Source organism: Rhinopithecus roxellana, chromosome 18 (assembly GCF_007565055.1).
Source record: "Rhinopithecus roxellana isolate Shanxi Qingling chromosome 18, ASM756505v1, whole genome shotgun sequence".
Lineage (NCBI taxonomy): Eukaryota > Metazoa > Chordata > Mammalia > Primates > Cercopithecidae > Rhinopithecus > Rhinopithecus roxellana.
This window is the reverse complement of record NC_044566.1, coordinates 61,747,654-61,819,193: the sequence shown is the minus strand read 5'-3', so window position 1 is coordinate 61,819,193 and position 71,540 is coordinate 61,747,654. Positions and strand designations below refer to the sequence as shown.

At 45.8% G+C, this 71,540-nt stretch overlaps 1 protein-coding gene across 3 annotated transcripts; it reads left to right on the top strand.

Annotated features, from left to right (window-relative positions):
- Nucleotides 1-16,039: 16,039 nt before the first annotated feature.
- Nucleotides 16,040-62,196, top strand: ALOX5AP (arachidonate 5-lipoxygenase activating protein). 3 transcript variants are annotated; one of them, XM_010367080.1, is made up of 6 exons: nt 16,040-16,410; nt 37,690-37,814; nt 45,869-45,968; nt 49,919-49,989; nt 53,706-53,787; nt 61,715-62,196. In XM_010367080.1, exons 1-6 carry the CDS (start codon nt 16,316-16,318, stop codon nt 61,875-61,877), a joined length of 636 nt encoding a protein of 211 aa, XP_010365382.1. In that variant the 5' UTR covers nt 16,040-16,315; the 3' UTR covers nt 61,878-62,196. The 3 variants fall into 3 exon arrangements, with proteins under 3 accessions (XP_010365382.1, XP_030778102.1, XP_030778103.1); XM_030922242.1 differs by lacking the exon at nt 16,040-16,410 and adding an exon at nt 38,789-38,881 and having other exon boundaries at nt 37,672-37,814; XM_030922243.1 differs by lacking the exon at nt 16,040-16,410 and adding an exon at nt 38,798-38,881 and having other exon boundaries at nt 37,674-37,814.
- The last annotated feature ends 9,344 nt before the right edge of the window (nt 62,197-71,540 follow it).

Genomic DNA, 71,540 nt, shown 5'->3' with positions numbered 1-71,540 from the left:
AGTGGAAGGTTATTCTAAGGATGGGTGTGGCAGGAAACACAATTATAGCTCAGGGAGTGGAATGTCCAGGAGTGGGAGGAGAGGAATTGGGAGAAAGAGCAGAGAGTGAGAGTGAGAGGGAGCACAAAGAAAGTGAAAAAGAGTCAGGGATCAACTAAAGTGCATGCTCCCTTTTCAGCCCTGCCAGGGTGTGCAGGGCGGCTGCTGTGGACGCATCAAGGCTCAGCCTTAAACATGTCTCCTTCCTTGACTTTTGTCTGTCATTCGAAAGCTAGGTCATTTAAAAAGTTCTTTTGCTTTCTTTCCACTGATACTCTGATTTCTGACATTTGCCAAAAAGAAGTCAAGACCCCGGCATACCGCCCTACTAAGATTAAAATAAACATTATCCATTGAAACTGTTATTTTTTCCATAACCGTTATTTGTAAAGTTAAAGATTCCCATGATGGAGCTGGCTCTAACATCATTTTTGGCTCTTTCAAGATAAAATTTGCAATTTGATGCAAAAATAGCTGTGACGCATATGTGTCTGTATGTGTGTGCTAAGGAGATTTTTTATCATTACATCTTCTTTTGCCCTTTCTGTCCTTTTAATTTGCAGGCTGTTGGCAACCACAGCACGGGTCTGGTTTCCTAGGAGTTTCTTTTGTAGGATCAAACCGCTAGTTGGCTCTTGGCCCTGTGATAGGGCCCTGGGCTAACTTTTTGGGAAAATGTTGCTGTAACCCCTGCCCAGAGGTGCCTGTGACACGAGCTGCCATCTTCTCCTCTTCCCTTGGCTTCAGCCCCACCTAGAAACCTGAACAAACATTTTCCTTGACATTTCATAAAGTGTCAGTGACTCCTCATTTAGCAAAACATATCCCAAGGAAGTTTAAAAGTTAAAAAATGCTGTAACTTCTTCTTCTCAGGGACCTACAGAAAATATGTGGTACCTCGGCAGCCTGGCCTGCAGCTCTCCCCTCCCCATTGGAGAGTGCTGCTACAGAGGGTCCAGGTGTCTGGATGCCCTGCAAGCACGGCTCTCTGCAGACCTCTGGACACTACCATGGGAGCCGCACAATCCCTGCCTGTTCTGTCTGGCAGTTCTTGTTTCCCAGCACCCGCTCTCAGGCGAGAGGTTCCCTCCTCTGCTGGGCTTCTCCTCCCTGCTGTGAACCCCAAATAACTGAGGCAGATCAATTTAGGAACTTCATTATGCCAAAGTTGAGGACGTGCCCATGACACAGCCTCAGGAGATCCTGACGACATGTACCCAAGGCGATTGGTACACAGCTTGGTTTTGTACATTTATACAGACATCAGTCAATATATGTAAGATAAACATTGGTTCAGTCCCAAAAGGCTGGACAATCCCAAGTGGAGAGGGGGCTCCCAGGTCACAGGAAGATAAGAGACAAAAGGTTGCATTCTTTTGAGTTTCTGATTAGCTTTTCCAAAGGAGGCAATCAGATATGCATTTATCTCAGTGAGCAGAGGGGTGGCTTTGAATGGAATGGAAGGCAGTTCTCAGCTTAACTTGTCCCTTTAGCTTAGTGATTTTGGGGTCCCAAGATTTATTTTCCATTCACTCTGCAGACAGTCAGGGGCTTCTGTGCATCCAAGGAGCCCCTCCTCACAGAAGGATGAAGGCCATTACTGAGACCCAGTCCAGCTTCAACCTCCTGGTAACAATTAGGACATCACTTCGCTGAGCAACAGCTTCCTGCCTGTCCATGAGTTTTCAAGACATTCCAATTGTTCTTCCACATCATTGGCATGAAGACTCAAGGGGGTCAGATTTTCCAGGGGGCTTGATGGCAAGTTCTCTTCACTGTTCCCTGCTCTGGTCACCCAAGTGACCCTGGGCAGGGAAGAGGCCCCGAGTTGCAGAATCTCTGTTCTCACAAGCCATTGCCACCCTGAAGAGCGGCTTTGCCACTATTCCTAGGATGCTGTTGGCTATTTCAGGAAAGGAAGTGTTTGACTTTTCTCTTTGCAGTGATTTCTGCTAGGAGAGGAATTGAGAGACTCAAGTCCGTGAGATAAATATTTATCAACTATTACTGAAAGGGAGCATGTCAAAGAAAAAATGTGGAGAAACTTCAGCTTGAACACATAGTTTAAATCCAGCTTGGTGTACTCCGGTGGGCATGGAGGTATTATTGTTTTGCAGTGCATTCTTCTATGATCAATACACAAAAGCAAACGGGCCACGCTGGCAGTCATTTTCATTTACCAGGGTAAATATGGAAGTCCTCTTGTTCCCATGTCATGGTGAAGGAAAGCAAGGACCATCCTTTGCCAAGGGATAGTGGCTGTGGAGATGGAAGGACAGGGCAGTCAAAAACTTTTGGAGCACTTTTTTTTTTTTTTTTTTTTTTTGAGACGGAGTTTTGCTCTTGTTGTCCAGGCTGGAATGCAAGGCTGGAATGCAATGGCGTGATCTCGGCTCAGCACAACCTCTGCCTCCCAGGTTCAAGTGATTCTCCTGCCTCAGCCTCCTGAGTAGCTGGGATTACAGGCATGCGCCACCATGCCTGGCTAATTTTGTATTTTTAATAGAGATGGGATTTCTCCATGTTGGTCAGCTGGTCTCGAACTCCTGACCTCGGGTGATCCACCCGCCTTGGCCTCCCAAAGTGCTGGGATTATAGGCGTGAGCCACCATGCCCGGCCTTTTTTTGGAATAACTTTTATAGGTTTTCAAACTATTACACTTGCCTTTTCATAGGAGACAGGACATAGTCACTGAACAATTGCTGCAGATTTGAAGTAAGTCCAGGATGGGATGACAATGAAACAACCATGAAATGAAAGGAAGAATGTGTCATTGATATGTCCACACGTCTCCAAATCTCTCACCTCTGTCAGCTGCAAACAGAGCCTGAAATAAATGTTTCCTCTGTGCACAGCCTCCGCAACTTCCTCCCTCCACGTTTCTCACTCACTCCTCTCCAGCACTTCTCTCCTGGTTCTGCTTGCAAACTTGAAACCAGCTTTGCAAAAATTATAACTGTGGAAATGATGACAGTGGAAGTGATCAGAGCTAACTGCCTCCATCTTGCTTCTAACCTTTAAGCTGTCCTTGTTCAGTTTTGGGCTGAACTAACTCTGGGAAGGAATTCAGTTCATGGTATAACTCTGAAACAAAATTGATAATAGCCCTTTCCTGAAAAGACCCCCTTCTTTCCTGGGGACCAGTTTGCCTTTGCAGGACTAACAAATTAACTATAAGATTAGAAATTAAGGTTTAGGGGTCATGCAGCCTCTGGCTGCAAGAGTCTGAACCTCCCCAAATTGCTCCTGGGGATAACATCACTATTGCAAAACCCAAGATCAGAGCTTGAGATATTTCGTAGACCCTGCTCTGGATAGATCGGCTGACATCATCCAGACCAGTAATTTGGCCCAACCAGCTCTGCCATCCCAACCAGGAACAGAAGAAAAACTCACTTCAACCCGCTATGAGTCCATCTCCAACCTGACCAATCAGCACTCCCTATTTCCCGGGCCCCTACTTGCCAAATCTGCCTTTGGAGGCAGGTAACAACTTATCTTTAAAAACTCCAATCCCTGAGTGCTCAGGAGACTGATTTAAGGAATAATAAAACTCCGGTCTTCTGCACAGCCGGCTCTGCGTGAATTACTCCTTTTCCATTGCAATTCTCTTGTCTTGATAAATCGGTTCTGTCTAGGCAGCAGGCAAGAGGAACCCATCGGGCGGTTACAAACTCATCCTCTGTGGAAGAGTAGGGGTTCACGGAGAAATTGGTTTCAAATTACAAAATTGTATTGTAAGATCAACTTGTCCCAGTGTCTATCTGTGCAGTGAAGGGCCTCTGCATGGTGTAGTGATTGCAAGTTGGGTCTCTAGGGTCAGGTTGTCTAGGTTTCCATCCCAGCTCATTCACTTACTATCCGTGTTCTCGAGAAAGCTCCTTAATCAATTGAGGCCTTGACCTTCTGTTTGTATAATGATGAGAATAATAACCTTCACAATAACCTCATCATAAGGTTGTTGTGAAGATGGATCAGATAATATATATGTAGAGTGCTTATAACAGTGCCTGGCACATTAAAAATGCTCAAAAATATTAAGTGTTATTAATAATAAACTGACATATATTTCTTAAGCAGAGTGGTGGGTAAATGGGTGTCCTTTTTATTAGGCTTTAAAGTCTGCATAGATCATATAAATTCTTTTTATGCATATGATATATTGCACATGCATGAAAATACATGCATTAAAAATAAATGAGCATTTATGAGATTTAGTTTAGCAGTCACATGTCCCAGGATTACAAGCCAGCAATAATGGGTTGGAATGTTTTCCACCCATGGGTCCATTATTGGACCCATGTGCCAAACAATGGAACTGCCCACAGGTTCTGATTCTTGGTTAAAAAAATATGATTATTATAGGAATAATACTGATTCCCTAAGAATTAACATCTGAGCATGTTTCTTTTTTTCATGTCTTCTTGGAAGATCAGCAGGTTCTAGATTCAATGGAGTCACTAGGATTGAGCCACCAGTATACGCCAGTCCTCTCCAGAGCGGCCACCTGGTGGTGGGCACTAAGGCAGTCTCAGATGAGGACTGACTGACATTTGAGTGAGCTCAAACTGCCAAAGTCCCTCCCTCACCTTGCAAACTTCAAAGCACAGCTTTCAAAGCACCACTTTCTTTCTTGGCTCTCAACTCTCCACCTAGAAAGAGGGAGGTGTTGGCAAGGATGTTTGTTTAGTTCTGGGCATCAGTCAGTGGTACCCAGATCTTGCTGAACAGAAAAGACACAGATTTGTTTCTCTGATGCGGTTGGTAGTGCTTATGGCTTATGGCTCTCAGGGGCTTCTGCAGCAGTAGAAGGGCCCTTTTCCCCTGCCCTGCAGCACTGAGAGGAGCATCCTCGGAGTCATGGTTGGAATCTGTTGTTGTTATGCTAGTCCTCTTCCTCGTGCTAGCTGTTGCATTGCAGGGACATGTGTACCTGTTTGTCTTCTCCACTAGGCTCTAAGAAGCCTAGTGGAGGCTTAAAGGAAGGAACCTGATCTTGTTTATCTTGGAGTCCCCACAGTGACATTGCCCAGTCAATGTTGAGTGTATGAATGAATAAACGGGAACCGTCACAAAAAAGCCAAAAAGAAAGTGGAAAGATTGGATCATAAAATCTTCTAAGTAAATTTTTTTTTTCCTCTTATGCTCCGTTTCAAAATAGGTAAAATATTTTTAAAAATCCTATCAGGATATTCTAACACACTAAGTTGACAGAATAGAGACTTTTAAATGCAGTGTCATTGGCCAGCCATTTGTGAGAATTTATAAATGTTTCAGCAGGTTGAAAACACTATAAAAGCAAGGACTATGTTCATACTCAACAGCTGGCACTTAGTATGAATGCTAAATGAGGCATTCTCTTCTCTTTCAAGAGTCAGTCCAACCAGCGACCCTGACAAGAAGGAAGGCACATTTAACTCAATTTAATGAACTCTTATAGAGCATCTCCTTCTTCAAGTGCTTTGCCAAGGATGGGGTAAAAACATGAATAAGTCTTGGATTCTGTCCTTTAGGAATTTTCAATCTTTGGAGGCAGATACGTTTGCACCCAACTATTATCCTAGGCAGAGTGTGATAAGTACAATAATAGCAGTAAAAGCTCTAAGTGAGGCAGGAGAGGAGGAGCTCATTAAAGCTCATGAGGCCTAGGAGGCCTTCGGCAGAGTAAACTCCAGGGGGACAGCTAAGCGGCTGGCTGCTGGAATTGGGAGGAGGATCACTTTAAGTGGCTATAGCTCTGGCTGTGCAGGATGAGAGGGTAAGGGCCAAGATGGGAAATTGTGGCAGCCATCCTCCACACTGGCGCCCACCGACCCTTGCCTCCTGGTATTCACATTATTACATAGTGTCCCCCAACATTATATCAGGGTTGGCTTGTGTGACCAGTTGCATATGGTGGGAATGATGGTGTGTGACTTCTAAGACCAGTTTGTAGAAGATGCAGCCACTTCCCTTACTGTCTTTTTTTTTTTTTTTTTTTGCTGGGGGGAGCTGAGTTTTACCCTTGTTGCCCAGGCTGGAATGCAGTGGCACAATCTCTGCTCACTGTAACCTCTGCCTCCCAGGTTCTAGTGATTCTCCTGCCTCAACCTCCCAAGTAGCTGTGATTACAGGCATGCACCACCATGCCCAGCTAATTTTGTATTTTTAGTAGAGACGGGGTTTCACCATGTTGGCCAGTCTGGTTTTGAACTCCTGACCTCAGGTGATCCACCCGCCTCGGCCTCCCAAAGTGCTGGGATTACAGGCATGCGCCAACTGCACCTGGCCCTTACTGTCCTTTGGATCAGCTGCTCTAGGGGCTAGGCCAATCCTTCATGTGACTGCAGCCCCAGCCAACATCTGGACTGAAACCCATCAGACACCCTAGGCCAAAAAAACCCAGCTAAGACCTTCCTGCATTTCTGACCCACAGAAGCTGAAAAAAGAAATGTTTTGTTGTTGCTTTAAGACACTAACTTCTGGGGTCATTTGTTCTGCAGAAATGGATAACTGACACAGAAAAGCAGGCTGGTGGAACAGTGTGGGAAATGCCTTGATTTTCAGGGAGTTGCACTTTGTTTATGTGCAATGGGGCAGTGTTTTTAGAAAGACACAAAGATGATAATACTGGTAATGGGCATAATACGGGTTGTCAAGAGGAGTGACTGAGGTGGGGATAATTTAAGAGGCCACTGCAGTAGTGTGGCAACAGGTAACGAGGGAATTGAACTTGGTGGGAATGGGTGAGATCAACAAGGCAGTCAATACGGGCAGTGAATGTGAAGGAGCTGTGAAGGGTGATTCTTTGGTTTTGAGCTTAGGAACGTGAGAGAACCAAGATCTTATTTATCCAAAGAGGAAACACAGAAGTGAACCCCTGCGTGGGGGCAGGGCTGGGTAGGAGGAAAAGAGTGGAGACGTCTGTCTCCCCAGGGAGAGAGCCCCCTGCTTCCAGATCCCAGTGGATGGCAGGGCACTCGGCTCATTCACAGACTGGGCTGGTTGAGAAACCTTTCCCTGGAGGGCAGGGCTGCTCCGTTTCACAGCCCATCTCCCTCACTGCCAAGTGTTCCTCGAGTGACAGTCTCTGCTATCAATATTTTTAGCATGTGGCCTTTCAGAGACTAAAGAGCGGCATCCATCTCCTGAAACTCCTTCCCCAGCTGACAGCTGGTGACCCGTGGAGGAGGGAGCTTCAGGGAGCCTGATGGGCGAGAGTCTGTTCCAATGCCAATCCATTGGAGGAGATGAAGTCACACCCGAGTTTGATAGAAAGCCTACTTCCTCCTTTGCATCCAGCTGTGGAGACCTACCAACGTCAGTGCACACCAGAAGCTAACACCCAGTTCATGTATCTCAAGTGGAAGGAAACCCAGTTCATATAGCTCAAATGGAAGGAAGGAATTGCCTTACATGACAGTAACATAAAGCCTGAAGGTAATATCTGGCCAGGTAATGTTAGAAAAGCACCTGAACATAGGCATCGCTTTTATAGATCCTAGGAGAAGCCTAAGCAAAAACTCTCTGGGATTCATAACACACGTTGTTGCAGTCTGACAGAGGGATCGAGATCCACTCCAAATGGAGTCTGATTTGGGGCAAAGCAAAAGAGTATGCGAGGAAGCTTGAGAAAGGGGGACAGCTTCTCGAATGGAGTCTGCAGTCCCTGGCCACAGCTGGGGCTGGGAAAGAGACATGACTGTGCTTGCAGAGTGATGAGAGTTTGCTGCCAGAATTTTTAAGTTGTGTGTTTTCATTTTTATGATGATGTAAGCTGAGATAAGCATATTCTCTGCTATCCCAATAAGCCCCTCCTCTAGGAGGACTATCTTGCCACCTTATCCATAAATGTGTTTATAAATTATTTTGATGCCAGCTGGTATTTTTTAAAAAGTGGTTTTGGACTCACAAAAAAAGCCAAGACGGATTTATACATAACAAAGCATTTGTATCAAGTGAAAGCCAAGTGACATCTTATCATCCTGTGTGAGCGAAGGTGTTGCGGCAATTCAAACACGAATGCTGATGAAGCTGCCCAGGATGAACAAGGCCACTTTGGTGTGTTTGAGGGGAATTAGGGTTTAGCAAAAAAAAAAAAAAAAAAAGAAAAAGGCACCTGACACTCTGAACTAATGTGGTTACCTGAAATTTTGGGGTTTTGAAGCTTTGCATTTAATTTGCAGTTTATGACCTGGCGGAAAAGGCAGGTGAAATGCATATCCTGGGATGAGTCAGCTGGAGGAGAGGGCTGGGAAAGGGCTGAGCTGCACACACTCAGTTCTTCTCCCAGGCTTATCGACCCAGTGGGTCAAGTCTTCTTCCAACGGGATAGAGTGTGAGAGAGCAGGGAACAGAAGCCAGAGTCCCTGTTACATTTCTCAGTACATTTCTGTCGGAGAATGGAACTTTCTCTATTGTAGGAGACCCTGAGAGCCTAGGATAGAAATTACCCCTTCATCATGTATTTTCCTCCCAAAAATAGCATAGCCACTGTCGCTACTAAGCTGGAGGATCATGAGCACAATTTCTCTCACTTTCTAAACCCATGCCTTTGTAGGAGATCGCTCCACCAAAAAGGAGTTAAAAAGAAGCAGCACTATTTTGTGGAGTACAATCATTACCATTAGCACCATCAGCACCACCGACCTCCACCACCATTATCAAAAACATTCACCGGGTGTCTGCCTTACTAACTGCAAACTGCAGTAGATATTTGTAGCAGAATGTATGTTTCCTTTCCCCCTTGGGATGTGAAGAAAAGCTGGAGAATGTTTTGGTAGCAACAAACTAGGTTGCATTGCCGATAATGTGATGGCCCCATGAGAGTCTCTGTTAGCTGGTGCAGTTCAGGCGGACGACTGCAGGATTTTGTTCTTGGAGCCTCAGTTCTGGCTGGGCTTGGGGTGTAAAAGTTTGGGAGTCAGATGACGAGAGTATTTGATGGGTAGAATAATAGGTTCATCCAAAAGATCACCAGGATGGTTATTAAAGAGTACAAAGGAGGAATTTACTGGTAATACCAGTTTGCAAACAGAGAAGGGAGTCTCCAATGTGGACCGAAAGTGCTCTTTGAGCAGGGGAAGGGCAGGTTAGGTTTTATGCCTCACAGGGCTGGTACCATACATATTCATCAGGTTTTGGGGAAAATCTATACATATTTATGAGGTGAGCTGATGCCTGCATAACAGATAAACGTATATGTAACATACTTTTCTTTTTTTTTTTTTTTTTTTTTGAGACGGAGTCTCGCTCTGTCGCCCGGGCTGGAGTGCAGTGGCCGGATCTCAGCTCACTGCAAGCTCCGCCTCCCGGGTTTACGCCATTCTCCTGCCTCAGCCTTCCGAGTAGCTGGGACTACAGGCGCCCGCCACCTCACCCGGCTAGTTTTTTGTATTTTTTAGTAGAGACGGGGTTTCACCATGTTAGCCAGGATGGTCTCGATCTTCTGACCTCGTGATCCGCCCGTCTCGGCCTCCCAAAGCGCTGGGATTACAGGCTTGAGCCACCGCGCCCGGCCTGTAACATACTTTTCATATTTGTTTTGGGGCTGGGTTTCGGCACTAAAATTGGTGAAATTTGGCTCTTTACGTTAAAAGGTGAAATACAGGACACAAAGATGGTTCGTGCACACCCTCTGTAAACTGGCTGAAACCGGCTTAAAGTCTGCAACTGCTTATCCAAAAAGAATGTTTGTAAGCCCTGGTCTCTGTCCAATCAGAGTTGTAGTGGTCTAGGTTGTAAATCAAAGTTTATAGCTCCTTTTGTTAGAGAGTTCAGCTGTAGGAATTTAGACATTTGCCATGCCTGCCAGGCCCTGAACCTTTGACCCATAGGTAACTTTATTTCCTTAACCTTAGGGTCAGTCTTAGTTGATATGGGGCATCTATCTATTTCGGTATCTCAGATCCTACGGTCAAGAGAAAAGATCTTCCACCAGAGGGTCCTTTGTGGCTGCAAAAACTGCTCTGAGCTAAATCCACTCAAAATCACTGCAGGACGTCACTACTAGAAAATAGGGCAGGGATAGGGATCCCCTTCCCCTGCTGACTGAAAATGCCTGATAGCTTACCTCCCCCGGCCCTTGAGGCGCTCTTGGAATAGGCACATGCAATTCCATCACTACCCAACAGGGTGTGTCCTAAAGCTCAGTTTTTTCTGTAGTTTTTCTACACACTTGAACCAGAAAATCTAATAAAATCATGTGATTAGTACAATTCATTTTACCATGAGGGGTCACATTGTATTTCACACTACCGACCTTCTGACGATTCTTCATTTCACCTTTATTTTTTTTTTTTTTTTTTGAGACAGGGTCTCACTCTGTCACCCAGGCTGGAGTGCAGTGGGGCAATCATGGCTCACTGTAACCTCTGCCTTCTGTGCTCAACAATCCTCCCACCTCAGCCTCCCAAGTAGCTGGGATCATAGGTGCACATCACCAAGCCTGGCTAATTTTTTGTATTTTTGGTAGAGACGGGGTTTCACCATGTTGCCCAGCCTGGTCTTGAACTTCTGAGCTCAAGTGATCTGCCCGCCATAGCCTGGGTGCTGCACTTTGGGTGCTGGGATTACACACGTGAGCCACCTCGCCTGGTCCCTTTCACCTTTATTATCTTTGCCTTTAACTCTAGTGCTTCCCTCCTGAATCAGTTAAGGATTGCATTTGTCTGCATTAACAGAAACCTCACTGCAGAAGCTTAACCAAATAGGGTAGTTTTTTAAGAGATATTGTTTACATCATGCAAATTGCACAAATTTTAAGTGCATAGTTCAATGAGTTTTGACAAATGTAGAATAGTATAGCTATATAAAACCATTCCATCAAAAAAATATTATCACCGTAGCAAATTATGTCCTCTCCCTTTCTTGTCAATCCCAACTCATCTCCCCAGGCAACCTTCATTCTGATTTCTCTCACCGTAGTTTAGTTTTACCTATTTCTATAATAGAACATCATATAAATGGAGTAATATAGAACACAATCTTTTGTATGAAGCTTCCTTTGGCTCAATGTAATGTTTATGAGATTCATCCATGTTATTGAATGTATCAGTAGTGTTCCATTGAATAAATGTACTACAATTTGCTTATCCATTTATTTGTTGATGAACATTTGGACTGTTGGCAATTTTTGCCTATTATGCGTAACGCTGCTAAAAGATATTCTTGTACAAGTCTTTCATTTCATATGTTTTTCTTTTTCTGGCATAAATAACTACAAGTAGAATTGTTGAGTAATAAATAGGCACTCATCTAATATTATAAGCAACTGCACAACAGGTTTTCAATGTGGCTGTATGTACTATTTCACTCTCCCAATGGTAACGTAGGTGTTTTCCAGCTACTCCACATGCTCACTGGCATTTCCTGTTGCCAGTTTAAACATTTCATCCATTCCAGTGGATGTGAAATCTCTCTGGTTGTAATAATTGCATTTCTGTGAAGACTAATTACATCAAGCCCCTTTTCAAATGCTTATCAGCCACTTCTATACTGTTCTCTGTGACATGGCCATTCAATTCTTTTTGCTCATTCTTCAAAAACATTGGGTTGTTTGTCTTTTTCTTTGTTTGTCTTCTGCTTTTCATTTATAGGAGTGCATATCTTCGGCATACAAGCCTTTTGTCAGATAAATGTATTGTGAATAATTTTCTCCTAGTTTGTGGTTTGCCTTTTCATGTTCTTAATATCTTTTGATGAGTGGAAACTTTAACTTTCAAATTAAGTTCAGTAGATCAACTTTTTTTTTTTTTTTTTGACACTGGGTCTCACTTGTTGCCCAGGCTGGAGTGTAGTGGCGCCATCATGGGTCACTGCAACCTGTGCCTCCTGGGCTCAAGGGATCCTCCTGACTCAGCCTCCCAAGTAGCTGGCACCACTATGCTTGGCTAATTTTTTGTATTTTTGGTAGACATGGGATTTCGCCATGTTGCTCAGGCTGGTCTGGAGCTCTTGATTCACCCACCTCAGCCTACAAAGTGCTGGGATTACAGGCGTGAGCCACCACACCCAGCCGAGTAGATCAAGTTTTAATTTTATGGCCAGTAGAGATCTATTTCAAGGCTCTCTATTTTGTTCTGTCGCTCTATTTATCTACCTTTATGCCAATTTTCTTCTCTTTTGATTTAGATAGGGTTACAATAATAATTATTTTTTCCAGGGATAGATGGACCAGGGCTGGTGAAGGTGTTCAAGGGAGTCATTAAGACCCTGGCTCCTTTCATCCTTCTGTTCCATCTCCTTTGGCTCATGGATTTTGTTTTCCAGGTGGCAACATGGCGCCTCCACCTTTGGTATCCTATTTTAGCTCCTGGCAGAAAGAAAGGAACAGGCTAATGGCCCTGATTAGTCTACCCCCTTTTAACAGGAGAAAATTTAAGAAACAAAAACCATGAAACCCTTTCGCAGAGGCAACAACCAGAATTCCATTTATCTTTCATTGACCAGAACAGACCACATGGTCACTGGTGGTGGTAATGGACACTGGGGAGATGAATATATTTAAGGTGGCACATCCCAGAAGAACACTGTGCACCGATTGCATTAATGAACCCATTAATGTGCCAAGGGGAGGTTTACCGATTAGCATGGTCAAATTAGAACCCACTCTTGGGGCTGCAGGTGAGCCAATCCCACCTACACAGTGTGGATGCTACAAGATAGAGAAGTAAATTGATTCTATTCCATACCCTAACCTCTCTCCAAGATGTAGTCTTAAAATAGAAGAGGGAAGACAGAAGGAAACATCCAGAATATATTTTTATTGTCTTTTACTTCTTCAGCTCACTTTAGATCAGTGCTTCTCAATCTGGCAAGGGGCATGCAGGAGGATGTGAGTTTTATCGGGGAAAGCTACACAACCCCCCATCCACAATGCTACCCCCACTCCTGTGGACCCTCTTTAAGAGATACTCACTATTACAGATGGAGTTGATACGATTTTAAGAGAGGCCATATATTATTTGCTTTCTGTCTTGAAAAACTTGTGATTTTTCTGTATTGTGCTACTGCCAAAGAGAACAGAACCCTGACTGAGGTGTCAATGTTTATGCAACTGATTTCATGTACTTTCTGTAGTTCTACCATTTCTGAAAGTTATAAATTTCTTGTGTGTGTGCAGTTGGGGAGTGTGTCCTCCTCCTTCTGCTCTTATAACACACATTAGCACATCAAAATGCTCTAGTCTTTGTATGATTATGTGGCATGTGGTGATGCAGCCTCACTGTGGAAGGCCTTTTCTTGAGCCATTGCAAATGTAACATTACTTTCAATCAGATAGTGCCATTAAGGATTTCTTTATGGCCGTCACATCCCGTGACGTCTCTAAATGTGCAGCATTAGGGCCTAAGTGCAGCCCTGCAGGTAGGGTTGCCAGGTTTAACAAATAAAAATTACATGCTGGCCAGGTGGGGTGGCTTATGCCTGTAATCCCAGCACTTTGGAAGGCTGAGGCAGGTGGATCATTTGAGGTCAGGAGTTCGAAACCAGCCTGGCCAACATGGTGAAACCCCGTCTCTACTAAAAACACAAAAATTAGCCAGGCATGGTGGCAAGTGCCTGTAATCCCAGTTACTTGAGAGACTGAGGCAGGAGAATCGCTTGAGCCCTGGATGGGGAGGTCGCAGTGAGCCGAGATTGCACCATTGCACTCCAGCCTGGGTGGCAGAGCAAGATTCTGTCTAAAAAACAACACCATATTTGGGGCATGCTGATACTAAGAAATCATTCATTGTTTGTCTGAAATTAAAAGTTAAATTGGAGGCCCTGTATTTTACTGGGCAACCCATTTGCAATGTCAGCAACAATTTCTTATTCAGACCACTGATTAAATGTGCAAAATTTGAATCTCTGAACAGTACCTAAGTCCTTGATACCTTAAATTAATCAATGTCTTGACCCCAGAGATGTCTGTGAGCACAGCATAGAGCTCAGAGCCTTCTCTGTTATTTGGTTCACAACAGAGCAAAGGACTGCAGCAGGTTGACTGATATAAAAGTCTTACAATGTCTCACAGCAGGCCTTTGCTCAAGTTTCCAGTAAGGCTATCGTATCATTTCTTGCCTGCCGTACTTGTAAATCCATTTACACTGCCTGCTGTTGAATCATTTGTTTCGTCATGAGGAGCATGTCATCCTGGTTCTGAGAAGAAAGTGAGTTTAGTGACAGTAGCCAAGCAACAGCAGAGCAGCCTCAACCAAAACGGTTTTCCATTTTGGTGGGACGAAGTGAAACACAAGCATCTTCTATTCAGGGGAGATTTGGGGATCATAAAGAATCAGTCCGGGCTGGTACCACCATATTGGCTGCTGCATTAGTTTTCTAGAGTTGCCGTAACTAGTCTCACAAGCTGGGAGGCTTTACACGACAGACACGTATTGTTTCATAGTTCTGGATGCTGGAAATCTGGAATCAGGGTGTCAGCAGGGCTGTGCTCCTGCTGAAGTCTCCAGGGGAGAAGCTCCTCCATGATTTTCTCTTAGCTTCCGGTGTTGCCAGCAATATCTGGCATTCCTTGGCCTGCAGGCGGATCACTCCCATCTCTGCCTCCGTTGTCACACGACATTTTCCCAGTGTGTCTGACTCTGTGTTTCTTCTCAAAAGAACATCAGTCATATTGGATTACAGGCCCATGCTACTCCATGATGACTGCATCTTAACTTAACCAATTACATCTGCAGTGACCCTGTTTGCAAATAAGGTTGCATTCTGAGGTTCCAGGAGTTAGAACATAGACATATCTTTTGGGAACAAAATTCAAGTGATAACAGTTTCGAAGACAGACTAGTCCTGGAGTTTGCAAGGTAAGCCAGGACCAAGGTGCCAGGATTGTCATTTTGTAAGGTCCAGGAACAAAGTGATGTTAACAGAAAGAACATGTTTTTGTTGTTGTTGTTTGTTTGTTTTTGAGACAGTCTCACTTCATCACTCAGGCTGGAATGTAGTGGTACAGTCTCGGGTCACTGCCACCGCCACCTCCCAGGTTCAAGGGATTCTCCTGCCTCAGCCTCTTAAGTAGATGGGATTACAGGCATGTGCCACGTGCCTGGCTAATTGTGTGTGTGTGTGTGTGTGTGTGTGTGTGTGTGTGTGTGTGTGTATACACATTTTTTTTTTCTTTTCTTTTCTTTTAGTAGAGACTGGGTTTCATCATGTTGCCCAGGCTGGTCTCAAACTCCTGCCCTCAAGTGATCCACCTGTCTCAGCTTCCCTCAGTGCTGGGACTACAGACATAAACCACCACACCCAGCCAGAAGGAATATGTTTCCTTCAAGTCTCACTTGACTGGCTGGTTCCCTAGATAACAACAGAGGATGTCTGTTGCAGTTCTCATTGCTGGGGAGTCTGAACTGGAATAAAACACCCACTATCGCCATCAGGCTTGCACTAGAGCCTAGCTCTAGCTGGAGAGAAAGAAGCTAACCCGCACAGACATAGGACTGTAGGCAGGGAGCGTCCGGGGGTATTTGGGTCCTGACTCTGAGGTACCTAAGGCCAACTTCTCTCTGGCCATGCTGGCGTGCATGAGCTCACTAATCTTCCTTTTTGCCTTCCATTTTCTCCAATCCTGACTTAGCAAAGGCTGGGCAAAGAGGCTCTGTGTGAGTTGGAACAAAGCCTGAGATGCTGAATTTTCTAAGATAAAGAAGGGGCTGGGTGAACTGGTGGTGGAGGAGGGAAGGATCAATTTCCCAAGGAGGGGAAGGGGTCAGGACATCAGGCCCTGGGGACTTGGAAGAGGGGGTCGTGGGTAGGAGGTAGATCAAGTGGAGTGACACAAAGGTCAGGAAAGAGGAAGTGTCCACACTGTCCTTCGACGGACTTGAGTCTATAGGACTTCCTCCCTGCATAGTACAAGGAAATGAGTAAGTGAGATAATGTAACTTCTGGCCCTCTGACATTGCACTGCCCCGATGTCACAGTTGGAAACTGTACCTGCCCCCATCCTTGTCTGGGGTGTGTTTGGTCTGGGGAGGGCTGGTGAAGCAAGAGGTACTCAGAAAAGGGATAGAAATTGCTTCCTATTATCTGGGCATTTGGAGGTGAAGGGGTCAAAGCTCTGGGGAAGATGGGGTTGAAAGGGCTTGGGCTCCAGCGAGGGACAGCTCTGTATGGCCGATTCCTGCATCCTACCTTTGCCCCCTAGCACCTCCTCTCATCTCCCGTTTCTGAAGAGGAGGACCCTGCCACATCTGGACAATTCTGCAAGAACTCTGTAGAACTGACTTCACTGTGAACCAGGCATTGTACATCTCCAGAAGTCAACAGAAACAAAAATGCTCACATTTAATCGCAATGCTCCCTGGCATACACAGAAGACTGAAAATTTCTGAATTTGGGAAATCCTTTGGCATCTTGGGGCACATTGGGAACATAAGCCATCAGTGCTGGTGTGTGTGTGTGTGTGTGTGTGTGTGTGTGTGTGTGCATCTTTTACCATGCCTCCTACAAATTTGACCTGGGCCCAGGGCCATGTTCAGTGGTTTTTAAGAACCGAGGCTCCCAGAAGCAGTACTGGGCAGCTACAGTAGCCCCAGAATCTACATCAAACTCTACCTGTTTCTCAACCAAATTTCTTCTAGAATTTTATTCCATAAATCTGAATTATGGTGTCAGACTCCTAGCAAACACTAAAGGAACTCTCTGCCTTGCATTAAATAACTGTGGTCTCCCTGAAAGAGTCCCCCTGGAGGTAACTCCCTGACTCTTTAGAGAACAGATGTTGAATAGGCATTAGGGGATGTGATGGATGTGCTAACCTTCAAAAAAAAAAAAAAAAAGGCTTGAGCTGAGCTCTCAGAGATTCACAAAAAGCTGACAGCATCTCTCTGTTCCATTGGAAGCTGGGTGATCCTTTCTACTCTTTCCTAAGAAAGGCACTTGGGCAGGAAAAAGCTGTATCTCTGTCCTCACTGAGAGGATTTCTAAGTCCAAGGGTGAAGGACCAGGAGAGGGGAGACATGACAGGTCAATGTGGGGTTCATCCACTTGACTGAGAACCAAAGGGATCCCATCATTGCCCAGGGCAGACACTCCATTTTTGTGGGCATCATTCATTCTTTCCTGCTCTCCCTGCATTCCTCTGGCTCCTGCTCAGGAGAGGTGGCCGCTAGTAAGAGAGCTTGGGGAGGTGGGTGGTGGGGGGTGAGGGGTGGGGGGTTCATGAACCAGGACCTAGCGTATAGTCTCCAGCCTGCTGATGGCTGTCTTGGATGCTTCAAAGGAGAGAAGAGCCTAGACATGGGAAACATTGGTGGGTGTTCTGCTGGGGCATCTGTAGCCTCTGAGAAGCCTCCCAGTCTCTCCTAAGCTTGCACCGTCACACCCTGGGCACTTGTTGAATGTCTTTACTTAGCTTACAGCCTCTGGTTCCTGTTAGGAAACTCAGGGCTTGTCACAGTGTTCATATTCCTTTGCAGGCAACTCCGTTCCTGGCGTTTATCCTATTACGCACTGTACTGCCCACTTCGAGCTGTGGCAAGGTTCTGAGAATCTATCCCTTGGCTTGGGAGGGGTCACTTCCTGATGGGTCCTGGGGCACCACAACACAGAGGAGGCTTGTCCTCTCTCTGGGGTTCACTGCCTTGCCCCTTCTCCAGGTCAATATGTGACCTTGGATGGGTTGCGTGAGTCCTCGGGGCATTCCGAAACAATTGGGTTTCCCGGGCTTTGGAGCCTGGCAGCCTGGCTTTGAGAACCGGGCTTTAACTTGCCATGTGACTATAGTCAAGTTCCTGGGGCTAAGCTTCACCTCGTCTGTAAAAAGGGCAGTAATATAATACCTGTCTTACTGGGTTTTGTCCATGTTAGATGAGACATTGGGTGTAAAACACTTGGTCCCGTGCCTGACACATTTACTGCACTTAATGTATGATAGTTTCCTTATTATTCTAACAAACAGTGTGGTTTTGGGAGTATAGTTCTGCCACATTGCAGTGGCCTGAGTGAAGGTGGTGAGTGCCTTCTGGGGCCCTGGGAGTCATTATCCGCATGCCCATTCTTGCTTGCTCCTCACCCTGGCTGCCTCTATGTCCACACCATGCAGACGCAACAGGTAGTTTGAACCTCTGAGGCCCACAGTGGGATGGGGAGGCAGGGACATCACTTATGGGGTGAGAAGTGGCCCATTCCCCAGGAAATGTCCCCAGCTGCCTTTTCCATAGCTCCTCTTGAAACCCTGTGGAGGCCACATTCGTGTTGGGGAGGTGTTTCCCAGGAGGATGTGCTCAGATACCTAGGCATTTTGAAAAGCCCTCCATAGAGTTTCCTTTCATAACACACGAGCACCTCCTTGGGCTTCTGTAATTTTTTTTTTCAGGACTTTATGTTTAGGCAAGTGGCCCTTTGACCTCTAAGGTTGTCCTTTCCTAGCTACCGAATCCGTCATTCAAAGTGATAAAAAAAATACAGTCATAGTAAAATATCAGCACTTAATGGCCTGGTAAGAATGTCACTGCAATGCTGAGTTTGGGCCAACATTTGCCTACTCTTGCCATTGAACCTGGGCTCCCCTCCAGAACTGAGCTGCTGCAGGGGATCTGAGTAGCTAGGACTGTGTCAGAGTGGCGATGATAGCCACCGCATGCTAAGGAAGAGATCCCCAAGGACAAGGAGATTCCCACGCCGAGCTACTTGCTTCTTTGTCAGTCTTGTTTTTCTGTATTTCCCAACCTTCTTAAGCACAACCTCTCAACCTCTATTGTTGGCTTGTATGTTTCAATCACGAGCACAGCTTTACCTGGCCCCATGCTTTGATTGACTATACCTGCCAACACCGCAGCAACGAGAAAGGGACACCGGCCTAATACCACTAGATGGTGTGTAGCCTGGACATGAGGATAATTAAAAACTCCCTATGGGATTTCAATATGTAACACAGTCTGGAAACCGTTGATGTAAGACCTTCTCACTCAACGTGTGCTCCAAGGAGCGGTAGCATCATCTTATCAGAAATGCAGATCAGGCCGCACTTGGACCTGTAGAATCAGAATCTGCATTTTATCAGATCCCAATGTTGTTTGTATGAACATTAGCGTTTGAGAAGTGTTGCTTTAAGAGACTAAGGGGGTCAGTCTACCTCACTTTGCAGCTCTGTGTTCCTTAGTTATTGTCTAAAATATCAGCGCCCCCTGCAAAGAGCCATTCTCCCTCGTACAGTCAGTGATGGCCTGTGAACCTTTAGCCAACTGGAAGTGGGAGGGGACACAGTCCACAAAACACTATCCTGCCTTCTGACACCAACTACAAGTTCAAGGGGTTCCCCAAACCACCTTGAGTTGTGATAATTTGCTAGGAGATCTCACAGAACTCACTGAAAGTTGTTATACTCGTGGTTATGATCTTTTATAGGGAGGGAATACAGATTAAAATCAGCCAAAGGAAGAAACGCATAGCACAGAGTCCAGGACAGCGCCCGACACGGAGCCCCCACGGTCCTCTCCCGTGGAGTCACGGACAGCGCCACTCTCCCGGCATTGATGTGTGACAACACGCAGGGAGTGTTCCCCACCAGGGAAGCCTTGGTGTCCAGGGTCTTTACTGTGATTCTGTCACATGATCACAGCTGACTGCCCATGCGGCCGATCTGTTCCCAGACCCTCCACCGCTACACATCACTCACAGTCCCTGCTCTAAATCACACACCGTGACCCAATGTCCCCAGGCAAATGAAAACACCTCTAGCAGGCAGGACGTTCCAGAGCCTTAGAGATCACCTCTCAGAAGCCGAGGGCAGAAGCCAGACCTCTTTTCGGGCAGTGTTAAATTCTTTATTACTGTTTTTGAAAAAAACTCCCAAATTGAGTTTTTCCTCTTCACTTACAGCAACATAACAACAATCATCAATGCAGGAGGCTCCTGTGAGCAAAGGTGCGGGGGAAACCCCAGGCAGCAGACACTAGCTGGAGTCCTCCAACTCGATTCTGACGCCGTCTACTGAGAGATAGTGTCAGATCCTCAAGATGGAACCCTTCTCCTCCCAGGCGGAGGGCTGGCCTCTGGAACTTCTGACCACCCCACTTTAGGTTGAGAATCCCACCATCCCGCTCTTTGGGTTTGATTGATTCGCTAGAGTGGCTCACATAACTCAGGGAAACACAGCTACCAGTTTATTGCAAAGGACACTTTAAAGGATAAAAATAGGCAGACAAAGAGATGCATAGGGCGAGGTGTGGAAAGGTCCCTAGTGCAGGAGCTTCTGACCCTGTGGAGCTGGGGTGTGCCACCCTCTCAGTACATGAACGAGTTCTCCTTCACCTGCCTGTCAGCCTCCACATGGTCAGCTCCCCAGCCTAGTCCTCTTGGGTTTCTATGGAAGCTTCAAGACAGCCACATTCTTTCCCCAGGGTATAGGACAAGAGCTTCCCTGGGGAGGGTCCTAAAACCCACAATCAGAAAGGTGGGGTGGGGGCAAGATTAGAGTCCTGCCTTGGGGGGCAGGTGAAAGGGGTGGGGGAATAGGTCAGAAAGATTCTGTTTTTTTTTTTTTTTTTTTTTTTTTTGAGACGGAATTTCACTCTTGTTGCCTAGGCTGGAGTGCAATGGCGCGATCTCAGCTCACGGCAACCTCCATCTTCTGGGTTCAAGCGATTCTCCTGCCTCAGCCTCCAGAGTAGCTGGGATTACAGGCATGCACTACCACGCCCGGCTAATTTTGTGTTTCTAATAGAGATGGGGTTTCTCCATGTTGGTCAGGCTGGTCTCAAGTTCCCAACCTCAGGTGATCTGCTCGCCTTGGCCTCCCAAAGTGCTGGGATTACAGGCGTGAGCCACCGTGCCCGACCGAAAGATTCTGTTTTTGAGGACTGCCCCTGAGGTCTAACACACTCAACATTGTAACAAAAGACTGTAGTAAGGGCTATGGGAGTTACGAGCCAGGAACTGTGGATGAAAACCTGTTACAGATATGCGTATTCAACAACTCCACAACTACACACTGCCTTATTGCTCAGTTCTTCTCCCCATGTCTCCGACCCACCCTTGCCCCCTTCCTCCATTCTTTTCTCCATTGCAAACCCATCCACTGTGCCCTTTGGAAAGCTCACACCATGAACTGCAAACGCTCGTGTGGCTTCAGCCTCTTCTCTGAAAGTTCCTCTCACCTATCGCTTTCTCTGGAATCTGCCATCTCTGCCACCTTCTCAAAAAAGGCCTTTTATTATCTCCATTCCACAAAGCTCAGGGTCAACACATGGGGTTTACACTGGAAGCTGAGGTCACATCAGGAACTGGGATCGGGGTAGACCTAGCTGCCCAATGCAGCTCCCAGACCGCCTGTAAAACGTTGATCTTTGAGGTCATGACAGCCCTCTCCCGCTATGCTCATAGCTGACCACTGACCACCTGGACACTCTCCCTCCCCCAAGTTCACAGAGAATGTGGGCACATGTCTCACAGTCTTCCCTCGATCCAAACTGCTGCCTTCATCTTGAGTGACAGCAGCATCTTTCGGATGTCTTGGCCTGCCTAGCTTTATTTTTGTGTTCTGCCGTCAAGTCGCCACTTCTGTTGCCATCGTGCCTGTCAGCGCAGTGCAGGCTGTGGTGAAATCTCATGAGCTCAGGCATCACACTGACCAGGTCTGAGTCCTGTCTCAGTTGTCAGCTAGTTGTGCAATGGTGGGAAAGAGACCTACACTTTCCAAGCCTCAATTCACTCATCTATGGCATGGTGACAATAATGGAGGTTGATTTAAAGTCCTTTGTAAGAATTAAGGGTTATAATAGATATAAAGTGCTGTATCTGGTATACGTAGAAAACATTCCATAGAAGTTAGTAATTGTTGTTCATGTAATGACTCTCTAGGCTAGGATTTCAGCTTCACTGCATGCATATGGTGCACGTACACGGCGTGACCTCTGTCTGTCTCAGTATCCTCATCTGAGGACCAGGATAATTATACTTCTTCATAGGGATGTCATAAAGATTAAATAATATGTGTAAGGCTGCTTGCATTTAGCTGCATTCAACAACATTCAACAAATATTTCCGTATCATTCTCCTCATTTCTCCTTACTTTCTTGCTTATTATCTGCTCTAGGTATAGATTTCAGAAAACTAAGCTTGTTACAATCCTTCATAAAATAACCAGGCTGGTTAGGGCATTTCCAAAAGTCAATACTGTTTAGTGACTATTCTCTGTTTAATCTATTTTGATTGTCCAGGGTCATCTTTTGCTATGTCATAGGTGGTTGGCTTCTTCTAGAGAAGTGAGACTATGGACAAGTTCCAAGTGAGTGAGGCAACCAGTTGGGATGTTCTGCTGAAAAACTCATGTCAGTTCTAATTTGTGATTGTAATTCAATCACAGTCTGAGAACAGTAGGACTGTGGTTCAAATGTTCTGTTCCCTTTTTTTTTTTTTCCAGAGGATAATTTTATTTGTTTGTTTGTTTGTTTTGAGACAGAGTCTTGCTCTGTCGCTAGGCTGGAGTGCAGTGGCCTGATCTTGGCTCACTGCAACCTCTGCCTCCTGGGTTCAAGTGATTCTCCTGCCTCAACCTCCCAAGTAGCTGGGACTACAGGCGCACACCACCATGCTCAGCTAATTTTTGTGTTTTTAGTAGAGACAGTGTTTCACCATGTTGGCCAGGGTGGTCTTGATCTCTTGACCTCATGATCTGCCCACGTTGGCCCCCCAAAGTGCTGGCATTATAGGTGTGAGCCACCGTGCCTGGCCTCCAGAGGATAATTTTTAAATGTGCTTTTGCTTTTGGAAAATATGATTGGCATTTTTTTCTAATTTTCTAATATGACACACTGTCGGATGCTATGGATTACTTAAACCCTCTGGCCACCTAGAAAGATCTTTAAGTGGTTCTCAACAAGCTTCAATGTAAATTGTATTATCTCTCAGGATGTGTGAGAACATCTGTTTTTCTTCTAATGCAGTAAACATATGAGGGTCTCTTGGGATATCTTTTAAATAGACTTAATACAACATCCAGGAACGATAACAAAATATAATCACATTAATAAGGGAATGTGAGCATTTCATATTAATAACATTGGAACCTTATGTTTAATAGTGTTAAAAGTTGACAAACATGTAGGAGTCAGAAAATTCAATTAAAATTATCACAGTACTATGAATTTAGCCACATCCTGTGTTAGTTATGAAATCCATTTAACACCACAAACAATAATATTTTTAGCCAGTTTATTCAAAAGGAAAACAGGAACTAAACCACTTTCATGCAGTATATAACTCTGTTAATATGGTCAGGCTAATTTTGCTGGGGGAAGGAACTTAACTTTTGAATATTTGAATGCCCAGTCATTTAATCTGAATATCCTATTTCCTTGCATGTTGCAAAATTTCTGTCAATAAAAGGCAGAAAAAGAAATCTCTTCTCCCTGCTCATCCCTAAGAGAATGGGTTGCCTGTACTCTGAGAGCATTTTCTAGGGGGCACAACCACTTTTCTAATTTTCCTTCCCAGTTCTCTGTGGGCGCAGATGCTCTTTGGTTGAAAGCGTTGTAATTCAGTCCCAAGATGAGGTATGGATACTGAATCCCTAACCTAGATCTGGGGACCCCATAGCCACACACCAGGGAAATGAAGCTTGTCATTCAGTTCTCCAGTCATTGCACAGGGTTCATGGACTCTTCACTGATCCTACCGGACGCTCCTTCTCTCTGCTAGCCGAACACACATCTCTCTTCTCTATCAGGAGGCCATAGGAGATGGGCATTCATTTTTAATACACATACATCTGCATCAAGTTTAATTTTGCCATGTCTCAATCAATCCACTGTCAAATGGGTTGTTTGAGGGCTATGGTGCTTATCAAACATTTACTCAAGAATAGCCAAAGTCAGCCAAGCAAGGAGAATTTCAGCAACATTCCCAAATGGCCCCAACTAAGTACTGTAAGAGTCAGGATAGCTAAAGGGTCTTGAGAGGGACTTCTCAGGCAGTGGCACCAACATTCATCTGGTTGTTTAAGTCAGAAATCTGAGCACCATTACTGACTCCTCTTCCTTACCGTCTATCCCTCACTAAGCCTTGTAGCTACTATTTAGCAAACAGACCCTCAATACACAAATTTCTATCTAAGGCCATGGCCACCATCCTAGTCTAATCCACCATCTCTTCTCTGGAACAGATCCCAGCTGCTCTCCCTGTCCCTGCTGGTCTCTCCAGTCTGCGTTCCACACTGCAGCCAGAGTGCTCTACTCTACAATGCAAATCCATTTGTGAGACTCCTCCTCTTAAAATCCTCAAATGGGCCGGGCACGGTGGCTCAAGCCTGTAATCCCAGCACTTTGGGAGGCCGAGACACGTGGATCATGAGGTCAGGAGATCGAGAGCATCCTGGGTAACAAGGTGAAACCCCGTCTCTACTAAAAATACAAAAAAACTAGCTGGGCGAGGTGGCGGGCGCCTGTAGACCCAGTTACTCAGGAGGCTGAGGCTGGAGAGGCGGAGCTTGCAGTGAGCTGAGATCCGGCCACTGCGCTCCAGCCTGGGCGACAGAGCGAGACTCCATCTCAAAAAACAAAACAAAACAAACAAACAAAAAAAAAAAAACAAAAAAAAAAAATCCTCAAATGGCTTCTCTTTGCCCCCAGGATCATTTTGAAACTCCTTAATGGAACCAGCGCGGCCCTTTGTGATGTGATTCCCCAACCCCTCCCACATCATCTTTTCAATCAGATTTCCCACTCAATGGAAATTTTTTCAAGTCCTCAGGTTCATGGTGACTTTCTCTTGCTCAGGATCTTTGAATATATTGTTTCTTCTTTCCTCCTGTATTTGCCAAAACACCACTTCCTCTGGTAAGATTTTCCTGACATCCTCTATAAAAAAAAGATTGAGGAAGTTGACTACCCAAAATGTTTCCCATTCATTCCAAGCTCTATTCAAGGCAGTAAAGTGCCCAGCAGACAGATTACATTCCTCGTCTTTTCTGAAGCTAGCAATGGCCATGCAACAGCATTCTGGCCAATAAGATAGAAGTGGAAGTTGAAGGGTGGGATTTCCAGGAAAGCTCATTGAAGAGGTAATTCCTCATTTCACTGCTTACTCTTTCCCGCTTCCTAAAATGCAGTGCAGATGGCAGACACCTCAAAGCTGTCTCAGGCAATCAGGTGATGTTAAGGCAGAAGCCCGCTTTATGATGGGTAGAACAGGAAGAAAGAAGGCACCTACGTTCTTGTTCAGCTTGGACCACACCAGCCCTGGCTTGTCTACCCCTGGAATTCCTTTAATGAGAGGCAAATGAAAGCTTACATGTTTAAGCCATTGCTTATTATTATTATTTTTTATTTTTTGCTTATACGCAAATGAACTTAATCCTAACCAATATTAACACTAACTGGTTCTATTGCTTGGTACCAAGCCAGTGCATGACACATGGTATATGTGCTCAGTAAGTATTTGTTGAATGAGTGAATAAATGAAAGAACATAGAGGATATATAACATCCAGTCCTCCTGCCCAGATGTCATCTGATCCTCTTTAGGATCTGGGCCTGTAAAACTGTATCTGATATAGTTTGAATATTTGTTCCCTACAAATCTCCATGTTGAAATTTGATCCCTAATATTGGAGGCAGGGCCTAGTGGGAGGTGTTTTGTGTCATGGTGATGCACGGCCTGTTGCCGTTCTCACAGTAACGAGTGAGTTTTTATTCTAGTGTCCCTCTCCAGTCAATATCCAGCCCTAGCCCCAGCTCTAGGCAACCACTGATCTGCTTTCTATTGCTATAAATTGTACTTATCTTTTCTAGTGTTTCGTGCAAATGGAACCATACAGCATTCACTCTTTTGTGTCTGTCTTCTTTTGCTCAGCACAATGTTTTTGAGATTCATCCATGTTGTGTGCCTCAATAGTTTGTTCTTTCTATTACTGGATAATTCCATTATAAGAATATACCACAATTTGTTTATCCATTTACTGCCTGATGGACATTTGGTTGTTTCCAGCTTTGCACCATTTTGAAACCTAAAGGCTGCCAGTTTTGAATAAGACCCCAGAACAATGAAGGTAGGCTGTGTATACAAGCTCAGGCTGCTGGGCAAGCTGCTCTGCCACTTAGGCCTTAAGACCCAACTGACATGATGGTGCTTAAAGTAGCTGCAGTGGAAAGGGAGGCTGTTGGAGCCTTTGGCAGGCCTTTATAGGTGAACCCAGCATAGCACCTAATGATTTGGAGCAAAGCTGTCATTCCCTGAAGATAACTATTCTCCTTTTGAGAAACATCTTCTAGCTACTATGAATAATAAACACAAAATGCATCACCATGGGCCACCATGTTGTCTTTTGACCTGAGTTGTTCATTGTGAACGAGAGTCATCTGACCCAAGGCAGAAAGTTGGGTGCACACAGCAGTGTTCCATCATCAAATGGAATATGAGATTGGGCCCAAGTAGGTCCTGCAGGCACAAATAAGCTGCAAGAGCAAGTAGCGCAGGCCCTTGGCCCAGCCAGTACTGTTGCCAGGTTGACTGCTCCCTCCCAGTCTGCCTCTGTGGCTTCACGGGGAGTTTCCTATGCCTACTATGCCTACTCGATGGACGAAAAAACAAATTGGAGCACAGTTTATAGTGCCGGTACTACCCGAAGTGGCTAGCTGAGGCACTCCAGCTCCACTCTGGGGTACCCCTGAAGGACAGTGCCAAAGGAAAACCCCCTCAGTGGGCAGAACTTGGAGCAATACAAGTGGGTGTTCATTTTGCCTAGAAGAGAAGATGGCCATAAGTTACAGATTTACACAGAATCACAGAGAGTGGTTAATGGTTTAGTCTGATGATCAGGAACTTCCAAGAGACTTGATTAGAAGACTGGTGACAAGGAGTCCTGGGGAAGAGGTATATGGATAGAATTCTCTGAATACACACAAAAAAATGAGAATATGTATCCCATATGAATGTTAACCAAAGAGCAGCCACAGCAGAAGAGGATTTTATTTTTTTCACTTGATTTTTTTTTTTTTGAGGTGGAGTCTCGCTCTGTTGCCCAGGCAGGAGTGCAGTGGCCAGATCTCGGCTCACTGCAAACTCCGCCTCCCGGGTTCACGCCATTCTCCTGCCTCAGCCTCCCGAGTAGCTGGGACTACAGGCGCCCGCCACCTCGTCTGGCTAGTTTTTTGTATTTTTTAGTAGAGACGGGGTTTCACTGTGTTAGCCAAGATGGTTTCGATCTCCTGACCTCGTGATCCGCCCGTCTCGGCCTCCCAAAGTGCTGGGATTACAGGCTTGAGCCACCGTGCCCGGCCCAGAAGAGGATTTTAAAATCAGCTGAGTAAGATGATTCATTCTGACAGCATTAGCCAGTCTATTTCCCCAGCCACTGTTGCCCAACGGGCTTACATATATCATGACCAGGCGGGCAGGGCTATGTATGGACACAGCAACATGGATTTCCACTCATCAAGGCCAATTTGGCTCCAGCCATTGCTGAGTGCTCATCCTGCCAAGATAGAAATCTACGCCAATATGGCACCATTCCCTGGGCTAGAAAACCAACTGGTGGAAGGTTGATTACATTGGACCATTTCCATCATGGAAGGAGCAGTGCTTTGTCTTCCTTGGAATAGACATTTACTCTAGACATGGATGTGCCTTCCCTGACTACAATGCTCTGCCAAACCCACCATCCATGGGCTTAATTTTATTTGTTATAAAATTTCAGCCACCACTGCTTCTAACAAAGGAAGTAATCTTACAGCAAAGGAAGTACAGATATGAGCTTCTGATCACGGGCTTCACTGGCCTCGCAGTGAAGCAGGTGGCCAGATTAGAACAGTGGAATGGATTTTAAAGGCTCAGTGACAGCACCAGCTGGGCAGCAACACCTTGCTGGCCTGGGGTTATGTCCTCCAGGATGCTTTAAGTCAGTGGCCAATACATGATGCTATTTCTCCCCCTGTCAAGATTCATGGGTCCAAGAATCATGAGGTCAAAACGGGAGTGGCTTTTCTCACTACCACCCTGGTGTTTGAGTAGTAATTTTTCCTTCCCATTCCTGTAACTTTGGGCTCTGCTGTTGCAGAAATCTTAGTTCCTATGGGGGAATGCTTCCATCAGGGAGTACAATGGTGGTTCCACTAAATTGATAGCTCAGTTCGCCGTCTTCTCATGCCAGTGAATACACAAGCAAGGAAGGGGGTTCCTTTCCCACCTGGGGTGACTGATCCTAATTACCAAGGAGAAATTGGACTATCACTTCACAATGAGGGTGAGGAGTATGTACTCTATGTGTCTGTGATTAATGTCAATAGAAAGTGACACCAACCTAGTACACAGAGGACTGATTGTGGTCCAGGCCCTTCAGGAATGAAGATTTGAGCCACCAGGCAAGGAACTTGGACTCACCGAGGTGGGCATATTCCAAGGAGAATATTTTATTTATATCTATCTATGTCCATCTATATTCCATCTATGTTTCCCTTGGAATTCCTATTTATGAACATGGGGAATTCCAAGGGGAAGATAGAATGAGTAGTGGAAGGTAGTTATAAATGTCAGTCAAAAACCACACAACCAGTTTGCGAAATGAGGAAGGTGATAGTGTTGAATATTTCTTGTTTATCTTGATATAAATGTATTTGTGCATATATTAACCAGTTTATTCATTTATTATTATTTTTTGAGATGAGCTCTTGCTATATTGCCCAGGCTGGTCTTGAACTCCTGGGCTCAACTGATCCTACTGCTTAGTCCTCCGAGTAGCTGGGACTACAGGCATGCACCACCACACCCAGCTAACCAGCTTTTTCCTATTCCTCTATTCAATTTCTCTACTATAAAACATAATATGTGTTAATGGTAGTTAACTTTATATCTCAGTATTAAGTTACAAGATATCAAAAAAGGAATGTGACTTAGTTACAAGCAGAATGAGTATCACTCAAAGATGAATAAAGAGAAGAGGGTTAGTGCATTTTCTACTGGATGAAAGAAAGTTTCATTGTTAGGCGGAAGCATGATTTTGCCTTTTTTTTCTCCCCCAAAGTCTCACTCTGTGGCCCAGGCTGCAGTGCAGTGGTGCAATCTTGGCTCACTGCAACCTCTGCTTCCTGGGTTCAAGTGATTCTCCAGCCTCAGCCTCTAGAGTAGCTGGGATTACAGGCGCACCAGGCTACTTTTTGTATTTTTAGTAGAGAAGGTGTTTCTTCATGTTGGCCAGGCTGGTGTTGAACTCCTGGCCTCAAGTGATCCACCTGCTTTGACCTCCCAAAGTGCTGGGATTACAGGTGTGAGCCACTGTGCCCAGTCAGCATGGTCTTTTTGGAAGGCAACTTTAGCATGGTTAAGAGGTGCGAATGGATGCTAAGCTAACACCAGGTAAGCCCTGGTAGATTTGTATTGTGTCAATGTGCCTACACTAGAGCCATGTTTCCCCAAATTCACTTTTCCTATGTACCTCTGGATTAGTGTGGGCCACTGGAGACATTTCACATGAGATGAGGAAGGTGGGAGTGAAGGAGCCGTATCTTTTTTTTTTTTTTTTTTTTTTTTTTTTTTTGAGACAGAGTCTTGCTCTGTCGCCCAGGCTGGAGTGCAGTGGCCGGATCTCAGCTCACTGCAAGCTCCGCCTCCTGGGTTTACGCCATTCTCCTGCCTCAGCCTCCCAAGTAGCTGGGACTACAGGCACCAGCCACCTCGCCCGGCTAGCTTTTTGTATTTTTTAGTAGAGACGGGGTTTCACCGTGTTAGCCAGGATGGTCTCGATCTCCTGACCTGGTGATCCGCCCATCTCGGCCTCCCAAAGTGCTGGGATTACAGGCTTGAGCCACCGCGCCCGGCCAGGAGCCGTATCTTTTTACACTAAGCAGGTCAGGGAGGGCATGTGGCTCTGTCTCACATTGTTGGGAATCTGCCCATCATCTGGTTGGCTTAGGTCAGTGGCTGAGCTCACAGCTGTTCCAGCTTCTGCTGGAAACTCCTTCAGTTTCTCTGACTGCTCTGTGATGAAGGCATCAGATTCTCCTGCAGAAAACCCCAACGCTGAAGTTGGGGCTTCATGTTGGTGAGTGATAGATACGGGTTCCAGCCCATCCTGTGGTTTCTTGCAAATTTCAGTGTCAGCTCAGGCTTGCGGGTTTTGGGTTGTCCTTGCTTCTCACACTTCATGCCTTTCTTCCCTTCCTGAGAGTCTCCCCTTTAGAGTTTAGGATTCAGCCCCAGTCACAGAAACAGCAACCTCACTGTTAAAGGTTGAATTGTGTCTCCCCAAAAGGTAGGTTGAGGCCCTACCTGCCAGGACTTCAGAATGTAACCTTATTTGAGAACAGCATCATTGCAAATCTAATTAATTAAGATAAGGGCATACTGGCTCAGGATGGGCTCCTAATTCAATACAACCAATGTCCTTACACGATGGCCACAGGAAGACAGAGACGCCAGGGGAGAACACCATGTGCTGATGGAGATGGCGGCAGCTGCCAGCCAAGGATTATAACCAGAAGCCAGGAAGAGGCAAGAAGGAATCCTCCCTTAGTGATTTTAGACGGAGCATGGCCCTGCCGACACCTTGATTTTTAGACTTCTATTCCCTAAAACTGTAAAACAATACATTTCTGTTGTTTTAAGCCACTCAGTTTGTGCTACTTTGTTACAGCAACTCCAGAAAACAAAACCACACTCAGACTGTTTAATCAGCCTCCTTAATTGCATACGGTCTAATCCCTATAATGAATCCCTTAAAAATGTGTGTGTATATATATTTAAAAATATAAAATATTGTCTAGTGGTTCTGCATCTCTGGTCAATCCCTGACTGATACAGAATATGTATTTCCATTTCTAATGATGAAATACCTGAGTGAAATTTCTAGGACATACGGTAAGTGTATGTTTAGCTTTTTAAGAAACTGCCAACGTCGGGGAATTGCTTGAGGCTAGGAGTCCAAACAGTCTGGGCAACATAGTGACACCCTGTCTCTATGAAATAAAAAATATTAGCAGGGTGTGGTGGTGTGTGTCTGTAGTCCCAGCTACTCAGGAGGCTGAGGTGGGAGATTCACCTGAGCCCAGATCTTTCAAGTTATAGTGAGCTATGATCATACCACTGCACTCTAGCCTGGGTGAGAGTGAGAAAGTTGGTCTCTAAAAAACAAACAAACAAACAAACAAAAAGGAAACTGTCAAACTCTTCCCAACATGTTGCCGTTTTTACATTTACCATTTTACATTCTTACCAGCAATGATTGATAGTTCCAGTTGCTCCATACCCTTGCTAACCATTCCAATAGATGTATCGTGTTATCTCATTGTAGTTTTGTGTTTCCCTAGTGACTAATGATGTTTAACATCTTTTCATGTACCTATTGGCTATATGTATATCTTCTTTAGCAAAATATCTGTTGTTATTTGAAGAGTGGAAATTTTACATTTTGATGAAGTCTAATTTATTTATTTATTTATTTTTTACTTGGATGGCTCATGCTTTTTGTGTTATCTAAAAAATATTTGCCTTCTTCATGGTCACAAAGACTTTCTCCTATGTTTTCTTTTGGAAGCTTTATATTTTTAGTTTTTATGTTTAAGACCCACTTCTAGTTATAATTTGTGTGATTTTTTGGAAGGTTCAAGGTTCATTTTCTTTCCCATAAGAATATACAGTTGTTATAACACCCTTGTTAAAAAGACTTTCCTTTCCCCATTGAATTACTTCATCAAAAATCAACTGAGCATATATGGGCATCATGAATTTTAATCCTATCTGAACTGAATGTTCCCAAGGCAGGCCATGCCCATGACTGACCTTTCCTTGGATAGCCTACAAAACAGATAAAGCTAAGTCTGGAGCAAAGAAATCCATGTCTAACCTGTTGTTGTTGTTGTTGTTTTTCTTGAGATGGAGTCTCCCTCTGTCACCTAGGCTGGAGTGCAGTGGCGTGATCCTGGCTCACTGCAATCTCTGCCTCCCAGGTTCAAGCGATTCTCCTGCCTCAGCCTCCCAAAGAGCTGGAAATTGCAGGTGTGCACCACTACGCCCATCTAATTTTTGTATTTTTAGTAGAGACAGGGTTTCACCATTTTGGCCAGGCTGGTCTTGAACTCCTAACCTCAGGTGATCTGCCCTCCTCGGCCTCCCACAGTTTTGGGGTTACAGGCGTGAGCCATGGCACCTGGCCTTCACCTTTGTTTTCTTACACCACACACTACGTGATGTTTTCCATATGCATGTGTCATTTGCTTCATTTTCCTACAAACGCATAAGCAATACACTGTGTGGTGTGAGTTTGTAATGGGAAAAGGAAGGGGTTTTGCAGATACTACATTGGCTTCCTGCTATCTGTGTGAATGGCTATGGACTTTGCCTTCTATTTGTTCACTTTGCACTGATATGATCAGCTTACAACTTAAGATTCTAGAGAAAGAAGGTCATATCTGCAAAGCACTCTGAGCATGTGTGGAGTTTAATCAATAGCATATGAGTTACAGCAAATTCACTATCTTTGTTTCTTCAGCTATAGGATGGCATGAGGATTCATCTCAATTTAGTTCAATTCTGTTCAGAACCATGAGCTAGCCGTTCATGGAAGGAAAGCCCACCTGATTGTGGCCGGGGAAGGAGAAACGACACTTTAACCAGGTTGATTTGGTTCTCACAGACACCACTGGCATGTGACATCTGGAACAGACCATGCCTGGTCTCTCTGTTTATGTCACTTATCATTCAGATCAATATTGGTCTGAATATTCTTGAGACTAACTGAAATGAAAAGGAACTGTTGTGTAACCATCCATAATTCCAGCCTGTAGACCTGGGCTGTATTTCTATGCCCTTCCTGGCACTGATCCCACCTCCTGCCCCTCTCCCTCACCACCAGTCAATCCTCGTCCTAATGAACAGAGAGGGCAACCCTGAATGGGGAGTGGAAGGAAGAGATGTCATGAGATGGCAACGTGTACCCTGAAGTGAGGACGAAGGCTACGTGAATGTTGTAGGCTGACAGCCGGGCATAGTGGCCCCGTTGCCATGGAGATGGAGGCATGTTGATGCAAAGTGTCTGCACAGCTCCTAGGATTTTTAACAGCAGCTGGGCAGAGCCTCGGTGTCCCTGAATTGTTGCCCCCCTGAGTCACTCCTTGGCCCCAGCTGTCCTGATCTCTGTTGACAAATGGTTGTCCTTCACAGTCAAACTACTAACAGTACTCTAATTAATGAATGTGCTAATTATTCTTGCCTACTCCCAGCACATTTGTCTAACTAACCTGTCACACACAGATCAGTGCAGCATATGCATAATTATGGAGGGCGCTGGGAGCAGGGGATGGGCGGGAGAGGGGTGGGCTGTCGCTGTGGGATATTTCTTGTAAAATTACCTTTGCTAACGGTCAGATGTCGTGGGGATATGTTATTTCCCGTGAAGTACATATGTCTTCCTTTCTTTCCTTTCTAAAACATCTCTCTTCAGGGCTGAGGGGCCAGTGCTCAGTGCTTTAGCCTGCAAGGGGATTGCCAGGCATAAATGTAGAAGGACCAGGGAGCCCCAGGTTCTGAAGACGACTCCAGTAGCACCACGTAGGGTGATTAAAACCCCAGACTTTAAAGCCAGACCGGCCTGGGCTTGAACCCTTGTTCTGCTCCTTGCTATGTGGGTCTTTGCCTTGACCATATATATATATATTTTTTTTAAAGACAGGATTTCCCTCTGTTGCCCAGGCTGGAGTGCAGTGCTGAGATCACAGCTCCCTGAAGCCTCCATTTCCACAGCCTCAAGCGATCCTCTTGCCTCAGCCCCGAGTAGCTGGGACTACAGGTCTGCCACCACGTCCAGCTAATTTATTTTTTGTAGAGACGGGGGTCTTGCTATGTTGCCCAGGCTGGTCTCCAACTCCTGGACTCAAGCCATCCTCTAGCCTTGGCCTTCCAAAGTGCTGGGACTACAGGCGTGAGCCACCGTGCCAGGCCCTTGACCACATTTTGAACCCCTTTGAACCCGTTTCACTTTCTGGGCAATGGGAGGGGGGTAATTCGTCCCTCAGAGGGTTGCACTGAGGAGCAAACGTGAGGCTCTGGGTACAATGCCCAGCACAGACTAGGTCCCCACGACACAGCCGCTCAGTGCCTCCAAATTCTGGGCTGCTCTGGGCTGCGGCCAGGCGGTCTTATGCGGGAATCCGGGCAGGCAGGGCAGGCTGCGCTCCCCTCCCTGGCTCTCCCGGCGCCCCTCGTCTTTTTGTTCTGTCTCAGCAGCTCTCTATTGAGATGAATGGCATTTCCAGAGCTTCACCTCTGATAAGTGCTCCTCTGCAGCCGCAGCCTGAATCTTAATGTGTGCTCTGTAATTTAATGGCCGTCTCAGCTATTAACACGCTCTTCCCGCGTGAAGTGGACTCCCTCCATCCCCCGGCCTCTGCAGGTGCTCTGCGCGCCGGCTGCGGGTGACTCCAAGGAGCTCAGAGCAGGGGCGCCCAGCACCTCTCCAGGTGCCTTTGGACCTTCTACAGCGCGAATGGCTGGACTTTTCTCCCATGTATGGGGCCCCAGAAGGTATGGGTCCCTGCGTTCCACGGAGCCCTGAAGGTTTCCAGTGGTGGTGGGGGCTGACCATGTTGGTCCCCGTAGGTGCTGTTTTCGTGTGCCGGCAGATTGGGATGAGTTTTAAAGACAGAAGGGTGTAGGATAGAGAAACTTCTTTAAAAACTGGAAATTTTAATCTGGGGATTATAAGTATTGGACCATCAAGTGCAACAGTAAATACACGTCTCATTCCCTCCTCCCAATTTTTCTTTGCGGGGTTAGTCCCCCTCTGCCATATGATAATTGTGAGAACTACCAGGGTCTTCGTTCTGCCATCTGGCTGACCTCTCCAAGAGTGGACACCTGGGCAGCCTGGGCCAATGAGGCTGTCCTAAGAGATTAGATGAGAGAAGTCAGTCTTTGACAGGTGATGGAAGCTGTAAAATGTAGAACTCCAGAGATGGTGCTGTCTCCAGGAAACAGGCCTCCAGAGAAAATACGTTTGACATGCTAAGAGAAGCTGAAAGAGAATGAGAGGAGAGATTGAAAGAAAGAGACAAAGGTAGAGAGAAGGGGAAGAGAGAGAGAAAGGGACAGAAGAGAGAGTAAAAAGAGGGGAAGGGCGGGAGAGAAAGAGAATCCCATTTAAGAGTGCTACATTTAAGAGAGAGAGAGAAAGCTCTCTAGCTCCGAGGCCTAACCACATCTCTACTCTTTTCAACTTCGGTTGTCAGATTTTTAGACTCTTTGAGTGAATAAATTCTCCTTTTTGCCTAAACTAGTTTGAGCTAAGTTTCTACTGCTTGCAACTGGAATACTTTGTAAGAGGACTGGCCTTCACTTCTGATGCATTGTCACTAAGATGTGGTAAATGTTAGAAGGGCTAACTCTTTATGGGGTTCAAACTCCTTGGCTACCAAAACCAAAACATCCCCTGAAACTTACCAAACTGCAGGTATGAACTGGATCTCACTAAGGTGAATATACAAATCTTGCAAGTGCTGAGCCCTAACCAATCTTGTAATAACTCTGTGGTAGTTAATTTTATGTCAAATTGATTGAGCTAAAAAATGCCCAGGTAGCTGGTAAAATGTTTTTTCTGGGTGTGTTGGTGAGGGTGTTTCTGAAAGAGATCAGCACTGGAATCAGTGGACTGAGTAAAGAATTCCCACCCTCACCAACGTGGTGGGTGTCATCAATCTACTGAGGGCCTGAATAGAACAAAAAGTGGGCAAAGGGGCAAATTCCCTCTTCTTCTTGAGCTGGGCCATCCATCTTCTCCTGCCCTTGGACACTGGAACCCCTGGTTCTCCAGCGTTTGGATTCAGACTGGGTCTTGCACCATTGCCCTCCTTGATGATCAGGCCTTTGAATGCAGACTCATCTTCACCAGCAGCTATTCCGAGTCTCCTGCTTGCCGATGGCAAACCATGAAACTTCATGGTCTCCATGAGCATGTGAACCAATTTCTATTAGAAATCTGCCATATATATATATATATATATATATATATATATATATATATATAAAATGACTAAACAATGTTTGAAAGGCAGAGGAGGGTGGATCACCAAGTGGGTCAGCTCTGCCCAATCACAGAAAATCAGGCTCTCAAAGTATAGAGAGAGTGCAGAGCCCAACCCAGTCACAGGTGCATGTGGAACTGTACCTCATTGTCTCTCTCTCTCTCTCTCTCTCTCTCTCTCTCTATATATATATATATATATATATATATATATATATATCCATATATAAAAATCTATATATATACACATATGGAGATATGTGTGTGTGTATGTGTATATGGAGATTTATTCATTTATTGGTTCGGTTTCTCTGGAGAGCCTTGGCTAATATAAAGTCTACACTCTACAAAGTGCCCTAGGTACTCAGGAAGTACCCAAGTGTGTCATGACCAGCCCGACTGCCCTGGCTGCTGGCTTCCCTGCATGCAACTCTGCACACTGCCTCCACCAGCCTTTCTCTTGCAGCTGAACCGAGGGCACTCAAGCTGGCCTCTGGCACTGTATGTATGAGGGAGCAATATCTTCCCCTACACTGACCTCTTCCAAGCCGAGATGTAGCCCTCCCTGCTGCCACCAGTTACAGTGGTCCATGTTCCCTTTCAAAGTGAAGTTTTGATAAAAGCACCTCTTAACCAATGCCAAATAGCTGAGTCTGGTACAAAGATTGCAGATATTTTGCATTTGCCATGTAACCTCGGAGGGATTGCCATTCACGCTGAGCTGAGCTGCAGAATACCAGACAGCCACCTCACCCACCTGGCAGGTCCACTCTTACACTTTCTCAGAAAGCACAGTCACTCTACTCTTACTAAGTTGAAAAGAATTTCCAGGAAGGTGTTTCTGCAATTGCATCAGAAAAGCCAGTTGCAGTGTTTAACAATCCTTTGGAAACTTCCCTTAGGGATCATCTGTAACTCCATTTCTGCCTTTTGCCAATTATTTGGTTTGGTTTTAATTCTTTGGTTTAATTCATTAATTCCTTTTATTACTTTTCTCTGAAGAAATGGAGATATCAGCTGTCCCTCCCCACTGCCATTGATTCCTTCCTTCATTCAAACCTTATGTGGCTGCTACTGAGGGCCCTACTGTGTGTTAAGTGTTCACTTTTTTTCTTGGAATTCAAAAAAGAAGGACAGTACTTGGGGCACAGATCTTTTGGTGTTCTATACATTTTTTTAAAGTTTCATTTTACATTTGTGTGTGTGTGTGTGTGAGACAGAATCTTTCTCTGTTGCCCAGGCTGGAGTGCAGTGGCATAGTCATTGGCTCACAGAAGCCTCCAAGTCCTGGGCTCAAGCGATCTTCCCACCTCAGCCACCCAAAGTGCTGGGGTTATAGGCTGATACCACTGTCTGACCTGAAAGTTTTGGGTTTTCTTTCCCTTCTTTCTCTTTGCTGAAGTCAGAGATGATGGCAGCTTCCAGATTCTCTGGTGCCTGTGCTGGGCTCATGCTGGTCATAGTCTTGGATCCAGGATTCATTCTGGAGACTCCCAGGGAAGTTTCCCATGACAAGGAAGTGTAGGAGAGTGTGCTGGCTTTGTCTCCTCCTCTGCTAAGCCCTGCTTCTCCTGGTAGGTCACACTGAACCACAGCCAGGGCATTTTGGTGGCTAGTTAAAAAAAAAAAAAAAGGAAGAAGGAGGCACTGTGTAATTGTGCTGGGGATATTCAGAAATTCTAATGATGAAAGAGTGCAAGCTCTCACTTCCCCTTCCTGTACAGGGCAGGTTGTGGGGCCGGAGCCAGAGCAGTCCTCTCCAGAGAGCCTGAAGCAAACATGGATCAAGAAACTGTAGGCAATGTTGTCCTGTTGGCCATTGTCACCCTCATCAGCGTGGTCCAGAACGGTAAGGAAAACCTTTTACTCAGGGAAGGACAGAAGGGGAGATTTTCTTTGATGGGTGTTTGGAAGTCAGGCTTAAACTATCATGTCTGTGTGTGCGCATGCACACACACTTTTACCTTATCTTTATTTGCTTCTTTTTATTTGACTGTATAGCGTTGTGTGTATTTCTGTGCAAATTTGGCGTTTTCCTTCTCTTAGTCTTTCACTTTCATGGTGATGACTGGTCCCATTTTTAGAGCCAGGGCTGCAACTTAAAGGCTTTTGCTAAAACCCTTACTGAAGTGTCTATGATCAGCATTTTAGCTACTGATTAATGTAGCCAGGCAAGAGGTGGAAGGTAAGAAGACTAGAAAGGGAACATGATATACACATTTACGCAGACACGGGGCTTTTCTAACTTCTGCAGTGCAATTGAAGTTCCCAGTCATCTGCAGTCGAAAAAGAGTGATTTTGGTAGGTGTGTAGGAAAAATCATCTTATTATTTTTCCTCTATATTACTTTTTTCTTTTGTTCTTCTGAAGAAACATGGTGTTTTTTTTTTGTGATATCTTTTTCTTCTCTAGCATGTATAATTTTAGAAGCATTTTTCGTATGCATTGTATACTTCGGAAAGAGAGAGAGAGAGAGAGAGAGAGGAAAATTGTCCTGCTCAGCATTTGCATTTCCATTATTCCGCTATTAGTTAAAAAAAAAAAAAAAAAAAAAAACACAAGCAGGATACCTAGATCTGGAAAAGGGAGGACTGTGTAGAGCTGTCTCCCTAAAGTTCTGAGTTAGGACTGCCTCAGACCACTTTCATAAGTATCTCCAGTGCCTTTGTGTTTTATATTTATTGAGATAGAGAAAAAAAAAGAGTAATTACTAAGGGCAGCTGCTGTAGCTTCGTGGTGATTACTGAACATTGATACGCTGTCACGTTTTGGAACTTTGAGTATTTAATCACTTTGGGATATTCTATTTTCCCCCATCTTGAGTGTGGACAGATGATGGTGATGTAGCCTCCTGGACACAGAGCAAGCCTCCCCCTCAGCCTCCACGCCAGAAAGGCCCAGCTTCGTACACTCCAAGTATGTTTTCTATAAGAACTATACTTTGTGATTCTCTGACCCAAACATTTTTTTATACTAAATTACATACAATGAAGTTGTGGCTCAGAGAGGGAACAAATGGCTTATTTAGGCCACCATTTCCTTGAGCCGTTATGGTTTCACACGGGGCTCCCTTGGCCCTGTAAAGTGGCAAGGATTCCTTTATTCAACCTGCATACATGTACAGAGACCCTGTTCTGGGCCAGATAGTATTCTGGGTACAGGGGGATAGAGCAGGGAACAAAACAGCTACAGTGATGGACAGGTCGGCCTGCAGCCATGCCTGCAGTCTCTGCGAAGGTAGCTGTATGGGTGGGCAGGTGGCCAGCGCTTATTCAGCTCTAGTGAGATCTCCCCTCTGGCCTCTCCCCTGACACCCATCAATAAAACTGAGGGGCATCGGTGGACAGGGGACCTTGTGCCCCCTCACCTGTCTGTGCAGTTAGGGCTGAACTCTGCTACGAAGTTTGAGTTCACTCTGTCCGGCTCCCTCTCGATTCAGAGCTGAGCTGGGGGAAGCTTCAGAGCTCTCCATTTCAAGGACAGGTTCTCCTCACCTCTCCTAATGGAAGTGCACTAGGGAACTGGCCCTGTTCTGCCCAGGGCTTTATCCTGGGCTTTGCCATCATGGTTTAGCAAACCCTGTTCAGATTGAGGTGGGTGTGAGATTTCGAATTCTTTTTGACAGATAGGATTAAGTCTTCTTCTGTGGGACAAGTGGGAGGTGGAGGTACGATTAAAGATGGCCAGATGTCTGAGTCCTGACAGCCACAGTCTGGAGATCTAGACTTTTTAGAGACCACAGGGCACAGTGGCCTCACTAACAGAGTTCCTGGAAGTGATGAGTGTGCTGGGGGCTTCCTGGTTGAGGAGACACCAGCACGGACCAGCAGGGAGCTAATTTTTTGGGCTGGAGTGTGATGGCCTGCACGTCACTGCCTCTGTCCCTCCATTGTCACAGCTGCCCCTTGGGAGCCAGCTGAGGCAATGTGTGGTCAGAGTGACTTTGCACAGTTCTCCTGCCTGTGCTCAGTAAGAGAATTTCTGTGGTCCCAATGAAACCACAGAAAAACCCCTCATATACCTCTCAATGGAGGTGGCAAAATATTCAATAACTTGGGAGGTAACACAACTATTTGTTTTTAACTGTGAGTTTTTAGGTAATCCCAAAGATCCAGATGTATGTCCACGCCTCTTTTTGCAATTCTAATTCACCTCAATGTTGCAACCATAGACCTACCTTACAGAATTCAAAAAAAATATGCAAAAACCCTGCCTTTCTTCTTCCTCATACCCTAAAATGCCATTGTGAACACTTCCTGTTAGTTAAAGAAAGATTTCCATGGTGTTACCAGGCACTGCACCCAGTCTGTGTCCTAAGACAGTGAGGCACAGTCCCACATGCGCCCGTGACTGCCCTGGGCCCTGCACTCTCTCTGTACTTCGAGAGCCTGATTTTCTGTGATTGGGCAGAGCCGGCCCACCTAGTGCAATGTCCTCCTCTGCCTTTCAAACATTGTTTAGTCATCAAGATCTTCCAACTTGTAACCCTCTCCAGCTTGATCCAGCAGAATGCAGATTTGGAAAAACAGAACGAGTTTAAAATACATTGTTCTAAGAAACCTGGACCAGAACTATCGAAACTTGGTTTCCCAGAGAATGCAGCAAATGGGCTCATTGGCCAATACTATGGCACTGGCTTTTGAGAAAAGAAAGGCTTCATTGCAGGGCTGGCCAGCGAGGAGACAGGAGTTGGGCTCAAATCTGTCTCCCCAATTTGGGGCTTAGGGCAAGTTTTAATTACATAGATGCGTTTCTTATGAGTAGCAGGCAGAGAGCCTCCAACTTCTCCAGCCAAGATACCAGCAGCTTGGACGTGATGCAAACCTGGGAAGCACATACTGTATTTGGAGAAAGTGATCAGGAAGAAATGTGAACTGAGGGGAGGGGCTCAGTGCCCCCGAGCTACACTTAGTGATGGCAGAGGAAGAATGCCCTCCTGCAGGAGGCTGTTCCGCATCTGCTCTGGTTGAGGGGGAGCTGGCAGGTGCCTCCTCCAAGTTTTGGCGACATTATGGCCCTGCAGTCATAAGGATTTGTGAATCTAGTGCTAAGGAGGGAAAGGGAGCTGCTGTTACTATTTCTACCCCAACACATACACACACTCACAAGAAACCTCACAAGCACCATATTGGAAGACTTTTCCATCCAACCTGGGGTTTGATAGGCTCTAGAAACAGAATCATAGACTCATGAAGTTCCCCCAAAGCAGGAATCTTCCTTATAGTAACCCCCACAGCTGCTTTTTCCTGAACACTGCAGTGTTCAGAAAACTCACCACCTTCCAAGCTTGCCTTTCCAATTGTTGCATGGATTGAAAGCTTGCCTTGTGTGAAGAATGGTGCTTCCTGTGGTGCTTAGTATTATCTCATGTAATCTTTGCACCACTTAATCCTCGCACTTACCCACTCACGCAACTGCCTTTGCAGAGACTGGAGGGGTCGCTGTAGGCTGACCTTTCCTTCACTGTACCTGTTTTGTTCCCTGCTTTAGTCCCCTGCACCCAGGACACTGCCTGGCACAAAGACAGGTCTTTATAAGTGTATGCAAGTGAATAAAGAAATATATTATTATTATTATTGAGTTTCACTCTGTCACCCAGGCTGGAGTGCGGTAGTGCAATCTCAGCTGACTGCAACCTCCGCCTCCCAGGCTCAAGTGATTCTCATGTCTCAGCCTCCTGGGTAGCTGGGACTACAGGCATGTGCCACCATGCCCGGCTAATTTTTGTATTTTTAGTAGAGACAGGGTTTCGCCATGTTGGCCTCGTTGGCCTCGAACTCCTGACCTCAAGTGATCCTCCTGCCTCGGCCTCCCAAAGTGCTGGGATTACAGGCGTGAGTCCAGCCTAGAAATACATACTACATGATTTATTCCTGTTTTACAGATAAGCAAAGTGAATCATGGAGAATTTGGACCGTTGGTTGCAAGTCCCAAGGTCAGGAGTGGCGAAGCTGGGATTAAAACCTAATCATCTGACTTTAGAGAGTAGACACTTGCTCCATGCATATTGCCTCCAATTCATTCATTCAAGCGCTCACTGTTCAAGAAGTTCTTTCTTATGTTGAGCTGAAATCTGCAGCCCTGTGCCTTTTATCCAGCAGTCCTGGTGCTGTTCCCTAAAATCACTTAGACTGTGCCTGTTCTTTCTGTGTTTACAGTGTCAGCTGTCACATCCCCCACTTCAGTCTACTGTTTCTGGAGTCCCTTGCCATTGGGTCACCTCTCCTCTTCCTGTGTTCTTTCTAAGAATACCTATGCAGATAGGTGTCTTCTGTACAGGGAAGCTGTTCCTGAGATATAGACTCCAACTCTGTTAGAATAATCTACGTATGAGTTACTTTTTCGAGAACCATGTGTCATTGCTGACTCATATTAACTCTGTGGTTAACTAAAATCTCAAGATCTCTTTATGTTTGTTGAGAAACTTACTTAACTTCTCTGGCCCTCAGTTTCCTTCACTGAGCAGTGGAGTGATTGATAACCTCCACATGTGGTTGCTGAAGGTCTTGCACAAGATGATATAAAGTAGCTAGCCGGGCCCACCTACAGCAGATGCCTCCCAAGGGTTTGCAGCTATCTCTCTATCTGTGTCTTTGTCTCTCTCACACTGGTTTTGGCTTACTGTTAGCAGCTAGCTGCGATAAGTGTGTCTATGGTCTTTGCCTGCATTGTTTCTGTAGCATACTGCAGGATTACAAGAGGTTGGGGAGTGAGGGGGCGGTGAGGAGTAGACAAAGGCAGCCAACTCTTCCAAGTTTAGCTTAGAAGGAAGGAGAGGTAAACCCTAGTGGAATGTTGGACTGAGGCAGGTTTGTTTTTGTTTTGTTTAAAGGGTAGGGAAGATCTGTGGGTGTTTCCAGGATAAAGAAAAGGAGAGAATAGGATATTAAAGATTCTGGAAATGGGAGAAGGAGCAATGAAATACAGACTTGAAGTCAGTGGCATGGACAGGGTCAAGATCGCAGGTAGAGGTCACAGCCTTAAAGAAAAGGAAGGGGCTTGGTTCTCTGAGCAAGGAGGGAAAGAAGAGAGGCAGAGGCAGAGAACTACAGCGTGTGGTGCTGCTCGTTGCAGAAATAACGTCTGCCTTTTAATACAGTCATCCCTCCTATCCCTGGAGGATTGGTTTCAGGACCTCCCTTGGATATCAAAATTCATGGATGCTCAAGTCCCTGATATAAAATGGCACAGTATTAGCATTTAACCTACACACATCCTCCATATACTTTAAGTAATCTCTAGATTACTTGTTTTGTCTTTTTCTTTTGAGATGGAGTTTCACTCTCGTCACGCAGGCTGGAGTGCAGTGGTGCAATCTCAGTTCACTGCAACCTCCGCCTCCTGGGTTCAAGTGATTCTCCTGCCTCAGTGTCCCGAGTAGCTGCGATTACAGCCCCCCCCAACTCCCCCAACAACTGGCTAATTTTTGTATTTTTAGTAGAGACGGGGTGTCACCATGTTGGCCTGGCTGGTCTCGAACTACTGACCTCAGGTGATCTACCTGCCTCTGCCTCCCAAAGTGCTGGGAATACAGGTATGAGCCACTGTGTGTGGCCTAGATTACTTATAATACCTGATAGAATGTAAATGCTATGTAAACCGTTGTTATACTGTATTGTTAAAAAATAGTAACAAGAAAAATATCTATACATTTTCAGTACAGACAAAATGTTTTTTGTTTTGTTTTGTTTTGTTTTAATATTTTTGGTCAGTGGTTGGTTGACTCTAGGAATGCAGAACCTGCAGATACAGAAGGCTGATTATACTAGCCCTGTTTATGTGTTCAGAGGCAGGGAACACCATCTTGGGTTCTGGAAAGAAAACAATTAGGATCTTCTGTCATACTCTGGCAAAAACAGATCTTTGGAATGGACAGGTGTATTAAACCCTGTGGAACTGGCTGGGCCCGGTGGCTCACGCCTGTAATCCCAGCACTTTGGGAGGCCAAGGCGGGTGGATCACAAGGTCAGGAGTTTGAGACCAGCCTGGCCAATACAGTGAAACCCCGTCTCTACTAAAATTAGAAAAATTAGCTGGGTGTGAATGACGCATGCCTGTAGTCCCAGCTACTGGGGAGGCTGAGGCAGAAGAATCGCTTGAACCCTGGAGGCTAAGGTTGCAGTGAGCCGAGATCACGCCACTGCACTCCAGCCTGGGCGACAGAGTGAGACTCTGTCTCTTTAAAAAAAAAACAACCCTGTGGAACTGATGAAATCCCGCGGGGAGCTTCACGGTGACAGCAAGAGGAGAAACACATCACCATGTGACCCGCAGAGTTTGAAGTCCCGGCTGCACCGCTCCCCAGTGGCGGGGTGACTCTGGAAGGTCGCAGGGTTCTTACCTACAGAGTGGGAACAGTACTACCCACTGCAAAGAGTGGGTGCAAAACTCAGTGACAGAATACATGGCAAGTGCCCATCACATTGCCTGGGATGAGGTGGGCCCTTCCTTTATGCAAGAGACCCTACAGATACACTTAAAGTGGGCACATTCCTACAGAAGGAGTGTTATTTGTATCAAAAAGAAAAACATGAAAGGCTTTTATTCCTATACATAATAAAGCACCCTTTTAATGTCTTTTTGAGGAGGATAATATGAAATTGATGAAAAAGAACCCTGTGGTTGGATCCCTGACAATCACATATATCCCCTTTTTCACTCTTGAAAAAGGAGTAAAGGAATAAAATAGAAGAGGAGAGAGGGGAGAGAGACCTTCACCCCCCATCATCCAATCTATAGTCAAACCCTCCAGACTATGTCTCCTTGGCGTCTCTGACACCCCACCGCCACCACCTCAGTCGACTCCTATCTTATCCCCCGTTCCTGGATCTGATTCTGCTAAGTACCTGCCACACTAAAGACAGGGTGGCTTTCTGATGACTACATTCCTCTGCTTAAACCTGTCAGTAATTCCTTGTTGTTCTCAGACAGAACTAAGTTCTGAATTTCTTCACACAGCTCTCAGCAAGGTCACAGTCACCCTGCTAGGCCCAGGTGCAAATCTCAATGGTCATCTTCTTGAAGCCCAGGCTCAGTTATTACTTTGTCATTGGGGCTCACGCCCCCACCCTCTTGCATGCATCAAATGGCCCCTTACCATGCCCTTCTTTGGCCCATAGCTCAGCACACTGTATCATTTCAATTTATGTATTTTGCTTACTGTGGATGATCTGTTTCCTCCTCTGCTGTCCTCACCAGAGCATCAGTTTCTCAAACCAAGGCTCTTTGTCTTGTTCTTGGGTGCAAGCTAAATGTCTGGCACGTGGCAAGTGGTCATAGATACATGTCATTGAAAGAACAATTCATCACCTCCCTCTTTGGCCTTGTCTGTGGTTCTACCAAATCCCACTTTCTCCCCAGCAGCCTCCATTTCCCCTCCTTGGCTGGACATTCTGAACCAAAACAGTTCTTTCCCCTGGACCTTTGCATATTCTGTTCTCCTAATGTAGAGTGGCCCCTCTCCCTCCTTCTGCTTGGCTAATTTCTACTTGTTCTTCAGATTTTATCTTAGGTGTAATTCCCTCTAGGAATCCTTCTGTGACCCAACATGGAATTAAGTTGCCTCCTTTGACCCTGAAAGCACCGTGTACTCAATCTTATCTTGGCATGACTCGCTCTGCTGTGTGGAACACCTGCTTTCCTTGTTTGTCTGTTCCTTTAGGCTGTAAGATCCTGGAAAGTGGGGGCCGTGCCTTGCTCACAACTGCGTTTCCAACACCAAACACAGCGTTCATTAGAGAGCAGCTGCTGAGTACATTTCTGCTAAATGACAGTTGATGGAGGACATTTAGGGCTGTTTGGAGGTCAAGTCAAGGAGGCGTTTAACATTGTAGTAAAACAAGGAAGGAACAGGCTCCAGAACATGCCCACAATGAACCAAATGCAAACCTTTTTTGTTGGCAGGATTCTTTGCCCATAAGGTGGAGCATGAAAGCAGGACCCAGAATGGGAGGAGCTTCCAGAGGACGGGAACATTTGCCTTTGAGCGAGTCTACACTGCCAAGTGAGTCTAAACCCTGATGTTGCTAACAGGTGGGGGCAAGGGCAGGGGGATCTCCTTCTAGGAGTGATGACACCCTTAATACCACATGTCTGTCTGAGCCAACTTTCTGAGCGCCAGGGAGCTAAGGAAGGTTGGATTTCACCAGAGAGGCTTTGTGGACACCCTTCCTCATCTTAGTGAGTGCTAGTGTCAAAAGAAAGGGAGTGGGGATATGGGGCGCGTTGGCGGAGTGAGGTGTGATCTCTGCAGCTTCAGAAAGATCAGAGGGAGTCATTTGGTTAGGGAAGTTGACCTATTTCCTGTGGGGTTAGACCAGGGGTGTTGTTGTGAACACCAGCCATGACTCACCAGTCGCCTTCAGAAGCCACAGGCAGGACACGCTGGTGACAGCCTTCAACTCACCTGCCCCTCACTTTCCTGCAGGTGGAAGTCTGGAGGTGACACCAGTGCATTTTCTAACACAGGGGCTTCTTGAGCAACTAGAATAAGAACAAAAAGAATGGGGACATTACACAGGTGCTTTCCCCCTCTCTCATTCTTTTCTTTGAATAAAAAGGCTGTTCGAAAACACCCGAGCAGCTCCTAAAGATGGGTGCAATCTATTCAGGATGCAAATCCGAATGAATGTTATTCAAATCCTCCTCTCTCCTTTATGGAGAGTGTATTTCAAGGCTCAGCCAGCGGTAGGTGTGTTGGGTACTATGGACTACAGACTAGGGGCCTGTCACAGAGGAAGGCCTCATGCTAGGGAGCTAAGGGAGGAGCTGGCCTTCAGTTCCAGCTCACGAGCAACTTTGATGTCCCCAGAGATCCTTCCAAAGGGGGAGTCATGGTCACCCAAGAAAAATGCATTCAGAATGCCAAGAATGGTGCAAACGCAGGACAAAGATTCACACCGCAGGGCTGGAGTCCCTGGGCTCGCTGCTGGCACCATGGGAGGGAGGCTCCCCTTCAGCGGTACCATTGGTTTCCCGTGAATTAAACTGGCTTCAAGGGATCTCGACTGAACAGGCCTACATCACACTCACCGATATACTTTCTCTTCAGTCCTCCTCATCGAGGTATTTTTAATTGTTTCAGTGAGGTGTAGGCAAGCGGGAATTGGAAGGAGCGTCTCCTCAGCTCCCTCCCTCCGCTCCGAAATTGCTGGGCCGCTCTTGAACACATTAGTACGGTAGTCACAGTCTGACCGCCTGGCCCCTTGCCCTCTTTGGGCATTTTCCTTTCAGACAGTCCCTGAACACTCACAGTGCTGCTGCAGCGGGCCACCCAGATCTCCCTCTTTCTGCATGCTCCCACATGCTCTGGGCTCCACTCCCTTCTCCCAAGCACTTCTGTCCAGGGCTACTCCAGCAGTCCAAGCTCAAGGAAATCCTTTGCTAAACTGATTATAGAGAGGTTTCTATTTTAACATCTAGGCCTTCCATGTATTAATTCTCAGAACTAACTTAAGATGTTGAAAGGTGTGATTTAAGACATTTGAAAACCATTTGGAGGAGAATACAGAAATTGTGTCGGTTGCTGTCAGCCTCTTTGCACCATCTGCAGAGAAAAATACTAGGGTCCCACCTCGGACACATCCACATGCAAGAGGTGCAAAGGTGTCTCTGATGAGGCAAGGTCAAAACTTCTCCCCAGACGAAATCCAAAGACAGCATTCCTACTATGCTCTATCAGTTTGGAAAGAGAAACTTCTGCCAGGTGAGTCGCATTCTCACTGGTCACGTTGTGTTCCTATGGACTCCTCAGCTCAGCCAGTTTGGAGAAGTTATGGCGCGATTTCACTGTTTGTGGTTAGAAGTTAGGTTTCCATTTTGCTGGCAATGAAGAAGAAATGGAGCAGGCCAGGCTGTGTAGTTTCTGCCATGTTCCCCCAGGAGTGAACAGCTCTGTTTCTAAGAAGCCATGGTACTCAGACCTGGCCTCACTGGTTGCCAGCCTCCAGATTGCAGAAGTGCCCTTTGGTTGGTGGTTGTGCTGTGTCATTTGGGAAGGTCGTTTGGAAGTTCCACAGTCATTGTGGGGCTCCAGAGATGAAAAGTGTAAGAGGATAGTGGAAGGTGCTTATTGCCGCTCAGGCATCCCCACTGTGTGGGTGCTTCAGCCCAGCCCTCAAAACCCACGGGTCTGTACACTCAACCTCCATGAGAGGGAAGGTGAAGGATGAGGGAGGGGAGAGCCAGCCATGGAAAGGTAGGAACTAAGCAGGCAGGGTGGAGAGTTTTGCGTAAGATAAAAATTGTCTAGATACTTCTGAGGTTCTATTACAAAGACCACTTCCTCCCTGGGCTTGCAGAGGGAGGAAGCCCTCTTCATGTATCTGTGTGCCTGTCTGGGTTGTAAAAAGGGCCAAAGATCAATGCAGCAGGCAGCTACATGCTGGCAAAAGCCAGAGGCAGCTGGTCTGTTTGCCTGTGTCAGGAAACCACTGGGAATAGGGTTGTGTGTTATTCTAGGAGAAAGTCGTCCCAGGAGCAGCTTCCCCAGGGGCATCCAAGAACACTGAAAAGGGTTACAAGATGACCCATGAGGCTGCAGGAAGAAATGAAGCTTTACTCATTTTTAACATATACACGGACAGTAGTATGTGTATGTAGTTTATATGCAAATATACTTGTTATAAGGTTGCATGCTCAAAATGTTTGGTTGATGGTGTGTGGGATCATAAATGTTTAGTGACCATGGCTATCAAGGAAAAATAGCATGAAGGACAAATGATACTGGTGGATTAAAAAGACAGATGCAAGTATTTTTAGCATAAAACACAACTGCTGACTGATAGAGATAGCTCAAGATTCTGGGGCAGCTGCTGAACAGATACCCCAGGCAGATCGGCTCAGACTTGGCCTTAATTAATGGGCCTTGCCTTCACCCATCTCCCACGAGGGCACCGCTGAGTCAGGGTTTGAGAGCTAAAAGGAATTGGACCTGGACTCTGTTCACGTGTATATTTTAATTCTAATTAATTAATTTTTTTGAAAGACAGAATCACACTCCATTGCCCAGGCTGGAGTGCAGTGGCACCATCTCGGCTTACTGCAACCTCAGCCTCCCATGTTCAAGTGATTCTCCTGCTTCAGCCTCCTGAGTAGCTGGGATTACAGGCACACGCCCCCATGCCTGGCTAATTTTTGTATTTTTAGTAGAGACAGGGTTTCGCCATGTTGTCTAGGCTTGTCTTGAACTCCTGACCTTGTGATCTGCCTGCCTTGGCCTCCCAAAGTGCTGGGATTATAAGGCATATTGTTTTAAGCCACTCAGTTTGTGGCCACTTGTTACAGCAGCAAGAGGAAACTCATACAATCGTCATGTGAACGCACAGGAATATGGTGAGTTAAGAGAGGATGGGTGTGAAACATCCATGGTAGAGTGAGAACTCTCCAGGGAGTGAGGACTGTGCCCAGCACACAGTGATCACCCACTCAGTAAGCTAACTTTCTGAGCACCAGCTTTTTTGAATTGACCTTGGTGTCTTTAATGCTTGAAGATCACCTTTCTTTGCTCAGCCTGACTTGCTGGCCTGGGCTGATTTGTGGATCTGATAGAAAAGTTTCCTTAGTTGGGCTCTTCTCCCTCCCCCACCACCCCCACACCAGTGTGGCCACATCCTCTGTCTGCATTGCTCACTCTTCAATTCCAAGAAGCACAGGTGCACTGCCAGGAACAGGAACCCTGCCAAAGGAATACATCAAGAAACCAAGTCTCCCTTACGCATCACCGTAGGAACAGAGTTAATGGATTATGAACATGTGTTTGCTTTATACCATTGTTTGTTTCCCAGGTGGCAGCTGGCTGCCCCATCTTATTGGGTAGATGTAAGTGGAATTATGAATGGGATTTATGTTTCATACATGATGATGATGATTAACTTCAACTTTCAGGTAATTTTCAGACCATATTGCAGTAACTTGGTATCTGATTGTTTTTCTCCTTGTTTATTTATTCTGCAGTCAGAACTGTGTAGATGCGTACCCCACTTTCCTCGCTGTGCTCTGGTCTGCGGGGCTACTTTGCAGCCAAGGTAACTCAGACTTCCCTTTGTTCATTCTCCTTCTATAAAGTGCATCTCAAGGAGGTTCAAAGGGCAGGCTTTTTGTTGAAAGGACTTTGCCTGACCCCTGGCTCCCATCTGTGAAGCCCTGGAGAGGTGAGAGCCCTCGGGAGGCTGTGTTTCAGGCATGCTCTGCGCCCGTGCAGAGCGCGTGTGATAATGCATTGCTAATGCTTGCTCCCTGGTGGCTGGTTGAGAGCTGCTGTGCTGACAAGGGTGGTTTAAGGCTAAATGTGACTCAGAATCCTTAAGCAGTGTTAGTTCAGATACAAGGGCATTATAAATGAGAGTGCCTGAGGGATCTATTCTGGGGCCACTGTGACTGGGCTCTTCTGCTGATAAGCTTCCAGTGTGGTGGCCCTCCTTCAGGCATGTTTCCACTGAGCCACGGGCTGGATGCCACATCCCTGGCTGTCCCACGGTTAGCAGCAGCCCACAGGCTTGACTTGAGCAAGTTGGAAATACAGATCAACTTCCAGAGTTGATTTAACATTGAGTGAAAATCAGTCATACTTTTGGTCCCCTTTCGGGGCCATGCCTGGCACTGTGCCTGGTGGCCGATGGGCATGAACTGGCCAGCTTCTGTGGCCCTGGAGGGCACAGGCAGAAAGGCCACAGAGTCCCATGATGAACTATGTAAGACTTATTTTTGTCTCCCCGCTCTATAAAGTAGGTAGAGTGGCTCTTATGTCCCTTGTTACCTTTCAGGATACTTTGATTCAGAGAGATGAAGTAACTTGCTTTCAGCTACTCAGCTGGTGAATAACACAGGCAGAATGAGTGCCTGGGTCTTTTGGCTTAAAATTCTGGATTTTTCACAAAAATCCTCTTACTTTATTCATTTACGTAATGAATATATATTGAAGAGCTACTCTGTGCCAAGCCCTGTGCCTAGATATACAGTGATAAATAAAAGAGGTGGCGGTGAAGCACAGGCCAGCTGGCAAGATGGACCACAGAAGTCAGGGAATGAAGACAATGACAAGGGTGGGAAGCGCCATGCGGGAAAAGAACTAAGTTCAGTGACAGAGCAGAGGTGAGGCTGCAGCAGAAACCACTTAAGGGACACCACGTGGCACTCCTTCTGTGCTGAGAAGGCTGTCAGCAAGCTCACCATTTATTTCCTATTTTCTATCCTCAGTTAAATAGGAAACATGTCTCGCATTACTCGAAAAATCAAGTCAAACTATGCTCTTACTAGGAGTTACAGTTCTTTTCATGTCTTAGATGATGTTTGATCTAGATGAATGCGGACTTGCTGTAACCAGATAAATACAGTGGGAGTTTGAAGGTGTTTCGTAGCCCTGGAAATACGTATTTCCTGTCAAAACAAGCTTTGTCATTGCCAGCAGACAAAATCATCAGTAAACCTTGGTTGATAATCATGATTTCTTATGAATAAACAGATTGTGGAATTTTTTTGAGCAGAAAGGAAACCGAAAGATAATTCTAGTGCAAATCCCTCACTTCATAGAGCAGAAGCTCAAGTCCCAGAGGAACAAATGGCTTGCACGAACATCAGAATTTTAGAGCCTGGATTTGTACCCTCCTGATGCCAGCAGCCCACTTCCCTGCAGGAGGCACCCACCTTCCTTGCACAGGGGTTTGAGTGGTCATTTTCCACCCATAATCTCTGTTAGCTCATGTTCAATTGGGTTCCCACTGAAAGAAAAATGGACCAGTAAGTTGAAGCAGAATCACTGAGATGGTACAACATAGGAAAAACTTCGCCCAAGGCAAATGGTGATTGTGACAGTTTTGCGATTTTTAGAGAATAGCATGGGCCAGGCACAGTGGCTCACGCCTGTAATCCCAGCACTTTGGGAGGCCGAGGCAGGCGGGTCACTTGAGGTTGGGAATTCAAGACCAGCCTGACCAACATGGAGAAACCCTGTCTCCACTAAAAATACAAAATAAGCTGGGCGTGGTGGTGCATGCCTATAATCCCAGCTACTCGGGAGGCTGAGGCAGGAGAATCACTTAAACCTGGGAGGCAGAGGTTGCGGTGAGCCAAGATAGCACCATTGCACTCTAGCCTGGGCAACAAGAGTGAAACTCCATCTCTAAATAAATAAATAAATAAGAAAGCAAGCCGAAACTCACAGTTTCTCTTTTGCTTTGATTTTCTTATCTGCCAGATAACAGTAGTATTTTGGAAGGCAGGAGGAACTGTGGAAAGAAATGGGTTTTGGGGAGTGGCTGATTGGAGGCAAATCCAAGGACGCTCATTGCTGGTGTGTGACTCCAGGCTGTTACTCCGCTTTTCCAAGCCTCAGTTTCCTTATTGTAAAACAGGCCCATGGTCTAGCTAGTAGCATTCCTATGGTGAGTGAAATGATATGTATAAAACTCCTGACACAGTGCTTGGCATATACCAGATTGAGCCGTGTAAAACTGCCAATATCTGACTATTTATGACCTACAAAAATAGCATTTCATACAGTTCCGCCTAACAACTGAAGCGCAACAAATGTTATTATTGATAATGCGGGTGGCGGTGATAGTTTTGTAATCAGAAAGACCTGGTTTCAAATTCCACCCCTTCACTGGCCTTATTTTCATTCATTTCACAAATATTATTTTGAAAACCCGTATGTGCCAGGCACTATGCCAGGCTCAGGGATGATCTAGAAAAAAGACAGATGTCCTCATGCCTCTTGTGGCCTGAGCCTCAATTTCCTCATCTGTCAGACGGTGACAGTAACACACTCCTTACCAGCGAGCTCGGAGGATTGGAGACTCAAGTTCCTCAAACGCCAGGAGCACTGCGGCAGGTGAAAAGTATTCCCTCAATGGCAGCAGGTTTTAGACGGCTTTTATATCTGTGGCTCCAGATAACATTAGTTCCAGCTGAGTTAACTGCCAGCGCTAAGCCTTCAGGACTTCATAGGGTTATTGGGGGTGTTGCTCCAGGCAGTTTCCCAAAAGGCTAGAATGCAAAAGGAATCTCCTTCCCTAGAGATCTTTTCTAAACGGTAACTGTTGGTTCAGGAAAGGTTAAACATTGTGCTGCTGGGAGGCTCAGGGTGAAGGGTGTACTTTTAAGAGAACCAGTTTCAGAGCTGGGTTCAGGGTTTAAGCCCTACCCGCTGCCCCCTTTTACCAGCTGACAGCCTTATGCAAGCCTGGTGGACCACCTGAACCCACGTTTCCGCAGCTGGAAGTAGAAACGTGGGTACTAGTTACGTTGAAAGGACTCCCGTTAGATGATGGCTATGCAAATACCTTGTAAACCAGGGGTGTCCAATCTTTTGGGCTCTCTGAGCCACACTGGAAGAAGAGTTGTCTTGGGCCACACATAAAATACACTAACCCTATTGATAGCTGATGAACTAAAGGAAAAAAAATCGCAAAAAAAAAAAAAAAATCATAATGTTTCTAAGGAAGTTTATGAATTTGTGTTGGGCTGTATTCAAAGCCATCCTGGGCCATGTGTGACCCACAGGCTGTGGGTTGGACAAGTTTGTTGTAAACAATGCCATGATGCCGGCATAAGGTCATTATTATCAGTATTAGGAAGGTTCTTGGGTTTCCTCTAGCCCTTGGGCTTTTTTTTCTGAAGTGCACATGTCCTCTGCTAGATTTTGTGACCAATGTTGATTGCCTAATGATTGTGCTCAAACTGGGCTAACGGCATGTTTTGGTGGCTACGAAACTGACACAGGTGTTTTCATTTCTCCACTTAGTTCCTGCTGCCTTTGCTGGACTGATGTATTTGTTTGTGAGGCAAAAGTACTTTGTCGGTTACCTAGGAGAGAGAACGCAGAGGTAGGTGACGGGGACTACTAAAGAACTATGGAGTGATTCCTGATTTTTGAGCAGGAAGAGTGATAATTCAAAACAATATTTTACTAGATTCATGGCTCTGTAGCACCCCCTTGGGTGGGAGGGGGAAGGCTGACTAGGACCTCTGATCCTTCTCTCTCTGAGCTTCGAAGACTGAAAATACAGCTGGGGGGACTTGCCCAGTTTTCTCATTAAGCAATTCCTCTGCATGGTGTTGACTTTCAAAGGGTGCTTCAGTGCTGTTCGCTGCACATGCCTTGCAGTCCCACACCCTGCACTCCCGCCTTACAGAGTCTGGCGCTGGAATGACTTTTTGTGTCTGGGTTCCCAGGCCTCCTGGGAGTGAAACCTTTGACTGTTTGTCTAGAGAAATGAGAATGAACGCTTGCACCTTGTGATAAGTTGTCCTGAGGAACAGATCTTCCAAGGGCCAGCAGAAAGAATGTTGGGAAAATAAGATGCAGACATGACAGCCGGGTGCGGCAGCTCACGCCTATAATCCCAGCACTTTGGGAGGCTGAGGTGGGTGGATCACCTGAGGTCGCGAGTTCGAGACCAGCCTGGTCAACATGGTGAAACCTTGTCTCTACTAAAAAATATACAAAGAATTAGCCAGGCATAGTGGTGGGCGCCTGTAATCCCAGCTACTCGGTAGACTGAGGCAGGAGAATCGCTTGAACCCAGGAGGCGGAGGTTGCAGTGAGCCAAGATTGCACCACTGCACTCCAGCCTGAGCAACAAAAGCAAAACCCCATCAAAAAAAAAAAAAAAAAAAAGGTGCAAACATGAGACTGTGAAACTGACTAGCATCACCATTGCATTGTTTATAGATGTTGCCAGACAGAAAGCCCCAAAGCAGCACAGTACCTTCCTGACACCTGGATTAGGAAATCTAGATTTTAGTAGAATAAATGCTGATACTTACAGAAGAAACATTGGAGTTAGAGTATGCCATCAGTTCCTTAGAGATTGCAATTCCTAATGCACTAGTAGGGGTCCAGGTGTCAGGAATGCGTTCTGCAAGGCTGCTGCCCCAGGTGCCGACCCCAGCCTTCCACACCATTTTCCTTTCTTTTCTATGTTCACAGCCGCTCTGTCTTTTACAATAGCACCCCTTTCTAGTGGCTAATGGGCTCTATGATTAGATAGCATCCTTCAGTAGTGATAAAGGCAGTGACATCCTGGGGAGGTCAGCGGGTGAAAGCGCTGTATCTGGAAAACCTGAGAGCCTGTGAAGCTCAAGGACTTGACAGGGTTAGACCACGAGCTGGGCTGCAGCTGGAAAAAGAATGACTGTTCTTTCGGCAGATCCTTCCCTGTGCCATCTCTTTCTTCATTCCTCTCTAGTAGCATTCTTATTTATCCTCTAAAACCACAATTCCATTATCTCTCCTATTCTTATCAACACTGCCCTAAATGATATTCTTTATTCTCTTTTGCCCTGGAAAACCTCTATCATGCCTTTTCCCATGTGATTACCTTATTAAGAGTAGGGGTGGAATGTCTAGCAATGAAATAAGAGAATCTTCTCTTTTGCCTGGCTCCCTGTGCAGCCCTATCTTACCCCTCGCAAAGTCCCAGGGATGTGGCTCAGTCACTGCTCCTCTCTTCATCTGTCACCACTTGCTTAAGATCCTACAGCTGCTTTAATTCCGAGATAATCTGCAGAGCATGACAAAATGTGTCCACCTACCCACATGTCCTTTTAACTTTAAAGGTTTTACTAACTGATTCCTATTAGGGAACGAACAGAGGTGACAAAAATAAACAATAGAAGATTGGTTTATAAGAAATCTTTAAAATAGTAGATTTCTTCAGACCTAATTGAAATATAAATGGCCTGACTTCTTATGTCCCTCCCTGATCTCCTGCTTTAGATAATAAGAATATCCCGCCAGCTCCGTAACCCACTGTGTGCATGGGTTCAAGATCCCCTTCTCCTCCCCTGTGGGTGTGGTAGGCTTTACTGATGAATCATGGTGCTCTTTCTTGCAGAGACCAAAACTGGCCTCAGAGTCCTTCTTAACACAGATACTGCTTAACACAACCACTCTGAGTAGTTGTCATCAGTAGAAGTAATAGATACTAGAAGAAATGTCTAAGCCTAATCTAGACCAAAATACGGCCTGATATAGATGCAAGCCAGAGGGGCTCTATGGTTAAATGTAAGGAGATTTTCAATCCTGCCTTCCAGAAGCTACTTGTTGAGAACTTCTTCAGTTAGGCCCGCCTCCTCCCCAGGTCCCCCTTCTGTTCCTGGGTTATATCACACTTGGAATCTGCAGACACCTAATGCCGTTGGGACCTGCTGTAGTTCTTGACCTCACCAACCGAGGAGGAATTGCTTGATGAGATTCTTCCCCTGGAATTTCTCTCTTGGACCCCAGACGGTCCTTTGCCCCTTTCCAGAAGTTGCTTCAGCCCTGTCCACTTCGGAAGTTCAGTGTCATCCTTGGTCCAGTGGGCAGGGAAGACATTGCACAATGTATGCCCCAGTCTGAGCTTCTTCCTTCAGGCTTCAGGCTGCCCTGCGAGGATTTTGTAGTTCCCTTTTTAACGCCCTCGAGAAGTTTCTAGCTCTTATTTTCAGCCCTTCATCTTACTCTCTGACCCTTCCTCTAACCTGTTTAGTTCACCTGTAGCAGTTACTACCCAGCAGTTAACTGAACCCAGTTCGTTTCTTTTCTTTACTTTGTTTTCTTTTTTCTCTTCTCTTTTCCCCTTCCCTTCCGTCCCCTGCCTCTCTTTTCACTTCACCTCACCCTTCGCTCCCTTCACTTCCCTCCCCTCCCTCCCTTTCCCTTCACTTCACCTCACCTCACCTCACCTCACCTCACCTCATCTCGCCTCACCTTACATAGAGTCTTGCTCTGTCGCCCAAACTGGAGTGCAGTGGCCTGATCTTGGCTCACTGCAACCTCCACCTCTTCCCAGGTTCAAGTGATTCTTGTACCTCAACCTCCTGAGTAGCTGAGACTACAGGCGTGCACCACCACACCCAGATAATTTTTTGTATTTTTAGTAGAGATAGGGTTTCGCCATGTTGGCCAGGCTGGTCTTGAACTGCTGAACTCAAGCAATCTGCCAGCCTCGGCCTCCCAAAGTGTTGGGATTATAGGCATGAGCCACCCATGATGCCCAGCCTGAATCTTGGTTTCTTCCTCATTCATTTAAGCTATCACCTGGGCCCAAACTCAATGGCACCTGGCACCAACTGGCAACTGACTCTTGGCCTTTTATCACCTACCTTCCCTAGTGGGCACTAGGTTGCTCCCTCTTCCTATCCCTCAGAGTCCTGTCCTCAGTCAGGGCTCCCACTGATCCTCTTGGCAATTTGAAGTTCTCAGCTCAATGGTGGGTAGGCAATGACTGTCAACGCTTGAGGCCAGTGAACTCAGGTTACCCTACTCCTCCTTCTCCTTAGTTGCTCACTCACTCCTCATTCACTCAACATTCATTCAGTAGATATTTGCTCCCTGCTTTGTGCCAGGTACCAGGTCAGTTGCTGAAGGAATAACAGTGAACATAACAGAGCCTTTGTCCCCAAGGAGACCCAAGGTGTCTCCTAGAGCCAGGGGCACATTGCAAGACCAAAAATATTCAACTCACCAAAATAAACATAGACCTAGTTCTCAAAACGCAAGAAGACTGATTCCTCACTGTCATTTCTCCTCAGCATCAATGTTCTAGAGTCTGTGGGCCCCTCCAAGTGTGGAGTATGGTGATACTTCACCAGAGTTTGAGGAGAAACATTCTTCTTTTGGAAGGCCAGGGAGCATAGATGGATATCAAGGCTGCTGTTTCTAAAAGCGAAACCCGCCAAACAACAGTATTAGAATCATCTGTGGTGCTTATGAAAGATACAGATTCCTGGGCCCCATCCCAGACTTGTGAATCAGAATCTCTGCCAGAGGAAGCCTGAACATTCGCATTCTCAGATGATTCTGCATTCTCAGAGAACACATTCTTTAGGTGATTCTTATACACACTGGAGTTTGGGAATCGCTGAAGGCTGTTCACTTCTCTTTTCTGAGAAATGATGCATTCACTTCAGAAATATTTGCAGAGGTCCTGATTTATTGGATATTTGTGGGTGGGCAGAGGAGAAATATCTTGTCCTCACAGAGCTTACAATTTTTATTTTCTTTAGAGGTCACCAGGCTTACAGTGAGACTTCCATAAGTTCTGAAAAGAACAGAATTGTAAAACAAGAAGGGACTGTAATGTTTTCTGTTCCTACCTCGTATTTTGTGCACATTAAGAACCTGGGGTGGGAAGTGGGAGAAGGGTGGTGACTGGTGGGGGGCCACAGAGAGCTGAGGTGGGGTGGTCTCGAACTCCTGAACTCAAGCAATCTGCCAGCCTCGGCCTCCCAAAGTGCTGGGATCATAGGCATGAGCCACCCACGACGCCTGGGTGGAACTCAGGGCTCTGGGTGCACGGGCGCCCTCATCTCCCACACTACGGCACCTCATCCTAGGAGTGGTTAGCACCTTTGAGATGGGAATTGTTTAGCAGGATGCTTTTGTGTTTTCATGTAAGTTTATGCTGCCTGTGGAGGGCACAGCTGTTTCAAAACTAATAGCCAAATCCTAGTCCCCAAAGTCTGAAGGCATCCTTAGGAAGTCACTGCAGTGCAAAGCACTGGACTCTGGTCTCACACAGGCAGGTCTGAACACCTGCGTTGCCTCTTGCTGGCTGTGGGACCTGAGGCAAATCGTGCAAGCTCTCTGCTCTGTTTGCCTAGATGGAAAATAGGTTCACGATACGCCCCCACAGGATGGCTGTGAGAATGAAGGAAGTCCCAACAGATGCTTAATAATTTAATTCTGACCTTCCTCACTCATTTAGAATTATGTACCAACTTTTAGAAACAATGAAAGATTAGTGATTCTTCTGTGGTTGGTATAAAAAAAAAAAGAAACATGAAAGAGATATCTTGCTCGTTCAAGGGCTAATGACCCTGGTGTGCCCTGTCTCGGCCCCCAAGCTCTTCCTTCCCTGCTCACAGCATTTCAGATTCTCCGCAGCTTGGCCTGAGCCTGGGGCAGGTTCGGCATCTGCCCACCATGCTCACTTGCCACAGCTGTGGCCCCATCTCCAAACCTGAGATACTTAAAGGTACAGCTAATGACGTGCCCGACCTGGGGTCACATTCCCTGAGCCCTGCAGACAAGGGAGCAGGAAGCTGAGCTTTTATCCTCCACACCCTGTACACGGCCTGGGAAGAGTTAAAGCACCCTAGTCCTAATGCTGCGGGAACCACATGCCCTGAGACCTTGGAAAAATCCTACCTGAATTGAAGAACACCACTATTTCATCAGGAGGCGCTGCCATTTCATTTTTCACTTCGGTTTTATCTTGAGCGTAAAACAGCTTCGCAAATCACTTTTTCTTGTTTCTGTAATGAGCATATGGTGGCCTCATTTGTGTGATAAATCTGAGCCACCATGATATTTGACTTTTCACAATTTAATTTATCTGAACCCTCTATTCTCTGGCTAAAAAATATCCTTTACTTGGACTTCTTTATTTTATTTTCACTTCCCTTACCAGCACTAGCAGAGGGCTCTGTACTCATCTGCTGGGGCCGCCATAACAAAGTCCTGCAGCCCGGGGGGCTCAAGCCACAGAATTTATACTCTCACAGTCCTAGCGGTTAGAAGTCCAAGATCAAAGTGTGGGCAGGGTGGGTTTCTCCTGCGGCCTCTCTCCTTGGCTTGAAGAGGGCCACCTTCTCCCTGTGTCTTCACGCTGTCTTCCCACTGAGCATGTCTGTGTCCAAATCTCCTCTTTTAAGACCCCAGTCATACTGGAGGAGGGTCCACCCATATGAGTTCATTTTACCTTAATCATCTCTTTAAACACCCTGTCCCCAAATACAGTCCCATTCTGAGGAACTGAGGGTAAGGATTCAACATATGAATTTTGGAAGGGACCTAATTCAGCCCACAACACCCTCTTTCGGGATGTTTATTTTCCCCCGTAAGGAGCTAGTAAAGATGTCTTATCTCATGAACATAAATGAACAGGAAAACAGGGAGAGAATGAAGCTGGCTAAGGAACAGGGCTGGTGTCAGCTAGCAGTGCTTTTCCCATGTGAGTGGGTCCCACAGGGAGCTTGTTAAAATGCACATGCTGATTCATTAGGTTCCAGAGAGACCTGAGATTTCCCATTTCTGACAAGCTTCCAGTGGGGGCTGATGCTGCTGGTCCATGGACCATACTTTGAGTAGCAAGGAGCTTGATATGTAATGGCTGAGTGAGTTTCAGACTCCTGCTGTAGAAAAATTATGAGTTGGCTGGGCATGGTGGCTCACACCTATAATCCCAGCACTTTGGAAGGCCGAGGTAGGCAGATCACCTGAGGTCAGGAGTTCGAGATCAGCCTGGCCAACATGGTGAAACCCTGTCTCTACCAAAAATACAAAAATTAGCTGGGCATGGTGGGAGGCGCCTGTAATCCTAGCTACTCAGGAGGCTGAGGCAGGAGAATCGCTTGAACCCAGGAGGCAGAGGTTGCAGTAAGCTGAGATCATGCCACTGCACTCCAGCCTGGGCAATAGAGCTTGACCCAGTCTCAAAAAAATAAATAAATAAAAATAAATTATGAGTTATATTATGAGCATGTGGGGTGCCTTTCAAATTGATAAGATTTCTAATATTAAACCTGTGGATGCCAAATGCTGCTCTCTCTGATTATGGCAGGAAACGGCACTTGGCAGCGTGAAGTTAGCTGCTGAGCTGAGCTGGCTCATCTCGTTGTGCGGTCCTGATTGCCTAAGGGTGCCTTCCCGGGATCTTTACTAACAACCTCTTGAGTCATTTGGACTTTCCCAACCTGTTAGCACCACTCAATGGGCCAGACATGGTGGCAGTCAGAGGAGGGCTCTGCAGAGGGAGGGCAGACGCAGGGTGGCCTCTGCGTGCCATTAGGAGGTCACATCTCATTGGTGGATGCAGTTTAGGATTTAGTGCCTTGGAGAGAAGGATAGAGTGTATCAAAACATGTCTCCGCTGGGCATGGTGGCTTACGCCTGTAATCCCAGCACTTTGGGAGGCCGAGGTGGGTGGGTCACCTGAGCTCAGAAGTTCAAGACCAGCCTGGCCAACATGACAAAACCCCATCTCTACTAAAATACAAAAAGTTAGCTGGGCGTGGTGGCACGTGCCTGTAGTTACAGCTACTTGGGAGGCTGAGGCATGAGAATCACTTAAGCCCAGAAGGTGGAGCTTGCAGTGAACCGAGATTGCACCACTGCACTCCAGCTTGGGCTACAGAGTGAGACTCTATCTCAAAAACAAGCAAACAAACAACAGCAATAACAACAAAAACCAAGTCTCTCTCTCCACTCAAAAATGCAAGGGCCTGTCTCTCATTGCTGGGCGCCCAGCTCTCATGAATATAAACGTGAATTACTCCAGGCAGCCTCAGGAGAATAAAATGAGCCCTCAGATGCCGAAGCACCTTTCAGGTTCCACCGGTTTTATCGGCTCATTTAAACTTCACTTCTAACACAGTCCTGCATTACACATGTGTCTGTCCTTAGGGGCAGCTACAGAGAGGGTCTTAATGGTCCTAATGCTCAGTGAGGATGCCCAGTGATCAACGGAACCTGCCACCTTCAGGCCATCAAGGAGCTCTGGAGTTAAGGAAATCATGAGAGCCCTCGCGGTAATGGGTTTTGAGGTCTAGGCTCTCTTCGCTTGGGTTTGAAATAAGTTCAATGGCTAGTAATAGCTGAGACACTTCCATCCTTCGTATGAAGTAAATGGGAAAATGGAGCATTGTTGAATCCAGGGAGCTATAATTTAAACCCCATGTATCTAAAAGGGGTAACATTTTTGTGTGTGTGAAATTGGTGTCATTTGCACTGCATCTACAGTTTTCTTTTTCCTTCTCTTCCAGCACCCCTGGCTACATATTTGGGAAACGCATCATACTCTTCCTGTTCCTCATGTCCGTCGCTGGCATATTCAACTATTACCTCATCTTCTTTTTCGGAAGTGACTTCGAAAACTACATAAAGACGGTCACCACCACCATCTCCCCTCTACTTCTCATTCCCTAACTCTCTGCTGAATACAGGGTTGGTGTTCTCATCTAATCAATACTACAAGTCATCATAATTCAACTCTTGAAAGGATTCTGCTCCTCTTTAGATGGCTGTAAATCTATTGGCCATCTGGGCTTCACAGCTTGAGTTAACCTTGCTTTTCCGGGAACAAAATGATTTCATGTCAGCTCCGCCCCTTGAAAATGACCATGGCCCCAAATTTGCTACTCCCATGCATTTCATTTGTTTCCTCACTTATCCTGTTCTCTGAAGATGTTTTGTGACCAGGTTTTTGTTTTCTTAAAATAAAATGCAGAGACGTGTTTTAAGCTGATAGTTGAGGGGTTTTGTTAATGGCTTTCGGGGGATGTATCTCTATATCAACAAACAACTAGTTTGTTTTCCTCAAACTAAATGATAATATTAAAAATACACATCCTGGCCGGGCGCGGTGGCTCATGCCTGTAATCCCAGCACTTTGGGAGGCCGAGGCGGGTGGATCACTTGAGGTCAGGAATTCAAGACCAGCCTGGCCAATATGGTGAAACCCTGTCTGTATTAAAAATACAAAAATTAGCCAGGTATGGTGGCGGGTGCCTGTAATCCCAGTTACTTGGGAGGCTGAGGCAGGAGAATCGCTTGAACCCAGGAGGTAGAGGTTGCAGTGAGCCAAGATCACACCACTGCACTCCAGCTTGGGCAACAGAGTGAGACTCCATCTCAAATTAAAAAAAATACACATCTGACTTCTGGAAAAATTCCTTGAAGATCTTTTGTGACATCCATCCCTCTTCACACAGCCGTGTGAATTAGGTTGGTATCTTCATATGCTAGCATTGTGCCCAGCACTTCCATGTTATACAGTTTAAAATGTTCTGTAATTCCCTGTGGGAACCTAAGATAGTGCCAGGCCCATCATAAGTGCCCCCAAATATTGGCAAGCCAATGAATAAATGAATGAATGAGTTTATGAATCGCTGGCTGGCTGTATTTAATGAAGTGTGTGTGTTGAGCCATTTCCCACAGTGTGGACAGATTTGTCTCACAACGTGGGCCTCTTCCCAAAGGCCCTACCACCTAATGCCATCACACTGGGTTTTCAATTTCAACATGTGAATTTTGGGAGAGTGCAAACACTCAGACCATAGCACCATCTCAGTAAATGTCCCACTGGTCACTCAGTTCACAGTGACAGTGATCCAGCTGCTGTCGTGCCAGGTACCACTTGGCAGAAATAGCACAACTTGGAAGATGGCAGGGTGTAGTCAAGATTCCGGGACCCCCAACAGAGAAGCCGGCTCTTATAGGGGAGCCATTCATCAGGATTGAACTCTCAGTCAAGGTGGACAGTAATAGGTGGGTCTCCGTTATTCCCCAGGTGAGTATCATGATGGTCACAGTCCTAGGAAGGATGGGAAGCCTCCCTCAGCTCTCCCCAAGTTGCCTGGTTGGGCAACAGAGATGGTGAAACATGGAGTCTGGCGTGGTCTGAGGCCTGAATCCATGTGCCTCATGTGTGATGCTCAGGCAAGAGGATCTCTCAATTCAAGGGGGAGGGCTGAATGAGCCTTGCTTTCCAGGCCTGTCTGATGGTCCAGGCTGAAGCCCCTCGTGGCTTGCACTGCCAAACCTCACCCAGCAGGAGCTCCTTGGCATTGACTGCTTCAGGATAGTTGCTTCTTCTCTGAGCTCTCTCTAGAGAGCAGTGCTCTACCATCCAAGCTGGGCTTTTCATTTCTTCTTGGTAATAGGGAAGGCATGGCACGTTGCAGGATGGAAGTGGCCCCCAGGCTTCCTCATGCCTGGACTTGCTTTGGAGGGTGGTCAGGTGATCAATAATCCCGATTTGCCTGGCATTGAGGAGTTTCCTGGGATGTGGGCCTTTCGGTTTTTTAAAAATTATTTTTATTGATACACATATTTGTAGGTACTTGTGAGGTGCATGTGATATTTTGTTGCATGTGTGGATTGTGTAACGATGAAGTCAGAGTGTTTAGGGTTTTCATCACCTTGATTATCATTTCTGTGTGTTGGGAACATTTCAAGTTCTCAGTTCCAGCTAGTTTGAAATAGACAGTCCATTGTTGTTAGCTATAGTCACCCGACCCTGCTGTCAGACATTGGAACTTACTCCTATCGAACTGTGTATTTGTACCCATTCACCGAACTCTCTTTGGGCTTTCGGTTTTACAACTGGGATTATCCTGGGAAAACTAAGGTAAATCAGACGCTCCAAGTGTGAGCTAGATTATAATAGGCCCAGTGGATCCTGGGGACATCTTAGCTTCCCGAGGTCATGCTGTCCAAGCTGACCATGGGGATTCCAGAGGGTGGGGAGAGGAAATGATGCAATGGCCGGTCAGAGGCACTATTGGGTGGGGCCTGGGGCCAGAGTGCATGTCTAAGGGATTAAGGGGAGGGGAGAGCAGCCTTCGTAATTATGAAGAGGAGTCTCAGGTGCACAGCTTCTGATGCGGGACCCCTCCTCTAATTGAAGGCAGCATTGTGTAATGCTCAAATTCCCTGTCTTCAGAGTTCCTGCTGTATCCCACCCTCAGTTCTGTGACTTCTCCCTAAGCCTCACTTTTGCATGTGTTACATTGGGATAATAATAGTGCCAAACTCAAGGGATTGTTGTGAGGAATAATGAGGTAAAGCAATTGAAAATATTTAGCACAATATAAGTGCTCAGTAAAAGCCATTATTATTATTTTATCATACTAGTTTTCAATTCCTGCATAGCACATTCTTGCAAATGTAGGGACTCAAAACAATATAAATCTGACAGTTTTTCTGGGTCAGAGGTCTTACCAGGCTATAATCAGACGGCAACCAAAGCTGTGATCTCAGCTGAAGCTCAGGATTCTCTTCCCAGCTCACTGGTTGTTGGCAGAATTCAGCTCTTTGCAGTTGGAGGACTAAAGCCTACAGTCTTCAGTTTCTGGAAGCCTTTTCTCTGGCACAGGTTTCTCTACAGCATGGCCATTTAAGTCTTTAAGGCCAACAGGAGAGCATGATTAGCATACTTTTTTTAAGTGACCTTTAGACCCTTTTGTAAAGGCTTATCTGATTAGGCCAGGCCCAAGTGAGCTTAAAGTCAACTGATTAGAGACCTTAATTACATCTGCAAAGTCCCTTCATGTTTACCGTATAACATAACTTAGTGAAAGGAGTGAAATTGCAACCAGGTTCTGCCTGCACTCCAGGGAAGGGGATTCTGCAGGAGTGTGGGTCACGGGGCGTTTATTTTGGGATTCTGCCTACCTCACTGAGTCAAAAGGAGTCAAAAGTAGCTGAATGGATGTGATGCTGAGGTTCTCAGGCAGCAGCAGTGTGTGTATGTGAATGAATTCATACTTGTGACCACCTGGAAAGAAAGGAGGCTGTGGTTTCCTCCACCTCCTCCTGACAGGCAGAGAAATTTCTTTTTTTTTTTTTTGAGACAGGGTCTGGCTCTGTCACCCAGGCTGGAGTGCAGTGGCTTGATCTCCGCTCACTGGTTTACTGCAGCCTCTGCCTCCCAGGTTCAAGCAATTCTTGTGCCTCAACCCCCCAGGTAGCTGGGATTACAGACACACACTGCCATGCCCAGCTAACTTTTGTATTTTTAGTAGAGACGAGGTTTCACCATATTGGCCAGGCTGGTCTTGAACTGCAAGTGATCTGCCCACCTCAGCCTCCCAAAGTGCTGGGATTACAGACGTGAGCCACCGTTAACCACTTTTCTATCTCCTGTGGGAAAGAGCACAGTGAAAGAACAGATGAAGCTGAGACATGTAAGTGAACTCCTCTCTCCTCTCCATTTAGAGTAAAATAGGATTATTCATACTGAGACTCTCCCTGGTTGCAAAGAGATAATCTGTGCAACTGGGTTTTCACAATTATCCCCTACCCTGTGCTTTCCTCATCTGTCTTCCTCATAGCTCAGGCTGCTATAACAACACACCATAACTGGGTGGCTTTTGAACAAGAAAAGTTTACTTCTCACAGTTCTAGAGGCTGGAAATCCAAGATCAAGTTTCTGGCAGATTCAGTGTCTGATGAGGGCCTGCTTTCCAGTTTATAGACAGTGCCTTATTGCTGCCACCTTACATGGTGGAAGGAGAGGACGAGGAGCTCCCTGGGCTTTTTTTTTTTTTTCAATATAAGGGCACTATCTTAGTCCGTTTTGTGTTGCTAAAAGGAACATCTGAGGTTGAGTAATTTATTTTATTTTAAAAACTGGCCAGGCATGAGGCTTATCCTGTAACCCTAATCCTTTAGGAGGCCAAAACAGCAGGATTGCTTGAGGCCAGGAGTTCAAGACCAGCCTAGGCAAGATAGTAAGACCCCATCTCTACTAAAATTTAAAAAAATTAGCTGTGTGTTGTGAAATGTGCTTGTAGTCCCATCCACTTGGGAGGCTGAGGTGGGAGGAGTTCAAGGCTGCAGTGAGTTATGACTGAGCCACTGCACTCCAACCTGGGTAATAGGGCAAGACCTTGTCTCTATTAAGAAAAAAAAATCTTTATGTGGCTCACTATTCTGGGTGGCTGCAAAGTTCAAGACTGGGCATCTGCATCTGGTACAGCCTCAGGTCACTTCCACTCGTGGGGGAAGATGAAGGGGAGCTGGTGCGTGCAGAGATCAGGTGGTGAGGGCAGAAGCAAGAGAGAGAGAGAGGAGAGGTGCCAGGCTGTTTTTAACAACCAGCACTGGGGAAACTAACAGACTGAGAACTCACTCACTTCTGAGGGAGGACATGAATTTATTGATGAGTGACCTGCCTCCATGACCCAAACACCTCCAATGAGACCCCACCTCCAACACTGCCACACTTGGGATTAACTTTCAACTTGAGATTTAGAGGGGGCAAACTTACAAACGATCGCAGGCACTAATAACCTTCATGAGGGCTCCACCTTCATGATCTAATCACTTCCTAAAGGTCTTACCTCTTAATCTCATCACAGTGGGGATTCGATTTCAACTTGAATTTTGGGGGGACACCAACTTTCAGTTCACAGCATCATCTCAGTAACTGTCCCATAGATGGTCACTCAGGCCCCACAGGAACCCTCCTCCATTCCCTTCCTCCCTCCCACCCACAGTCAATCATCCCCAAGCTGCATCAGCTCCACCTTTAAGGGCCAACCCACCTCGGCCACATGTCACCATCTCCGCTGCTATCCCTGTCACCTGGGCCCACCATTCTCTCTCCTGGACAGTCTCCATAGCCACCTCTGTCAGACTGATTGATTGATTGATTGATTGATGACAGGGTCCTGCTCTGTTGCCCAGACTGGAGTGCAGTGTCATGATCATGTCTCACTGCAGCCTTGATCACCTGGGCTCACGCAATCTTCCCATCTCAGCCTCCCAAGTAGCTGGGACTACAGGCACCACCATACCTGGCTAATTTTTTTTTTTTAATTATTTATTTATTTTTAGTACAGCTGAAGCCTCACTATGTTTCCCAGGCTGCTCTTGAACTCCTGGGCTCAAGTGATCCTCCAGCCTTGGCCTCCCAAAGTGGGATCACAGGCATGAGCCAGCATGCCCAGCCCATCAGATGTTAATGCTACATGCACTTGCTTAAAATCCTCCAGAGAATTCTCTCTGCTCTTGGAATAATTCCCACACATCTCGGCGTGGCTGTGTAGGCTCTATGCCATCAGATCTGTCCCTGCTCCTCTCTCCCAACTCCTCCTTTCACTTGTTCATTCACTCAGTTCCAGCCACACTGCCCTGGGAGCTGCTCCCACCACGGAGATTCCTAATGCACTGGTCTCTCTCATGCAGTGGGGGCCTCTCCCTCCTTTTACTCAGTGTCTATCAGCACTCACCTCCTCCAGAGCCCTCTCTGACCACCACACCTACACCCAGGCCCTTCCTCCTCCACGCTCCCTCCTCCACCCCAGCCTCCTACCCAAGTGTCACTTCTTTATACTTGTCACCACCTGAAATTAGATCATTTATTTACCCCTTTACTTGTTCAGTCGGCCTTGTCCATTAGAATATAAGCTTCCAAAGGGCAGGAGCTTTGCCTATAATGTTAGGCTGGGCATAAAATGAGCACTCAAAAAAATATTTGATGCGTGTGTGAAAGAACAGACTGGGTTATGTAATTGTGCCTCCTTACCTATATGACCATGTGGTGGGGTTTACGGTGGGTGTGGTGGTGATGGCTATAGGGCTATAAGCAAATTTGGGACAGGGAGTCTAAGAAATGTTCTCAAATTTTAGTAAGCAAAGCATCCTCTACAGAACCTGTCTTAAAACATGAAAGTTCCTTAGTGCTACCCCCAGAGGTATGATTTGGTAGGTCAAGGATAGGGCTTGGGAATTCACATTCTTAATAAGATTTTCTTCATCCGGGATTTGTAGGCCACCTTTTCAGAAGATTTTTGCTCTATAGCTATGCTACCCAATGCAGTAGTTCATAGCCAGTGTGGCTCCTGAGCCCTTGAAATGCAGCTCCTCTGAACTGAGATGCGCTGTAAATGTAAAATGCACACTGGAGTTTGAAGAGTTAATACAAAGAAAAAGGAATGCAAAATATCTCATTAATAATGCTTTACACTGATTGCATATTGAAATGATAATCTTGTAGATATGCCGTGTTAAATAAAATATACCATTAGGCTTAATTTCACATCTTTCTTTGTACTTTTAATGTGGCTACTAGAAAAATGTAAATAACATATTCAGCTCACATTATAGTCCTATTGAACAGAATGATCTATAAGTTCCATGGAAGATGGCAAGTCTTCACAGCTGAAATAAAGGCTGGATCTCATTCTATGGGTTCATCTTTAGCTATGATTTCTTGCAGAAGATATTGAAAAATGTGGCAATGAAAGTTACCACAAGCATCAAACCAGTCCTGTTTAAATCTGGAAAATAGTTATCCGAGGCTTGTTACCATATGATCATGAGAGCGTTTCACCATGGATTTCTGATCACAGATGTGGCACATTATTAAAATATCACTTTTACAGTCACCCTAGAGGCTAGGGTTATCTGAATATGGAGAAAGAAACAGCTTGTGGAGCTGTTGTATAAATGAAATTACTAGAAAGTAATGCACTCAATTGCATATTGGCTCGGGGGGTTATTCTTATTAAAATGTTTAGAGAGGACTTTCTGTTCATTTCTGCAGAATTGCTCTTCAAATTAAAAATTTGCTTGACACACTAATAGACCACAGTCCCAAGAGAAGCTTATCCTTTTTTCTTCTTATCCTTGCTAAGCACTTAGATGCTGTGCTGATAGGTAGCACATATTGTCTGTATGAAGCTTATGCGTTAACAGCTGCGAGCTGGCACACTCTTACTTGGCCTAAAAGAAATCAGCACAGGCTTTAAGAAAATCAGATGATCTACCTAAAGGAACACAACTCGGTCTCTCTTTTGACAATTGTTGTAAACAAATTTTAATGGAAATTTGCCTTAATTGTGAAGAAGTTACTGCTAAAATGGACTTGCTGTTAATGGACTGGAACCCATTGCATAAACAGAATGAAATATAAGCCTTCTCAGGATTCACACTTATAAAAAGCCATTCAGCCAATCAACAAGAGGGCAAAAGCACAAACATTTGATGCATAATGACTTAGTTTAGTGCATATGCATTTGAGTCCTCAATGTCAGCACTATGGCAACCACAACATGGCCACAACAAGTGTCTGGAAATGTCTATTCTTACCTGGACCCAGCAGGCCATGCCCCACTGATTACATAATCTTCCTCTCCCCTTGTTATGGTCTGAATGCTTGTATCCCTCAAAAATTCATGTGTTGGAATCCTAACCCCCAAGGTGATGATATTAGGAGGTCGGCCTTTTGAGAGGTAATTAGGTCATGAAGGCAGCATCCTCATGAATGGGATTAGTGTCCTCATAAAATAGGCCCAAGGGAGCTCATTCAGTCTGTCCATCATGTGAGAACACAGTGAGAGGGCACCATCTATGCATCAGGAAATGGGCCTTTTCCAGACAGTCTGTCAGTGCCTGGATCTTGGACTTCATCGCCTCTAGAACTGTGATAAATAAATTGCTGTTGTTTATAAGCTACCAAATCTATGGTATTTTGTTATAGCAACTGTAATGAACTAAAACACTCCCTAATTATATTTAAACTTATCAGTGCACTGGGCAGTAACATATTAAAAGAATGCTGGCCAATGTAATTGACACCAGAAGGCTGGATGATTCTTGTAATTTTCAGCCTCAGAAAAAGGCTGGGGAGAGGAGTCAGGGGAAAGGAGGTGGGGTGTGTGTGTGTGTGTGTGTGTGTGTGTGTGTGTGTGTTTGTGTGGTACAGTAGATGCCTGCTGAGAGAGAAAGAGCTATAATAACATTCTGTGATTCAGCTGACACATCCTTTCTCTGTCCCCTTCAATCACCTGGGTTAATGGGGACCTCGCTAATGTCTGAACCTCATCTCATTTTAACCTTTTGTTTCAAAGCCTCTCTTTTCATGACTTCCCTGCCTTAATTTTTCCCATATGGTGGGATTATTATCAAGACATTAAATGAGAGTGGACAGGCAGGCAAAGGAAGTGGGTTGCAGGGGAGTTGAGCGTTGTCTGTGTACTTTTCTAGACTGTTCCACTTCAGTGAAAGATTCCCAGTTGATATTATCAAGAAACAAAGCAAATGAAATGCTGAGCACGGACCCCAGTCTTGGTGAAATGCTGAAAGAAAAGAAAGGAAAAAGAAAGTAGCCGTTATCTTTACCCTTCCTCCCACCCCCATGTTTACTACTCTTACTTCTCTTTTGTATTGTTTTGTTGGAAGCACGGCATCAGAAAAGCTCCCAGTATTGAGAGTTAACTCAGTGTTTAGTTCACTCAAACCTGAGAAAGGAGAAGAGGATGCCACCGTGAGGGCCAGGACATAAAGACGAAAAAAAATAGACAAAAAATCAATATGAACTAAAAATGTGAAAGAGGCACTTTCAAGCAGATGAGTGATATAGATTACAATATTGAGAGCTGTTTGTGTCCAGAGCTGCATGCTGCACCTGCTGGGATAAACACTGGTCTAACAGAGGATCCTTGTTTCAAGGAGGCTACCTTTTATTTGGGGGGACAAAACTGTTTTTGAAAGATGGTCAGTGGTTCAAGCTACAGCATGGCAGACTCTCTAGTCTCCAGGACTCCAGGACCTCAGAGGAGTCAGTGACTGCTGCCAGAAATAGTCAAGGATAGAAAGGAAGGACTTCACTGAGGCCCGGGAGAAGATTATGGAATGGGACTGAGAACAGTGATGGGGAGTAGAAGGGGGTTTCTGGGGGAATTGTGCCCCATGGTGAGAGCTAGAGGGTTCACAAAGCCATAGACTTAACCCAACACATCTCTCTCGCCCTGGAGATAGGGCTTGTTCAATCTAACTGGATGGCTATAATTTAAAATGTATAGGTATTATGATACACATGGACATATTAGGTGATAGCAATGCAAAATGCATATGGCTTCTTGATATAAAACACAAGACTTGAAAGCAGCATCTTCGGCTGGGTACTACAGCCACCCTCCTCTGTCACTGAGGGAGGCTTTGGTGGAAAGGGCTGAGAGCCTCTAGACTGAACAAAAGTAGGTACATAAGAACAGTTGGAGATAATAAGTAAACCATGTTGACAGGAGTGAAGAATTTCCTGAAAGGAAGGTCCCTGAGTTAGGTTGTTGGATGCTTTCA

Excerpts from the sequence above, each read along its gene's own strand:
- ALOX5AP (XM_010367080.1), top strand. The coding sequence starts at position 16,316 with ATGCTCCCTGGCATACACAGAAGACTGAAAATTTCTGAATTTGGGAAA. Across the intron at positions 45,969-49,918 it reads GAGCGAGTCTACACTGCCAA|TCAGAACTGTGTAGATGCGT; the intron begins GTGAGTCTAAAC and ends TTTATTCTGCAG. Across the intron at positions 49,990-53,705 it reads GGGGCTACTTTGCAGCCAAG|TTCCTGCTGCCTTTGCTGGA; the intron begins GTAACTCAGACT and ends TTCTCCACTTAG.